The sequence below is a fragment of the Hemiscyllium ocellatum genome, chromosome 10 (assembly GCF_020745735.1).
Source record: "Hemiscyllium ocellatum isolate sHemOce1 chromosome 10, sHemOce1.pat.X.cur, whole genome shotgun sequence".
Lineage (NCBI taxonomy): Eukaryota > Metazoa > Chordata > Chondrichthyes > Orectolobiformes > Hemiscylliidae > Hemiscyllium > Hemiscyllium ocellatum.
In genome coordinates this window covers 51,901,435-51,973,523 of record NC_083410.1, presented here as the reverse complement: position 1 = coordinate 51,973,523, position 72,089 = coordinate 51,901,435, and the positions used below count along the sequence as shown (strand labels likewise).

Sequence of the window (72,089 nt, the reverse complement as noted above, 5' to 3'; positions counted from 1 at the left end):
GATAGCAAACCTGAGAACACTACTGTACTCGTCCTGCTCTTTTGCTTCCAACCTAGCTCTCTGTAGTCACTTTTCAGATCCTCAATCCTTTTCCTGGTTATGTCCATTGCTGCCAAAATGTACCACGATTTCTAGCTGCTCACCCTCCCCCTTCAGAATCTTGTAAACCCGATCGGTGACATCCCGGACCCTGGCACCGGGGAGGCAACATACCTTCCGGGAGTCCTGTTCCTGACAACAAAATCTTCTGTCAATCTGTCTAACTATTGAGAGCCCTACCACAAGCGCTTTTCTTTTCTACCCCCTTCCCTTCTGAACTTCAGTGCCAGAGACTGACAATATGGCTTTCCCCGGTAGGCCGTCCCCACCAACAGTATTCAAAGCGGTATACTTATTGCTGTTCTGACCAACTGTTCCCTTTCCTCCCCCTGACTGTAACCCAGTTGTCCTTATCCTGTGTCTGAGGAGTGACCACCTCCCTGTACATCCTCTCAATCTCTCCCTCAGCCTCCCGGATGATCCATAGTACATCCAGCTCCAGCTCCAGTTCCCTAACTTGATTTTCAGGGAGCTGGAGTTGGGCTCACTTCCTGCAGATGTGGTCAGCAGAAACATGTGAAGTGTCTCTCACCTGCCACATTCTGCAGGAGGAACATGCAACTGCCCTGTCAGCCATACCCTGCTGATGTGAAAGTGCACACTGGACTAAAGAAGGAAGAGAAGAAAAGAAAAAAAAGAGAAAACCTGAAAATTTACTGAGTTTACTGACCCTTAGTAAGGTTAGAGGAGGTGCATGGGAGGGAGGCCCTATGGTGTAGATTGGGTTTAGATCTCACCCATTTAAAAATTTCCCAGCAGCCCTCCCTTCTCTCCGCCCTCTCTCCTCGCTGCTCTGTTCAAAATGGAGGACTCTAGTTCCAGACTCCCCTACCCAGGGAAAAGAATTTGTCTATTTATCCTATCCATGCCTCTCATGATTTTATAAAGCTAGATAAGGTCATCTCTCAACTTCCGACACTCCAGGGAAAACAGCCCCATATCTCCCTATATCTCAAATCCTCCAATCCTGGTAACAACCTTGTAAATCTTTCAAGTTTCACAACCTCCTTCTGATAGGAAGAAGACCAGAATTGCACACAATATTCCAAAAGTGGCCTAACTAATGTCCTGTACAGCTGCAACATGACCCTCCCAACTCCTGTACTCAGTACTCTGACCAATAAAGGAAAGCATACCAAATGCCATCTTCAGTATCCTATCTACCTGTGACTCTACTTTCAAAGAGCTATGAACCTGCACTCCAAGTTCTCTTTGCTCAGCAACACTATCTAGGACCTTACCATTAGCTGTATAAGTCTTGTTAAGATTTGCTTTTCCAAAATGCAGCACCTCACATTTATCTAAATTAACCTCCATCTGCCACTCCTCAGCCCATTGGCCCTTCTGATCAAGATCCCGTTGTAATCTGAGATAACCTTCGCTGAGCACTATACCTCCAATTTGGTGTCATCTGCAAACTTACTAACTATACTTCTTATGCTCATGTCCAAATCATTTATATAAATGATGAAAAGTAATAGACCCAGCACTGGTCCTTGTGGCACTCCACTGTCACAGGCCTCCAGTCTGAAAACTAACCCTCCACCAACAACCTCTGTCTTCTACCTTTGAGCCAGTTCTGTACCCAAATGGCTAGTTCTCCCGCTTGCAGTTTTGGACCATTAAACTGATACATTGTCCTGTTTGGTGTTTTCGTATCCAGGTTTACTTCAGTACACTATCTTCTCCACATCTGTCCCTGGATTCTGCAGCTGATATGAGTTTGAACACCACCTCTTTTCAAACATGGGAAACTGCTGTCTGGAAAGAAGCATGCCCTGAGAGGCACACAGGATAAACTTTCCTCCCAAAAACCCTTACCTTTTACACATGAACATATTAGCTTTGCCAGATGTTCGATGATGTGATGCTTATCAAATTGTCTGAACATTGGATCAACTTTCTTTTAGTTTGGCCACTTTTATACCTTAGTGCTAGTACAGCCTTTTGAAAGACATGTAAATAATAAATAAAATCAGAATGTGTGAAAAATTGAAAGAATCTCCTCTGGATTCAAGTGACTATATAGATTTAAATTTTACAGCAGCCTGGATAACACAACAACACCCGATTCCAACAAAGTGCCTCTGGCTCCCCGTCCAAAATGAACAAACATTGCTCACCAATTTAATTAGCTGAGTTAACAAATTTAAATGAGGTATGTAAAATAAAGAAGAATTGATCCCAACATTTCATCCTCAAGCAAAACAACGATGTTACAGCGTGAGATTTAATTTGGCCATATGAAGATATTCAGTAGCTGTGAATTAGTGATGTCACAAGAAGGTGAGGTAAAATATCAAGAACTCAGGACTAATATGGTCCCACTTTCTATTTCCCCCTTGAGTAACAGAAACACAAATACACTCCCAGCCACCCAATATCACCAATGTGAGACCAAACACCCCCTCTCATCTCCAGCATTACTGCAACTGCAGGTATAAAAAGTCATGATTCATGTTTCAGTCTCAAACCTTAAAATGCATCTGAGTGGGTGCTCAGCAAATCTTATATGGTTTATCTTACATAGAGGAATACTCTATGTCTAACACATGATCTATACAGGTGGAAGGGATCCAACTCTAGAAATAAGTGACTAAGCAAGAGAAAAGGTTTGGTTATTCTCAGATCCCTGGAGAAAGCTCACAGAAGGGAAATGTCAAGTTCGATCACAGTAGTACAGAGAGAAATTATTGATGTGCGAGAGATTATTGTTTCTGAAGAACACAGCTTAATTTTTTTAAAAATAGATTATGAAGAGCTTAATTGAACTGACTGAGTATACCATTTTATAAACCTTATCAGATCTGCTGGGAATACAAATCAGATCTAAATATGTTAATGAATCAATGGTAACCTGTAAAAAGTCCCTTACATTTCTTTGAAGACCAAAAATGGGGAAAATAAGTTTCTGAAAGATGTATTAATTCCATGATATTCAATGGGTAAAGTAATTAATTATACTTTTATTGCAGTCATAACTAGGTATATCATAAAAAATATGACAACATTTAATCTTAATGATTCAGCTTATATTTTGCAATGCTGTCTTAATAAATTCAGCTCATTAAGCTGTGCGTTGCATTCATATTTTATTATTACAGTTGTTACCCATAAAATTTGCACGTTAATGAGAATTAGTCACCATCTGGCACTGAAGCATCATTGTTACTAATCAGCTTGATAGATTTGTTGAGACAATGTTATTCTATACATTTTACATAACCTAATCAGCAGCAGCAATACCTACCGGCCTAAAAGCTCAAGAGTTGAGCATGATTGATTTCTGTACAATTCAGCCCAAGCAAAGCTTGTTTAACATTTTCAGCACTGATCTATGTCCATCTTTTCTTTTCAATAAAATTGCCACCGAAGGAGAAACTTCTGCACATCTTGGAGTTATTGCCAAAGGTTTCTACTACACTGATATAAGTGCTCCAGTCCAGTCAATATATTGTAAACTTGTAGGCAGTATTTTCAGAGCTTATTAACATGATAAATGAAGGCATATTTTGTTGATCCCACATGAAGAAAGTGAGGGTGGTAATGTTGCAAGCTTTGCATTCACGCAGCTGGTAAACATATGCCAGTGTGGGGATTATTCACAGCAACCTCCCAGTCGAGAATAGATCTGCAGCTGAGAGTTCAGTAGTTTCAGAAGTTGGGAGATGCTGAATCATTCTTCCAAGATGCCCATTTAATTCATGCTATTGATCTTAGGGTAGCTTCATTCGTTTGACTTTAATTTGTAATTAGCTGGTGTTCAGGTCTGTTGTCATAGTGCCATGGGCTAGGATTATACAATGATTACTCATGGTCTCCTGCAGTGAATTACGTCAAAATAAATGTGTATGGACTTCCAATTGAGAAATGGGCATTGATCGCTGTGATTCTGTTCTGCTGATCATTGGTTCACAAATGGAGTGGAACCCTTTGTAGTTCATGAACGTCAGAGGCTGTATGTCAGGAGCTGGATGCCCATCTGAGTTGAGCTGATAACTCTAATGACTCAGCAAAATCTGTGATGTGAGATAATCACCATGTTTTCTCATCGTCCCTTCAGATAAATAGCAAAAGTGTTGGCAAATATTGTGTCAAACATCTACTTGATGTAACCACCCACATGTGGATTGACTAACAACATGGATTCTACCATGGTAGTTTAACGCCAAACTGAAGCATAATATTTCAGACTGTGATTTTTGTTCATATTTTCATGTCTCTGGTAGAAGTATTAACAGGTTTAATTTCCATTCGACAAAGCAATTCTGTTGCTTCCTCCCAGAACCTGCAATGGTAGTTTTCATTTGATATTCCAAAGTATATATTCCTCAATTTGTATACATGACAACGCGGATTCTTAACGTTTTCATATTACTTAAAAAAAATCCATTCAGAAGGAATACTGAAAGGAGTTTTCCCACAGGCTTCTAGCAACAAAAATAATGCTAAGATTAGATTCCATACAGTGTGGAAACAGGCCCTTTGGTCCAACCAGTCCACACCGACCCTCTGAAGAGTAACCCACCCAGACCCATCTCCCTCTGACTAATGCACCTAACACTATGGGCAATTTAGCATGGGCAATTCACCTGACCTGTACATCTTTGGACTGTGGGAGGAAACCAGAGCACCTGGAGGAAACCCACGCAGACAGAGGGAGAATGTGCAAATTCCTCACAGAAAGTCACCTGAGGCTGAGATCAAACATGGGTCCCTGGTGCTGTGAGGCAGCAGTGCTAACTATGAGCCACTGTACTGCCCCAAGGTAAAAATAGGATGGAAGGAGACTTTAATTCACTGCATGAGGATCTGGTTATCTCATTTGGCAAAGCAATTTGTGTGTAGCAATAGAAACATAAGAAATAGGTTCAGGAATAGGCTATTCACTCCTTCAAACCTGCTCCGCCTTTCAAACCTGTTGAGCTGTCAAAGACTTCTCTATGGTTCAATGAGACCACCTATCATTCTTTTAAAAATTAGGGAATAAAGCCTCAATCTCCCCAATCTTTCCTAATAACATAATCCTGCCATCTCAGAAGTCACTCAATTGAATCAGTGCACTTGCTGTATGGCAAGTTTATTCACTCTTAGATAGGAGACCAAAACTGTACACATTACTTCAGATGCACTCTAACCAAGGCTCTTCTGCAATCTACAATTGCAGCAAGATATCTTTGTACCCGCACTCAGAACCTCCTGAAATAAAGGTCAATTGCCTTCATTATTGCTGGCTGACTGCATATTAGCTTGCAGCGACTCATAAGCCAGGACACCGTGAGATCTCTTTGGACATCAACATTTTCTAATCTCTTACCATTTATCAAATAATCAGTATTTCTACTTATACTATCAAAGTGGATGTCTTCAAATTGTTCCACAATATATACCAACCACCATGTTCTTACCCATTCATATTGTCTGTATAAATTCTCTTAAATTCTTTTTGAATCCTCCTTGCGGCTCACACATTCCCAAAATGTTTTATGTTATTTGCAAGTTTAGAGTTGTTACATTTGGTCCTCAGAACCAAATAATTTGTTTGGATTGTGAATAGCTGGTGCACAACTTCTTGTGGTACCCCACCTGTTCACAACCTACCAATTTGAGAATGACCCTTTTATTCCTACTTCCATGACTTGGAGGTGCTGGTGTGCGACTGGGATGTACAAAGTTAAAAAAATCACAGAAAAACAGGTTATAGTCCAACACGTTTATTTGGAAGCACTAGCTTTTGGAGCACTGCTCCTTCAGCAGGTGGTTGATGACTACTTTTTCTCTCTTTTTTTGAAATAATGGAATTACCTTTGTTATCTCCCAATCGTCAGTTCCCATTCCAGAATTAAAAGAACTTTGGTTGCATTGGTGGCCATCTTTCAATATCTTACACCTCCCCTTTCAGTATTCAGCCATATTGATAATCAGATCCAGTGGATTTACCAATTGTTAGTCTGATTAATTTCACTAATATGATTCAAATTATGGCCAACAGCTCGGAGCTCAATGCCCTGTTCTAACGAGATAGACTTGGGACTCCTTGCTATGCCCTGCACACTGTAAAACTGTGACAATCTCTACATAATGAAGGTTTCCATCTAAAGAAATAAAAGACAAATTACCCTTATATAGGTCAGGAAACCCACAGTGTTAAAATTAATGAAGGAGAAGGATTTTTGAAATGCACAGGAGACATTTCTGAATCGGTATTTCTCCGGTCGAACAGAAAAGGAAGAATTTGGAAGTAGAAAGTCAACTGTAATACAGTGAGACATTATTCAGCTAATAATGCAAGCATACTTTGGTTTAAAGTTATTACAGAAAAAGATTTTCATTTCAAAATTCATGGGTTAACCAAGGAAACCCAGGATAAATTTCATTAAGATTTAAACTGTCTGACTAAATTGATTGAATTCTTTTTTTGAGTAACAGAGTAGTTTCATAAAGTTTGTGCAGTACATTCCATCTATACAGACTTAAGAAGGCAACTGGCCACAGAACAACTTTCATAAAGAGATGAAAGTTTATCAAATTATGGGAGAAGTGGCAGCCTGAAGTTCAAAAAAATTGGAAGAACTGTGGTTGCTGGAAATCAGGAACAAAAACAGAAATTACTGGGAAAAAAACTCAGCAGATCTGACAGCACCAGTGAAGAGAAATCAGACTTAACGTATTGGGTCCATTGGCGGTTCTTTCAAATTGATGGTAGCTCAGAAGAGGTTGGCACTACTGCTGGAGATAGAGTTGGGGTGGGTGAGTAAACAACAGATGGAGGTAGAGACCAAATAGAAAGAAATAAACAGTGGGACAGACAAAAGAGCAGGTCAGCCTGGGATAATGAATAGCTGCTAATGGGGACTGTTAGTAGCTGACAATGGGTTGTGTGTGGTAGCAGTCCATGTGATGATAAGGCCTGGTGTGTGGAGGTTGGGGTAAGATGGTCAAGCCCTGAAGGCTGCAGAGTCCCCAAGTGGAACATGAAGCTCTGTTCTTCCATGTTTGCCCTGAGCTATACTAGAGCACTGCAGCAAGCCTGAGACAAAGATGTTGGCCAGGGAACATGGTGTGTATTAGCGTGGCAAGCAACTAGAAGCTCGAGGACATTTTTGCAGACAGATTGTAGGTATTCTGCAAAGTGGTCCCCCAGTCTGTCCTTCATTTCCCCAGGTTAGAGGGTATCACATTGTGAGCAGTGACCATAGTACAGAGGAACCTTGATTATCCGAAAGACTTGGGCGTGCATGATTTCTTCAGATAATTGATTATTCGGTTAATTGATTTCCTCTGGCGCTTGGAGTTTTCTGTGACTAGGCAGCAGCACACTGCGCGCGTGCCCCCATCCACTGCGCAACCCTACTCCCACCCCCTGCCCACTCCCAAATCCTCCCCGTATGCCTTACCTGCCCGTCCCCCAACCCTGTCTGCCCCCACCCCGTTCTCAAACCTATCCGCCCGAACTCCATCCGACCCTCCCAAACCCCCTCTGCTCCCATCCCACCCCACCCCTACCCTGCCACCACCCAACCCCGCACACTCATCCACCATCTGACCCCCGTCTGTGCCCCCCGGGGGGGGTAGCCAATATTAAGATTGCTGCTGCCTTTTGTGGGGCACGTCTCCAAATAGCACACATGCGCGTGTGGGGGCGCGCACACACACACACACACACACACACACACACACAAGACAATGTTGGACAGATTATCTGGGGAATGGGGGTTTAGGGTTCACTCCTGTGTAGAGCTCCAGGGAAAACATGGTGGGAGAGAGAAGGCGGAAGGTCAGTCATTTAGAGATGATGTCTGGACTGTCCGGGACTGTTCTCAGCAGCACTTCAGTGAGCCCAGTTTGTTTTTAATCATTGCACCTGTAAACAAAAGACACGGTCAGCATTGAAACAGCTCTTTGACGTAAAGTTTCTATCGGGACCTTGAGATCCCCTTCGGATAATCCAAAATTTGGATAATTGATATTTGAATAATCGAGGTTCCTCTGTAAACCACACACTCCACATACCAGGCCTTGTCATCACATGAGCTGCTAAAACATACAACCCATTGTCAGCTACTAATAGTTCCCATTAATAGTTCCTATTCACCCTCCCAGACAGACCTTTACCCACTCCTTTGTCTGTCCAACTGTTTTTTGTCTTTCTTTGAGCTCGATCTCCAGCTATTGTTGACTTCCCCACTCCCTACCCTATCTTCTGCATAAATATCAAACTTTTCCAAGCTACTATTGGTCCTGAAGAACAGTCACTAGACCCGAAACGTTAACTCTGATTTCTCTCCATCGACGGTTTTTCCAGCCATCACTGTTTTTGTGCTTGAACTTAAAGTTAACTTAGTCAGAGGAAGAGAAGAATAGATGGGGATTGGTTATTTTCAGACTGAGAGATGGTCTGCAGTGGTATTCATTCTCCAAGGTCAGCGTTGTGTAGAGAGTGGATTGTAATGTTCCACCCTGGAGGCAGGCATTGGGGTTTTGAGGGGATTTGCTGGCAGTATAATGGAGCAGAAAGGTGTAAATCAAACCTCATCCACCTCACCCTACAGGCAAAAGTGGAAATAATTGCTCAGCAAAGAGACCTGGGGTGCAGGCTCGTACTTTCTTGAAGGTGGAGTCACAGGAAGACGGGTAGTGAAGAAGGTGTTTGGCACGCTTGCTTTTATTGGTCAGTGCATTGAAACCAGGAGTTGGAATGTTATATCGTAGCTTTACAGGATATCGGTTAGGCCAGTTTTAGAATACTGCGTTCAATTCTGGTCACCCTGCTGTAGGAAAGATGTAGTTAACCCTGAAAGGGTGCAGAAAAGATTCGCGAGGATGTTGCCAGTGTTGGGGGTTTTGAGCTGTAAGAAGAGACTGAATAGATTACTTACAGTGTGGAAACAGGCCCTTCGGCCCAACAAGTCCACACCGACACTCAGGCTACCCAGACCCGTTCCCCTACATTTACCCCTTCACCTAACGCTACAGGCAATTAAGCATGGCCAATTCACCTAACTTGCACATTTTTGGACTGTGGGAGGAAACCCACACAGACACGGGGAGAATGTGCAAACTCCACACAGAGAGTCGCCTGAGGTTGGGAATTGAACCTGGGTCTCTGGCACTGTAAGGTAGCAGTGCTAACCGCTGTGCCACCGTGCCATTCACTAGGCAGGGGCTATTTTCCCTGGAACATTGGAGTTTAAAGGGTGACCTTATAGAAGTTCATAAAATCTTGAGGGGCATTGATAGCTTGAATCACCAAATTCTTTTTTTCTCCAGGATGTGGAGAAGCCGGTGTTGGACTTTAACTGTAGACAAAGTTAAAATTCACAAACCACGGAGGAGGAGTGCTCTGAAAACTCGTGCTTCCAAATAAACCTGTTGGACTATAACCTGCTGTTGTGTGATTTTTAACTTTTTTTCCCCCAGGGTAAAGGAATCCAAAACTAGAGGGCATAGTTTTAAAGTGAGAGGGGAAAGAGATAAAAGGGACCTGAGGGACAACTTTTTCATGCTGAGAGTGATGTGCGTATGGAATGAATTGCCAGAGGAAGTGGTGGAGGCTGGTACTATTACTACATTTAACAGGCATCTGGATGGGTACAGTATATGAATAGGAAGGGTTTGGAGGGATATGGGCCAAATGCTGGTGAATGGGGCGAGGTTATTTCAGGATATCAGCATGGGTGAGTTTGACCAAAGGGTCTGTTTCTGTGCTGTACAACTCTCTGACTCTCTGAGTTGGAAGTGGGGGCATGATAACTGCGTTTGATTCTGCCCACAGTTTTGGAAGCTCTCTGAAGATGTGAAGCCTTCAAAAAATCTGGATCTAGGATATTCTTTTAATCTCAGCTTTCTTTGTCCATAGAAAAGCTTCTTTGCAATGAAATAGTTATGAAGCACGCAGCATCTGACAATGGCTGTAAGGATTTGAGCTGTGAGTGAGTTAGTGGTGTCATTGTGACAGGGTTACACTGTATTAACGTTCTTACTAATCTGTCCAGACAACTTCTTTAAGGTATCAGGTGTAAGTTTAGTAGTGATCTTGCTGATTGTGTTGGTAGGCAGAGTTTATCTATGAAGTTAAAATTCACACAACACCAGGTTATAGTCCAACAAGTTTAATTGGAAGCACACTAGCTTTTGGAGTGTCACTCCTTCATCAGATGATAGTGGAGGAGTTTATCTATGTTTGTATCAAAGTTGTCAGCAGCTAAAACTGGTGCATTCTTCTGTTCTACTTTCACCATCAAATAAAACCAAATTCAAATGTGTAATACAAAATAAGTACACTGTGACAGGGGCCGGGAAACCAGACCTGAATGATTCAGTACTGTTGCAAGAAAGAAGTTGCATTAGTTTTGCATTTTTCATGACTTCAAAGCAAAGTCAAAGTATAATCTAGACATTTGAGGTGTAGTTGCTGTTCTAATGCACACAATTGAACGGTCAATTAGTGCACAGACAATTGCTACAGAGTTGAATTAGAGAAAAACATTGGCCAGAACAAAAAAGAGATAATTAGTTTTGTTCTTCAAAGTAGTGTCATGGGATATTTTGTATTCACCCACCAGGCACACAAGGCTTCAGTTTACCATCTCACCTCCCCCCCCCCCCCCCCCATCCCCCCAATTCCTGATGAAGGGCTCATGATCGAAATGTCAACTGCTCCTCAGATGCTTCCTGACAGCGTGCTGTGCTCTTCCAGCACCACACTCTTCGACACTAGCATCTCACCTCAAGATGGGCATCTCTGGCAGCACTCCCTCAACATTCATCATATTCTTCAGCTTAAACTCTGGAGTACGGCTTGAATGCACAACATTTTTTACCAGTCACTAGATATTGAGAAATGAACCTCTTTCTGTTCATGCAAATAGTCTCAAAAGGCTTCTTAATAACAATCAATTACAGTCATGAGCTCAGAGAATGCCTGCAATATGTTCAAAGTTGTAATTTGAAGATGACAGTGTTGGACTGGGGTGTACAAAGTTAAAAATCATACAACACCAGGTTATAGTCCAACAGGTTTATTTGGAAGCACTAGCTTTCGGAGCGCCGCTCCTTCACACAAACAAGGAGGAGGGGCGCTTTGAAAGCTTGTGCTTCCAAATAAACCTATTGGACTATAACCTGCTGTTGTGTCATTTTTTACTTTTTCCCCAGGGTAAAGGAATCCAAACCTAGAGGGCATAGTTTTAAGGTGAGAGGGGAAAGAGACCAAAGGGACCTGAGGGACAACCACCTGATGAAGGAGCAATGCTCTGAAAGCTAGTGTGCTTCCAATTAAACCTGTTTGACTATAATCTGGTGTTGTGTGATTTTTAACTTCAAAGTTGTCATCCTTATATACAGCAGCTGCTTACTGGAGGATGCTATGAAGTGTTACCCAGCCTGAAAAATGCCAAATCACCTCTTTTCATGTGTCTCTGTAAGGAACAAACTTGGTGAAATTGCTCTTCCAGAATGCCGTGGAAAACACACTGAGGTTTTGATGTGTCTGAGCATTTAGCATGTGCCATTAGTCAGACTGCCCTTGTACCATTTATCTCAACAATATTGGGCACTACAATTTGTACAAGCTGCTTATGTCACAGTCAGAGAGATGGGCACTCTGAGGCTCAGTGAACAGGATAAGTTTCTCTGTACTTACTTAATCTACCAGATTGAATGATTGTGAAAAGAACAGTTTAAGACTGAGGAGGAGGTCCATGTTCAATTTGCATTTCTCCACAGCACATGTCAACCTGAGTAGGTTGATTAAAACTATTTTGAGATTGGAATGGTCAAGGCATAATTTTCCCTGGCATGTTTGTATCCGCTGTGAAAATGCAAGAACATCAAGACATTCAATGCATTACAGTGGTAAGATTGATGATAAAGTGAAAATTAACTACTTACGCAGTGGTATTACTTGACAACATACCCACGTTTAAGATGCACCATTTCTTAGAAATGTACTCAAAAGGAAGGTCTCAGAATTCAAGAGTCTTCAGGAGGCGGTGAGAGAGTGCAATAATTCAGTGCTCTGAAAAATCAAACTCTGTCAAATATGGATGAAGGTTTGGGAGTACCGATATGTTTTACAAACAAGCATTTGAAATTAAGACCTCAGTATTTGACCAAGCAGGATTCTTGACAAAGCTGCTAAAACTGTTGTGTTTGCAGAGTGACAGATATACTCAAACAAACATTCAGACAGGGTAGTACACAAAGCCACGCTTTTGAAGAATCCCTAATTAGAGATTATTTAATTGAGAGAAGGCTTAAAATGCAAGCTTGAACCTTCCTACCAAGAGCACATTATAGCTTGTGGTGAATGATTTTGAGAGTGATTTTAGTCTAACCCTCTGCAGCGGCAAATGGGCACATGGACAGTTATGATCATGTTGTTTTCTTACCCATTAGACAGCCCCCTTTCAAATTTAAACCTCCTCTATCCTCAAGTAACAAAGACAGTATCCAAAATCAAATGCTTCTTCTCTTGGTTACAAGACTTTTATGAAGTCTTGGGACTCTACTCTGCAATTTTCACTGGTAACTTAATTGGGGATACCACTATAGTTCTCTCTCCAGTGAGAAGTAGTGAGAAGAACACCAAATGTAATTGTTTTAAATTGTTTTCCAGCAGGAGTAAGGGTGCCTTCTGGTTTTCAGATTGGATCACACCTCTAATGATTCACCCATCTCAAAACCAAGACCCTCATATTACAGTGCGCAAAGCTGATACTGCCACCTACAAATGTTGGCCAGTAGTCTCAGCTACTTACCCCTCATTCTTGGTGGAATAGTATCAGGCTGGATTTAGATGTTTTTAGCCAACCTGTTCAAAAGTGTCATGACCTGCCTATGGAGTAAGTAGGATATAAAGCCAGGTCTCCTGGCTCAAAGGTAGGGACATTGCTACTGCACCAAAAGGGGCCCTCTGGCTAGCATCAGATACTTTTAATCAACCTGATTAGTTATGTTATGATACCGGTTTGGAGCAGATCAGACTTAAATACAGACCCTGGATCAGTTGTGCTGGAAGAGCACAGCAGTTCAGGCAGCATCCAAAGTGCAGCGAAATCGACGTTTCGGGCAAAAGCCCTTCATCAGGAATAAAGGCAGTGAGCCTGAAGCGTGGAGAGATGAGCTAGAGGAGGGTAGAGGTGGGGAGAAAGTAGCATAGAGTACAATGGGTGAGTGGGGGAGGGGATGAAGGTGATAGGTCAGGGAGGAATTGCAGTGGGAGAGGGACTCCCTGAGATTCTTGTAGAGAGAGGAGGAAAACTTGCAGACCCTACAGCTCAGAGGTAAGGACACTCGCTGTGCCACAGGAGCGCTCCTGACTTTAAATATTTTCTGGTCAGACACATTGTGACGTGTCTGGGGCAGGTGAGACTTGAACTTGGCTCTTCTGGCTAATGTTAAACAAGAGCTCGCTTATTGAAGTCAGTTGTATCTAATCCTATCACAGACAGGCAAGAAGTTAATTTGCCAACAGAATATCCTGGCATTCGTATTGTTGGTGTGAAAAGGGCTGATGGGGAAGAGAAACAGACAAAGAAATTCCTCAGCCCAATGTAACCCATGTGATCATTCCATGTACATCGTGTAAATAGTTCCTTGTTTATCTTTCATTTAGCTTCCTAATTGTAGTGACATAATGCCACTGGAATAAAACATTCCTGTTTCATCTTGTGTTCAAATCGCATTTTTCATTAAGTCTAACCTTGATCAACTGCCTGAATGGTTGTCATCGATGTGTTCCCAGAAATCAAATTTCCAGCATTTTGGAACAAGGAGGGCATCCAAGAAAGAAAGAAGTAAATACAAGAGACTGCATTAATTAATGCAGGCAATCCTAAGAAATAAAACAGGTGAAGAACAATTTAGTACAGTCAAGGATGCCTGCTTAGGGAATTAATTCAGTTTACACAGAATGAAAAATGTTCAGCTCACACAGTGGCTAAGAACGGCTATTCTTCACTATTGATTCAAGGACGTGCAGTCTGGAATAGAAAAATGAGTTTGACTATGAAGGTTGCTTCAGCTTTAGGGAGAAAAGGAATGTTTTTGTAACGTTCAGCCTTCTCTAGATTCAATTTGTAAAGATGGCAAAAAAGGTTTTCGGTTAAAAATATGAACAGTGAGACGAAGTAAATTTAGCCAGTATAGGAAAATGGAAATCATGTGACATTGTACTGGTAACTTATGACTGGGCATTACTATGATAAATGTTATGTTTCACACAATCACAGAACTGTTATTATACAGAAGGCAGCCATTCAACCCATCATGTCTGCATCAGTCTCCAAATAAACATTTAACTTTCGTGTCATTCTTCTACGTATTGTTTCTATTCAACTAACCATTGAATTCCCTCTTGGGTGCCTCAGTTGAACATACCTTCACCACACTCCTAGGCTGTGCATTCTAGATCCTATCTATTTGACACGTAAATTTTCTTTTTGCATTACACATGCTTCTTTAATAAATTTCTTTAAAAAGTACCAAGTTCTCGATCCTTTTATAAATGTGAAGTTTCTCTCTATCTACCCTATGCAGAAACATTATGATTTTAAAAACTCTCGCAAATCTTCTTTTAGCCTTTTTCCTCTGAAGTAAACAGACCCACCTCCTCCAATCTGTCTTATAAACAGAGATTCTCATTCTTGTAAACCTCTTCTGCAGTCTGTCCAATGTGTTGACACCCTTTATGAAGTGTGGCACCAAAATAAAATACAACATTCCAGCTGACACCTAACTAGTGCCTTAAACAAATTCGGCATAATGTCCTTGTTCCGCTACTCTATCCCCTCCTTAATAAAGCTTCAAATACTGTATGCTTCATTAGTGTCTCTCTTCACCTGTCCCGCTATCCTTAATGATATTTGCACATATTTTGTTCGCGGTCACCCTTTAGGGTAACACCCTTTGATCTATCCTGCATTTCCATCTTTTTTGTACAAAAATGTACCACATCATTAACATTGAAGTTTATTTCTTACCTATTTGCCCACTCCACTTTTGTTCCGTAAGTTCTGACTTTGCTCCTAATTCTGCTGTGAGGCATTGTTTCAAATGTCTTTTGGAAGTCCACCGTATTACCCTCATCAACATCTTTACAAAGTTTTACACCATCCTCCTCAAATGTATTATGAGGCTTCCAGTTTTTGGGACATGCACAAACTTAAAAATTGCCCTCTATATGCCAAGATGGGCCAAATGTCACATTTTCTTTATTTAGAATATTAATATATGTATCAGGAAAGGCAAGAGTCCCACCACTGATTCTTGGGGAACTTCACCATTAACTTTCCACCAACCTGAAATATATCAATATATTGTTACTCTGTTTCCTATTGCTCTGCCAGTTCTATATCGACATTACTACTGTCCCTTTTGTTCCATAATCTCCAACTTGACTCATAATACTGTTGTGTGCCATTGTTTTAAATGTCTTTTGGAAGTCCATTTACACCACATCAATTATATCTCCCTCATCAACACTCTCCATCAACTCCTCAAAATACAAACGCATAATAATTAATCATAATTTTCTTTTAAGAATCCATGCTGGCTTTCCTTAATTCATCCACATTTGTGCATGTGACTGTTCTGTACTAAATTAGTTGTTTACAACAGTTTACACCACCATGGAAACTAAAGTGATGGATCTGTAATTGCTGGGCTTATCCTTACATCCTCTCTTGATTGAGGGCATCACTACTGAGCCTAAGGAAGACTTAAAAATTATGGCCAGTCCTTCCACCATGCCCACTTCCATTTCCTTCAGTATCCTTGAATGCAGCTCATCTACTCCTGGTGTCTTGCCAAATTTAAATACCTCCTTCATAACAATTCACTTGAAGTGGCTGTATTTCATCTTCTATCACTATGACTAGATAGTATCTGCTGCCTTCCCAAGGGAAAAAATAAACCACTCTCCTTGAAAATGAACACACTGGTCATACGCATCCTCCAAATTAAAGAATGCAAGAGGAGTTTGATCAGTATGCCTCATTTACCAGTTGCACTGGTTTTCCTTCAGAATTACCTTAGTTGTGGCTCTTGTCACAATTTTACTATGTATTTGCCTATGTAATACGTTGGAGTCTCTTTATATGTGATGCCTGTCTTTTTATACTTCCTCCTTGTTTCTCTGATTTGCTTTTTTAATTTTCTTTTGAATCTTTTATATTCATCCTGATTTTGAATTGTATTTTCTACCTAGTATCTGTCTTTTTTATCCTCATTTTCATTTCTATTTCCTTTTTCATCCAGGGACTTCTGGGGTTTAAATTTACCAGTGCCCATACTGTTTCTGTTTTGGAAGTAGCCCATGGATCAGCTGGAAAATTTTCCTGCCAAACTTTGAGTTCCAGTCTAGCTGGCCCAGCTCCATACTTTCCCCAATTGATGTCAGCGGTCACTGAGTTAATTATTTTTATTTTGGGCTCTTCATTGTTCTATTTCACCACCATCATAAACCTTATGATAGAATGATCTCAGCAATATAAATGTTCCCTACTGACTTGATCAACTTGACCCATCTCATTCCCAAAAAAAATATTTAAAATAACTCTTTTCCCATTAGACTGGACATGTACTATTGTATAAAACTCTTCTGAACACTATCGAGGAATGCTTATAATTCTGTATCCTTTTCAGTAACACTATCAAAGGCTGCATTGAAATAATAAAGTTCCCCCATTATAACTACTCTAAAAGGTTTGCACATGTCTGTAAATTTCTTACAGATTTGTTCCTGCACCTCATTCCAACTAATTAGTGACATGTAGTCTATACTGAGGAAAGTAATCCTATCTTTTCTGGTTCTTAGTTCTGGCTAACTTGTTTCTGGCTTTGAACACTCTGGGACATTCTCATTTTCCCACACTGTAATGCCACCTTAACCAATGCTATCACCTCTCCTCCCTTTTGTATCTGTAATCAACACTTTCTCTCCAAGGATATTTAACATGCAGTCCTGTTGTTTCTTGAGCCAGGTCTCTGTTTTAGCTATGTTATTATTTTGTTTCACTCTTTATTCATGAAGGAATCACTGACCAGGTAACATTTATTGCTCATTCTTAATTAGCCAGAGGGCAGTTAAGAGTCAAACACATTTATGTGGGTCTGGAGTCACATGTAGGCCAGATCAGGTAAGGATGGCAGTTTCTTTCACTAAAGGACATTAGCAAACCAGATGGGTTTTTCCAACAATGGATTCATAGTCATCATTAGACTCCTAATTCCAGATATTTTTATTGAACACACATTCCACCATCTGTTGTAATGGGATTCAAGCCCAGGTCCTCAGATATTATCTGGGTCTCTGGGTTGACAGTCCAATGATAATATCACAATGCCATCACTTCTCTGGGTCCAGGTGATAGATGACAATCTGTGCCTGTTAAAACCCCAATCACATTGATTATATCTGTGCATTCATTAACATGCAATATAATGCACTTAATTCAGATTTTGTTACTTTCATCCCACTCTATATATTCATATGCATGCACTGTAACCCTAATTTAGAATATTTTAATTTCTCCGTTATTCTGACACCACCTACTGATTTAATTCTGGTGATACTGAGGACTGTAGATGCTGGAAGTCAGAGTTGATAAAATGTGGAACTCAAAAGACACGTCAGGTCAGACAGTATCAGAGGAGCAGTTCTGATGAAGGGTCCTAACCCAAAACATCAACTTTCCTGCTCCTTTGATGCTGTCTGACCTGCTGTGTTTATCCAGCCCCTTATCTTATTGAGTTTACTTCTGGTACTATTTGTCTCTCAGTATTTGAACACTTTGGTATTCTGTCTGATGTTCTTTTCTGGTCCCTTCATACCTTCTGATTTGCTTTCAAATGTAATTTGAATTGCATTTCAAAAAGTGCAATTACAAGATCATATGAATGGACATATTTAGTATGTATCATATGAGTTTATATTCTGAGAATTCAAATTTGTTGAAGTTTTAACTGAAGAGACATTTGCAATTGTCTTTTACATCATCGTGTGTCCTCAAGTAATATGCCAATCTTTCCAAATTTATACTTTGTAGCATAAATTGTCATAAAACGTTTTACTAAATTTGACAGCAGTTACATAAGTCATGTACCATCACAGTCAAAATAAGCCATTGAAAAGCTGGTTATATAATAAACTTGGTTTTGCACAGACAGCAGTGTATTTACACTTCTAATTTTGTACCAATAGTAGATTTTACATAGTTTCCTATAAAATCAAATAACATTGTGACAATACCATCACTTTAAGAGGTTGTTTTGTCCTTTTCTTTGAAGGGAGGTTGTAAAGCAGAGATACAGAGCTGTCTTTAAGAAAGTAAACAATTAGTGAGGCCTTTTTTTAAAAAAGTTGTAACACTGGAAGCAGCCTGGGTGTGACCAGCTCTCTCAGACCAGGCTTTCTAGTTTTTTTTTAGTTTTTAGGTTTAGTTTTAAGCAGAAGCCTTTAGAGTCTCAAAAGATTTGGAGGCTTCAGTGAATGTCTCCTAGCTACTACTTTCTCTGAATTTGCTCTTGATGTTTTCTTCCTCCTGGGTTGGAGAACTGCATGTGAGAATCTATGTCTGAATTTGCCTTTTTGCCAAGGAGTGTATTTATGGATGTTCCTGTATTGGAACAGTTAATTAGCAATAGAAACTATATGCATAATTTTGTTAAGTTTTCCAAGAGTTAAGCTATTCTAAATTCCTTCTTCATTAGTTTGTATTCTAACTATCATGTTAAAATAAATTGTGTTTTGCTTCAGGCCGAGTAGTTTGACCAGTCGCTTAACATCTGAAACACAGCACTTCATCTTTCAAACAAGAAAATTTTAGGATCCAGGCTACCTTCTTAACATATTTTGAGGGGGTCTGATCTGGTCCATAACAGCATTTTAGCTATTACCATGACATTCAGACAGTAAATTTGTTTTGGATTTTTCTTATGATATGTAAAGAAATGTAAGGATTTGAAACTCAATAAAATGACCTAGCGTTGAAAATCCATGAGCTGAAAACTGATGATTATGCTTGGATTGCACTAATTAATGTTTGCCAGCATTGACACTTTTACACATTGTGGAGTCAGTGGGAGGACAGGTCATATGAATGGGTGGGTTGGAGCAAGAATCATACCTGAAGCATTGCTAATTTTGTGTGTCTTCTAGGAGAAAGTGAGGACTGTAGATGCTGGAGATCAGAGCTGAAAATGTGTTGCTGGAAAAGTGCAGCAGGTCAAGCAGCATCAAAGGAGCAGGAGAATCGATGTTTCAGGCATGAGCCTGAAGAAGGGCACATTCCTGTAGAAGGGCTCATGCCTGAAACGTTGATTCTCCTGCTCCTTGGATGCTGCCTGACCTGCTTAACATTGTGTGTCCCCAAACACAGCCAGCCTGCCTGCCTGTCAGAATGAGTGCCAAATCTCACTTCATACCATTATGTGGAGATGCCAGCGTTGGATTGGAATGGACAAGGACAAAATCAAATGATATCGGGTTATAGTCTAGCAGGTTTATTTGAAATTGCAAGCTATTGGAGCTCCACTTCTTCCTCAAATAAACCTGTTGGACTATAACTTGACGTTTGATTTTAGACTTGGTTCATACCATTGCATAGACTTCTCTAATGTGGACATAATATTGTCCCAATACTAACACTGGCTCCTGAAATACTCTCAAAGCAGGAATTCCTTTGTAGAGGTATTTGTTTGTATGGGATGGGCATAACTCCTAATCTTCAGAGGCAAACTGGACAATTTCAGAAATAGGAATTCCATTAGTTTCTGCTCGAGCTGCAGGGGAGGCTGATGGAAGTCCAATGAAATATTAGTTTAAAGATTGAAATGTATGAGCATGTTAATGAAGATCTAAAGACACAAAGCACTCATGAGCCAGCAAAACTCGAGAATAAAGTCCTTTAGAATCTGCCTACATTTAAATGACAATGTTACAATCTAGATTTGTAGTAATTTGCAAAAGGCTATGGGGTCATCATGTGAGCTAAACTTTCATCTACTGTTTTAATTGGCTCAATCTACTCAATGGCACTTCATCTAGTTAAAAGTTATTCTCCTCCCAAAACTTCATTGAAAGCTAAAGGTTTGAAATTAATAATTAACAACGTGTTCTGTTGCTAAATGAATTATAAGCATTTTATTCTACAATGTATGCTTGACTGCTATACTTCTTATGTGCCTTTTCATCTCCACAGGACTATGACAAACACTGGAATAAGGTTCTTTCCTGATATCACAAACATTCATTCTGAAGATTTTTTGCTTCTGTAAGTCCTTTGAGCTAGTTTTTTTTTAATACTAGGAAGAATGAATAAATGATGGTTCTTTTCAATAAATTTTAAAGTTGTTGCTCTCTTGGTTGATTTCCTGTTGCCTTTAGTTTCTAACTTTGATACTGATCAGTTATGAATGAGTGAATTCATGTTTTGTTAACTGTCTTGCTTGGTGGGTATTAATTTCAGCTAAGTCCTCTATTCTTTAATATTTTGGGTGGAATCTAAAGGGGTGTAACCAATATGGGCTATAATGAGATCAGTAACAGAATGTGACAGGAAGTCTATCTCCACCTCAGGTGCATCTCACTGCAATTTTTATGGTGATGCGGTGAGTTTTTCACTAGGCAGCAGTAAGTTGTCAATTCAGGGTATCACAGCTTGTTAATTGACTTGTTAATATTGCAACATGCTTCAGTAACATACAGCTTCCTTTCTTACCAAACATGCCAAAGAAACTAAACTTCCAGAAATCTCATCTTGGCAATCAGAGTGGGTACCTGGCAACTTCAACTTGCTGCTGGCTGCAAGGAGCCTCCATATTGATCAGCATCAAACAGAATCCCAGGATACAATCCATAGGCTCCACCACATTCAGACACAACAAGATATAGCAACAGGACGAGGCCATTCAACCATTGGAGAATGATGAATCTTCTCTGCAATTGAATGAGATTATTGTTGATAGATTAATCCTCCACTCTGCTTTACTGCCTTATTCCCATAAACCTTGATTCACTAATTTATTAAATATCTGACTAGCTCAGCCTTGAATATATTTATTGACTCAGCCTCAGAAGCCCTCTGTATTAAGCAATTCAACAGATTCTCTACATTTTGAGAGAAGGAATTCCTCCTCTTCTCTATCTTAAACCTTTAATCTGAGATGATACCCTCCGGTCTTAGATTCTCTCACAAGGAGAAACAAGCTTTCAGCACCTGTTCTGTCAAGTCTCCTAAAAATCTTGCATATTTCCAAATTGTTCCCTCACATTCTTCTATATTCAAATGAGTACAGGCCCAAATTATGCGACCTTTCCTCATAAGACAGTTCCTCTTAACCTGGTATCAGCCGAGGAAACCTTTTCTTTATGGCCTCCAATAACAGTCCTTAGATAAGAGGGCCAAAGCCATTCATAGACTTCCAGCTGTAATCTATCTAGTGGCTTGTGTAGTTTTAGCAAAATCTCACTATTTTTATACTCCATTCCCTTTGAAACAAAAGCAAGCTTTCCATATACCGTCCACATTACCCGTTGAACTTGGATGCTAGCTTTTTGAGATTCAGGCAAGAGGACTCTTAAATACCTCCATTTTATAGCTTCTTGCTGTCTTTCTTTATGTAAATAATATTCAGCTCCTCTATTCTTCCTTTAAAAATTCATAACCTCACATTTTCCTATAATATATTCTCTCCGCTAAGTTCTTGCCCACTTGGTGAATCTGTCAATATCTCTCCATTTTAGTTTCTCACTTCTTTTTCTACATATCTAAAGAAGGTCTTATTGTCCAGCTTGAAAATGCTTGCAAGCTCACCATCAAAGTTTATTTATCCTTTTTTCTTAGTTTTTAAACCTTTCCCAATCCCCTGGCTTACCATTCAAGTTTGCCACGTTTTTTTCTTCCAATTCGGTACCCTCCCTAACTTCCCTGGTTAAGCATGATTCACTTATCCCCTTTCCAGAGTCCCTCTTCCTCACTGGGATATATCTTTGCTGTGAACCTTGAACTAATTTCTTAAATGTCGGTCATTGTTCATAATGAATGCATTGGAAAATGGAATAAGACCATAAGACATTGAAGCAGAAATTAGGCCAATTGGCCCAGCAAGTCTACTCCGCTATTCAATCACAGCTAATTGGGTTTTAAACACATTCTCCCACTTTCTCCCCATAAACTTTGATTCCCTTGGCAATCAAGAACTTATTTATCTCTGTTTTAAATATACTCCATGACCTGCCTCCAGAACCTTCTGTGGCAATGAATTCCATAGATTTACCACACTCTGGCTGAAGAAGTTTCTTCTAATCTGAATTTTAAAGGATCTTCCCTTTACTCTAAGGCTGTGGCCTGGGGTCCTCTCTCTCCTGCCAACAGAAACACCTTCCCAATGTTCATTCTGTTATGCAGCCAGCAGTTCAAGTCCCTGGCTGCAAAACTCTGCCCACAGTGGTGACAAGAGATGTCCAAAGAGATTGAGGGCCTCATGTTAAATTATGGTGGACTCCAACAGCCTCTCACACCAGCAGGCTGGAGTTAAAAGCTGTTTGACTGCCTTCAACCACAAAGGCAGAGCGGTATTACTGCACAGACCTCAAGCCTCCCTCTCACTTGGAAAGAGGGCTTACCTGTGACTTGCTTCCCACCCAGCGCCCCACTTTGCAGAGAGTTCTGAACAGCTCTGGTGATGTACTCAGTTCTAGACTGCAGACCTGAGATCACTGTTTCAATGGTTGAGATGGGTCTGGGATGGGAGGAGGGTTGGAGTGCAGCACTTATTCCTTTTCGGTTGTAATGTATAATGTATTCAGCCAGTTTGGCACATCCACAAAGTTGACTAGGAAAATAATGGAATAATAGGGCTGCTGAAGGACCGCTTGTGCAGGTGGCAGCTGACTATGATTCCTCTCTGGTATGTGCAACACAATGGCTCATAGGTTAGCACTTTTGCCTCACAGCGCCAGGGACTAGGGTTCAATTCCAGAGTCAAGTGACTGTGTGGAGTTTACACATTCTCCCCATGTTGTGTAGGTTTCCTCTGGTTTCCTCCCACAGTCCAAAGATGTGCAGGTCAGGTGAATTGGCCATTCTGAGTTGCCCACTGTATTCAAGGATGTGTGGGTTAGGTGCATTAGTCAGGGGTAAATATAGCATAACAGAGGTAAGGGAATGGGTTACTCTTCAGAGGGGTTGGTGTGGACTTGTCGGGCAAAACAGCCTGTTTCCACACTGTAGGGATTCTATGAGTCTATGATTCTATAGTCCAGACAGAATGCACAGCATCTTCCTGACATGCTGTGTTCTTTACAATTGGAGCAGGGAATGATGTGATATGATAGATGCTGAGAATCCTGGGAATAGAAGCCATCATTTGGGCAAGAGGATGAGAACATTGAGCTGGAGGAAGCTCCCCTTGTTGATGAAAGAGCTCTGCTTTGGGTGTTACAAGAGGGACAGACCCTAATTAATTCCAGTAGATGTTACTGGGTACAGAAGAGCATCGTGGATTGCCAAGGTGCCAGCATTGTGGGTACAAACTGCTGCCTGCATTTGATTTTTCCATGGTCCTTTTTAGTGGCTGACAGCAGAAGGTTATGTTTGAATTTTGTCTGAAATTTGCCGTGTGTAATGTTCCCTCCTGGGCAATGTAAAGATACAGATGACTACTGGGCATTGGAAAAAGAGTAGAATGGATTCAAAGAGAGTCTTTTGATGGGGTGTATCTAAGGACAGGTACAGAGTGTGTCCTAGTTCTTAAACATTGACGAGGATGAGAGAATGGAGTTGCATGTGCAAGTGAGTGCCAACTGTACTGGCTTTGTTGAGTAGACAGGGTGGCTTTGTGGCTGCTGCACTAAGATAGTTCCAGTAAAGGACAAAGTCATATTGCTAATGCCTATCCAGATACAACTCAAAAATGACGCAGTCTTTCTGCAGATATTCACTCACTGCAAGTTGTTCCGGGAGCAGCATGTAGTAAGAAGAGAATGGATTTAGATATGAGAAATCCCATAGGATAAAGAAACGCAGTTAATGGGATACATTTAGTAAGATACAGTGAGAATATGGTAAGACCTTGCAGTGAGAATCCCTCAACCTGAACTAAGCCAAAACAATGTAAATTTCAGTTATCTGGTTCTAAAAAAAAATGACCTGTAGAAGAATGTCAATGTAGTTTTGAGTTAATTTGTGCAGAATGGATTCAAAGAGAGTCTTTTGATGGGGTGTATCTAAGGACAGGTACAGAGTGTGTCCTAGTTCTTAAACAGTGACGAGGATGAGAGAATGGAGTTGCATGTGCAAGTGAGTGTTAGCTGCAGCAGTTGTTATCCTGAAAGAAGGACCATTGAGTCTCATCTGATTGGGAATTATTCACACCAGCAACTATCCAAATGCAAATTTGAGCATTCCTCATAACTGCCAACAAGGCCTAGATTTTCATCCTCAAGGCTGAGAATGGGAATTAGGGAAGAGCATAGCCTTATTTGTTCATCTTGGGTAAAGGTGGCTCCAGAAGCATGATATTCATTGCCAGAGGCATGCATGAGTGGGAGCAAAGTCACCCAACCCAAGTCTGTGCTTTATTTAAAAGGCCTATCTGGGTGCTGTTGGACTTTGTGATAAGTATAATGAAATCAGTAAGGCCTTCCACCACATGCATTCTCCATGCCACCTCATGCACCCCATGTGCCCCAAACGTCTCATGCCACAATAATCAACTATGACCCTCCATCCACCCATACATGGCCTTTCATTCCACCCATTCCAACCTATGGCCCTAACCCACCACCTCCAAGGCAGCAATGGTAATTCCATGTCCTTTCACCCACAACTGACTCAAAGGTAGCCGACAGAGCGTAGTGGCAGAGGGTTGCTTTCCAGACTCGAGGCCTGTGACCAGTGGTGTGGAACAAAGATCATTGCTGGGTCCACTGCTTTTCGTCATTTATATAAATGATTTGGGTGGGAACATAGGAGCCATGATTAGTAAGTTTGTATATGACACCAAAATTGGAGATGTAGTAGACAGCGAAGAAGGTTACCTCCATGTACAGTGGGATCTTGTTCAGATGGGCCAATGGCTGAGGAGTGGCAAATGGAGTTTAATTTAGATCAATGTAAGGTGCTGTATTTTGGAAAGGCAAATCAGGCAGGGCTTATACAATGAGAGAAAGTGAGGACTGCAGATGCTGGAGATCAGAGTTAACGAGTGCGGTGCTAGAAAAACATGGCTGGTTATGCAGCATTTTTGATGAAGGACTTATGCCTGAAACGTCAACTCTCCTGCTCCATGGATGCTACCTGATTGGCTGTGCTTTTCCAGCACCTCACTTTTCGACAAGGGCTTATACAAGTAATGGTAAGTTTCTGGGAGTGGTGGTGAACAAAGCGACCTTGGAGTGTAGGTACATTGAAAGTGGAGGAGCAAGTTTGGTATGTTTTCCTTTATTGTTCAGACCATTGAGTATAGGAGGCAAAAGTGAGGAACTGTAGATGCTGGAGATTAGAGCCAAGAGTGTGGTGCTGGACAGGCACAGCAGGTCAAAAAGCATCCGAGAAGCAGGAAGATCGACATTTTGGGCAAAAGCCCATAGGAGTCGGGGAGAGCATGTTGCGTCTGTACAGGGCATTGGTTAGGCCACTTTCAGAATATTTGTTCAATTCTAATATCCCTGCAATAGGAAAGATGTTGTTAAACTTGAGTTGGTTCGCAAAAAATTTGCAAGAGTGTTGCCAGTGTTGGAGGATTTGAGCTATAGGGAGAGGCAGAATACACTGGGCTATTTTACCTGGAGCAACGGAGGCTGAGGGGTGACCTTATAGAGGTTTTTAAAATCATGATGGGCATAGATAGGGTAAATAGAAAAGGTCATGTACCCAGAATGGGGGAGTGCCAAACTAGAGGGCATAGGTTTAAGGTGAGAGGTGAAAGATTTAAAAGGAACCTGAGGGGCAACATTTTTACACAGAGGGTGGTGCGTGTAGGGAATGAACTGCCAGAGAAACTGGTGGAGATTGGTACAATGAGAACATTTAAAAGGTGTCTGGATGGGTATATGAATAGGAAGGATTTAGAGGGATATGGGCCACATGCTGACAAATGGGACTAGATTAGGTTGGGATATCTGGTCGGCATGGACGGGTTGGACCAAGGGATCTGATTCTGTCCTGTCCATCTCTATGACTCCACAAACTGTACAGAAGCAATAAACCAAATATGTGTGCAAAATAAAAACTCTCTCTCTCCACAGATCCTACCAGACCCACTGAATTTTCCTAGCAGCATCTGTTTTTATTTCTGATTCCCTGAAAATTGCAGATAACTGTACCATGCCTGTCTCTAAATTGGAGTAGGCAGTTTAGGAATACAATATGTCAGCTCGCAGGTTAAGCCAATTTTCATCCTTGAAGCTCCGTGTAAATTAGAAACCTGGAAAGAGGTTGGGAAACCTGGAATTGGAATCTACTTGTCAATTTAATGACTTCCCAAGTCATTCTGACCTGGTAAAAATCCAGCCCTAAACTGCAATTTTCACTCGAACTATCCAAAAAACTTTGAGATTTTTCATCAATTTTGTTTGCTGTTTTATATTTCAATGTTTATTGCATCAGATTATGTACATTAAGATATATTTACACCGTAAATGACCAAGGTGGGAAAATAGCTTTTCTTTGCAATGTGAACAATATAGAACCAAAACTGGTTTTAAAATGCAACTGTCCTTAATTCTCATGTTTACGTTTAATTCCAAGTCTTCCCATGTTTGGCCCATCAAAGCAGCATTTATTCCTTGGCCAACATGCTATTGGATCGTCCTGGTGAATACCGGAAAAGTGAGAGCAGAGAAAAACCTTTCTGTTTTCTCATTCAGTCATTTAATTTAGACATCCGTTATGGGTGTCGACTCCTCCCTGATTGATATGCTTCTATTCACTCATCCCAGATGGATCACTGGTCCCCTAGGCATGAATAGAAAAATCTAGCGTATTCAACCATTGTCATACACACTCTATGAGATAGTTTTAATATTGTTAGCGTGTCTAATGGAGATCAGGTTGCAGGCAGATCAATAAAACCCTCACCCTGGTTTTCAGATTTATGCTTCCCTTCAGTGAGTTGAGTTTGTCCTAATATTAAATCTATTGTCCAATTTTCAAAATATCTATACAATTATGTGCACTTTCTTGAATTCCCTTTGTTTTCCACTATTCTATCTTCCATGATGGCGACTGAAATCATAAAGATACAGATACAGTGGGGGCTTGTATCCCATTTTCGCAGACTTACCCTTCCGTTTATATTTCTTTAAGGCATACCAGTGGCAAATAAGTTCATATTGAGACTGTTCATTCTAAATGTTAAGAATTTTATACCTGGCCCCAATACCCTTTCTGTCGTCCTGTTAATTGAGCCTAATGATCTGTTTGACTTGAACTGAAATGATTTAACTCATTTATGTCACTTTGAAACTTCATTTGATTAAACTCTGTTTCTCTTCTCCAATTCTAACCTTAAAGCAATGCACGTTCTTCACTCACTGGAACAATTCTTACTTACATCTCTCATGTATAAGGGTTGTTGTCAGCGTATAAGGGTTGGGTCAGGCATGTGTAGTGTATGCCCTCATGCTCAACTGTTTCAATTTCCTGCCAGGCTTCATGCGCCCATTTTTCCTATTCCTGAAAGAACAATTTTCAAAGAACAAGTCTCCATGTTGCTTTGGGGCAGACCTTCTCATAACTAGTATCATGATATCAACAGTCTTGAGCAACATTAGAAGACAAAACAAAGTGACGGGCAGATATGACTGAAATTGACTAGCATGAAATCAGAGGAAGAGGAAAAGGAAAAGGAAGGTTTGGGCAATTACTGTTGGGAATAAATTGAACCAATTTGAATCATTCTATATTAAATCAAAGAGAAGAACTCGAGGAGAAGGAAAGCATGACCATGATTCAAGGGTGAAGTGTGTCAACATGAACTAAGAACAGACAAATGTTACATCAGCAAGAAGAAAGGAGGCAAAGAATACAATGAAGAATATACTTAAGCTGTGAAAAAAATAGGCAATCAACAAGAATAGGCCACTTGACTCTTTGAGTCTGTTCCACCATTCGATAAGATCATCCCGATCTGATTTTAAGCTCAACTGTGCATTCCTGCAAAACTCTGATAATCAAGAATCTATCTACTTCTGTCTTAAAAATGATTAAAGACTCTACATGCACTGACTTTTGAGGAAGGGAATTCACCAAAATCCTCAGAGAGAAAAAAAAATCTTCATCTCTTTCAAAAAGTCAGACTTTTACGGTTAATCATGAAGCCTAGTTCTAGATTCTAAGAGAAAATATGTTTTCCACTTATTAAGTAGTGGATTGTGGAGGAATTGTAAAATTGAAAGGTGGAAGTGGAGAAGTGTGTCTGCTTCTGTACATTTAGGGATCCATAGACAAGTATTGAGTGTAACGGTTGAAAAGTGTGACACTGGAAAAGCTCAGCAGGTCAGGCAGCATCTGAGGAACAGGAGAATTGATGTTTTGGGCACAAGCTGTTCATCAGGAATGTGTTAGGAGCACATCTGCACTCTCACCTTGCAGTTTTCCACCCACTGTGGAAAATCAAGGTTGACAATGCACGGTGAGATGATGTATATACCCCATGTGCCCATGGGAATGCTTTCTTCTAAAAAAAATCCAATTAATTATATGGAAAAAAATTACAATTTAATATTGCTTTATTATAATATTATTAACAAGTTAAGTACATAAAAAGTTTCACAATATCTTTCAATTCCTTCACAAGGAATAAGGGCCAATTCCTCTCTCTTCTTTTAGTGCATGCTGAATTGCTAATTTGGCTGGGCTCTCTTTACTCATTGATGTTCCCAACAATTTTTGTTTTTGTTTGAGGTTTCCAGCTTTGCAGTTTTTGTTTGCTTTATGTTTATTCAGATAATGACAGGATATCACACTTAGCTTGTTTGTGTCATGAAAGGCTGTGTTTTGAGATAAAATATCTTTGAGAAATGACATCATTTGATTTGATTAACATGCAATGAGTAATATTGTTTGTGCTCAAGAATACTGAACAAGTGTTAGTCAGTGTTGAAACCGGAAGAAAAAGCTATGTTGTGAAGACATGATGCCCTATAATAATTAAGATGCATCTCTCATAAATCATTTACGCCTGCATAGATAAGGTTCTACTCTCATGCATTGCACTGAATTGAAATTTAGATATCAAATGTTTTGGCAAAAATAGAAAAATAAAACATAAGGACATGACAAACTGAAGCAGGGATGGTACATATGGCCTGTCAATCCTGCTCTGCTATTCAGTATAATCATGTCTAATATTCTGCCCCAACTACATCTCCTGAACTATTCTCCACATCCTTTCAATTCTTGAGGGTTTAAAGTCTATCTTAGCTTTCAAATTACTTAAACCTGGAATATCCATTGCCCTCTGGGGTAGAATATTCTCAAACTGAGAACCTCTGAACGAAGAAATAGCTTCTCATTTCAGTTCGTTACCCTAAGATTCTGTCTTAAGTTCTACTTTGCCCAGTAAGTAGCAACAGCCTCTCAGTGTTTTCATGCCAAACCTTTTGAATCTTGTACACTTTAATGGGACCACCTTCTATTCTTCTAAACTCAGAGAATACAAACCCACGTAACTTAAACTTATGCTTCCCACATTATACCCTCATAACTTGTTGCTTATTTCTTTAACTCATTTTTCTCTCTTTGCAGCCCATTTGTCTTTTTCACAGCTTACATTCCTACCTAGCTTTGCATTATTATTACTCCTGGACTCTGAACCAAGTAACTAATTTAGTTCCAAACTCTTGAGATCCAAACTTTCAACCAGTTGCAAAGTTGAAAATGCCTCATTTTTCCCCACCAACAAATCCTCTAACCATGCTAATGATCACTCCAAACCCTTATAGAGTCATAGAGTCATACAGCATGGAAACAGACCCTTCAGTCCAACCAGTCCATGCTGAACATAATTCCAAACTAAACCAGTCCCACCTGCCAGCTCCTGGCACATATCCCTGTAAATCTTTCCTGTTATGGGCGGCACGGTGGCACAGTGGTTAGCACTGCTGCCTCACAGCGCCTGAGACCCGGGTTCAATTCCCGACTCAGGCGACTGACTGTGTGGAGTTTGCATGTTCTCCCCGTGTCTGCGTGGGTTTCCTCCGGGTGCTCCGGTTTCCTCCCACAGTCCAAAGATGTGCGGGTCAGGTGAATTGGCCATGCTAAATTGCCCGTAGTGTTAGGTAAGGGGTAAATGTAAGGGTATGGGTGGGTTGCGCTTCGGCGGGTCAGTGTGGACTTGTTGGGCCGAAGGGCCTGTTTCCACACTGTAAATCTAGTCTAGTCTAGTCTAATCTAATGTACTCATCCAAATGTCTTTTAAACATTGTAATTGTACCCACATCCATCACTTCATCAGGAAGTTCTTTCCACATGCAAGCCACCCTGTAAAAACCATTTGCCCTTCATGTCTTTTTTGAATGTCTCTCCTCTTATCTTGAGTATTACTCTTTCATGTACCACCCTTAATTAATGTTTTTTAGAAACTCATGTATATTACATCTATCAACTCTCTTTTAACAACCTTTTTGGTTTCACTTCCCAAAGTTGTTAATAAATTTGTCAAGCATAATTTCCCTTTACTAAACTCATGCTAATGTTATCTTATTATACTATGATTTTCTAATTCATTGTTAAGTCTGCCTTAATAATAGACTCCAGTTCTTTATCTGACATCTGATACCAGACTAATTAGCTCTCTCATTCCTGACTCAAAGACTGTCTGTTTCCTTTAGTGAATTTCGTGACAACATAAACATGCAAGTTATACCATCGTATGCTTTCCAGGGATTAAGCACTGGAACATTAAATATGTAAGTACCTATCTACTCACAAATATATAAGCACCTATGTGCAATTAGGCATATTGATGAGGACTTCCAAAAGCATTCAAAAGTGAAACTACATCTGGCAAGGTATTACTATCAGAAGGTAATGCTGAATAACTCAGACTTCAACAAGATTAACAATGTCTTTTACCATTATTTTTTGGAAGACATCCAAAGTGATATAATGAAGGTTTGTAAATTAATCTTTGTTACTGGATATCGCAATAGAGTCAATGCTATTTGAGGTGTATTCGGAAATGAAAATGAAATTAGAAATACATTTCTCTGCAGTAAGCCTGATTAGAAAATGTCAGTGATCGTGACTGGGAGACCAGGGTTTAACTGAGATTCATGCTTTCTTCCCCTCATTATGCAAATTTTGGTGATGTTTACTAGACCACTAAATAATTCAGGATGACTTCTTTGAAGCATCAGAGCATTCTGTTTCACACCCTACACATCAAAGTAAGCCTGTATTTTCCAAGGAGGAAATACAGTTTTAAAAATAGTGTCTCATCAAACAAAATGGGCAAATGGTTTTCCTCTTGTTTGCCACCGGTTTTTATGTTCTGACCTCAGAAGCAAATTAGTTCCACATCAACTGTGCTGAGTTTCAGTCAGTGGAATCAGTACAATAACATGAATGTCACTGCTCCATCAGTGTCATTCAGAAATTGGAGGGCTTGATTTCAAATATGAAACCTTTGCACGTTTCTTTTTCCTTATTCACTTTCAAATATATTGTCATGAACCCTGATAGTGACCAGCATGGCCAAGCAATGGACCATCATTTCTTTCAGAAAACAGGAATTGGTTATTTTTTTGAAAAAAATGAATTTCTGTTTGCAATAAAATGTTATTTAATATAATGTTCTTTTGAATTGAATTAGCTTTAATGAGTATATTGAAAAGTTTACAAGTCACCACTTTTCACGTCATTTTAGGTACCAAGGTACAGAACCTTGAGTACAAATTCTTAGGAAAAACTAGCAGAAAAACAAAGAAATAAAAAAAAGTCCATCATTTCAGACTTCCAAAAGTACAAATTTCAGTAATAACTTTGGAAAAAAAATAAAACGTTCGGAATAACAGTCCATCCACAAAAACATATTAATAAAGGTACAATTAAAAATGTGTGCTGTTTTAGGCTTACATTTTACATGTGTACATTAAATACCAGAGCATTTAGAAGCAGGTGAAAAACCCTATCAAACCTTCTGCAATTTGGTGGGCGGCACGGTGGCACAGTGGTTAGCACTGCTGCCTCACAGCGCCTGGAGACCCGGGTTCAGTTCCCGACTCAGGCGACTGACTGTGTGGAGTTTGCACGTTCTCCTCGTGTCTGCGTGGGTTTCCTCCGGGTGCTCCGGTTTCCTCCCACAGTCCAAAGATGTGCGGGTCAGGTGAATTGGCCAATCTAAATTGCCCATAGTGGTAAGGGGTAAGGGATAATGTAGGGGTATGGGTGGGTTGCGCTTCGGCGGGTCGGTGTGGACTTGTTGGGCCGAAGGGCCTGTTTCCACACTGTAAGTAATCTAATCTAATCTTCTATCTGATTTTCCTTTTGTTTTAATCACAGAAACTTGATTAACAATGGCCTCATAGAAGTACAAAGCCATGCATTTAATGGAACAGATTTAGATCATCTGTAAGTTGCTCTTTTAATTCTATCCAAAAGACCTTATTGCAGCTTTAGAGTTTGCATTTTTGAAAAACTACTTCGTAATCATGTGTCCAAAATACAGCTGTTCAGGAAACATGAATGATTTTTGTCTTTCTCCCAGCAACCTTACAGGTAACCAGAACCTACAAAAATTGCACGAAGATGTTTTCGTGGGAGCAACTGGTCCAACAGTTCTGTAAGTGAGATGCCATTGCAGTATATGTAAGCGTACAGCCGACTATTGAGGGAACATTGGCGCAACTAACTGGTCTCATCCAACAATATTTACGAGGAGAAAAATCTAAAGGGGAGTGTGACTACTTTTGATTCAGTAGAGGCAGCTCTTCCTTGACAGATTGATTGGATTGAAAATTAGCCTGATGATCTTTGAATATTTGCTCAATAATTCCATGATTTAACTGGCTCCTCCCTCTTAGAAAAGGAATGGTGTTATCTTTCTTATATTTTGAAGCCAAGCTCAGTTCTATGCAACGTGAATTGATTCAATCCTTGGAGCAAGCTTCTAAATATGTTCTGAGCAACTTTACAGATATTTTCTCATCAACTTATTTGGAGATGTTATTTCACATCTCCTAAACAACAAGGACTTTAACTTCACCTTCTGGTCCAGATTTAGGATGCTCCACCAATCCACAAAGGCCCTAACATTCTTTGAGATGTTTCATGGAATTCATGGGACAGGAAAGAGACTTTGTGGAGTGCCTCCGAGATGGATTCTTAGAGCAGCTGGTGCTGGAGCCGACTGGGGAGAAGGCAATTCTGGATCTGGTATTGTGCAATGAAACCAGAATTGATCAGGGACCTCAAAGTGAAGGAGTCATTAGGAGGTAGTGACCATAATACAATAAGCTTCAATCTGCAATTTGAGAGGGAGAGGGTACAATTGGAAGTGACAATATTTTTGTTGAATAAGGGAACTATGGAGCTATGAGGGAGGAGCTGGCGAAAATTCAATGGTGCAATACCTTAGCAGGGATGACAGTGGAGGAACAATGGCAGATATTTCTGTGTATAATGCAGAAGATGCAGGATCAGTTCATTCCAATAAGTAAGAAAGATCCTAGGAGGAGGCATGGGTGGCCGTGGCTGACGAAGGAAGTTAAGGAACACAAAGTTAAAAGAGAAAAAGTATAACAGCAAAGATAAGTGGGAAAACGGAGAACTGGGAAGCTTTTCAAGAACAACAGAGGATTACTAAGAAGGAAATAAGCAGAGAAAAAATGAGGTACGAAGGTAAACTGGCCAAAAATGTAAAGGAGGATAGTAAAAGCTTTATTAGGTAAGTGAAATGCAAAAAAATGGTTAAGACTAAAATTGGGCCCTTGAAGACAGAAAGAGGGGAATATATTACGGGGAACAAAGAAATGACAGAAGAATTGAATTGGTACTTCAGATCTGTGTTCACTGGGGAAGACACAAGCAATCTCCCTGAGGTAACAGTGGCTGAAGGACCCGAACTTAAGGAAATTTATATTTGCCAGGAATTAGTGTTGGAGAGACTGTTAGGTCTGAAGGTTGATAAGTCCCCGGGGCCTGATGGTCTACATCCCCGGGTACTGAAGGAGGTGGCTCGAGAAATTGTGGATGTGTTGGTGATTATTTTCCAGAGTTCGATAGATTCGAGATCAGTTCCTACGGATTGGAGGGTGGCTAATGTTGTGCCACTTTTTAAGAAAGGTGGGAGAGAGAAAGCAGGAAATTATAGACCAGTTAGTCTGACCTCAGTGGTGGGAAAGATGCTGGAATCTATTATAAAGGATGAAATTATGACACATCTGGATAGTAGTAACAGGATAGGTTAGAGTCAGCATGGATTTATGAAGGGGAAATCATGCTTGATTAATCTTCTGGAAATTTTTGAGAATGTAACTCTGAAGATTGACAAGGGAGATCCAGTAGATGTAGTGTACCTGGACTTTCAGAAAGCTTTTGATAAAGTCCCACATAAGAGGTTAGTGAGCAAAATTAGAGTGCATGGTATTGGGGGCAAGGTACTAACTTGGATTGAAAGTTGGTTGGCTGATAGGAAACAAAGAGAAGTGATAAACGGCTCCATTTCAGAATGGCAGGCAGTGACTAGTAGGGTACCGCAGGGATCAGTGCTGGGACTGCAGCTTTTTACAATATATGTTAATGATATAGAAGATGGTATTAGTAATAACATTAGCAAATTTGCTGATGATACTAAGCTGGCTGGCAGGGTGAAATGTGAGGAGGATGTTAGGAGATTACAGGGTGACCTGGACAGGTTAGGTGAGTGGTCAGATGCATGGCAGATGCAGTTTAATGTGGATGAATGTATGGCTTTCCACTTTGGTGACAAGAACAGGAAGGCAGATTACTACCTCAATGGAATCAATTTAGGTACAGGGGCGGTACAAAGAGATTTGAGTGTTCTTGTACACTAGTCAATGAAGGTAAGCATGCAGGTATAGCAGGTAGTGAAGAATGTGAATAGCATGCTGGTCTTCATAACAAGGGAGATTGAGTATAGAAGCAAAGAGATTCTTCCGCAGCTGTACAGGGCCCTGGTGAGACCACACCTGGAGTATTGTGTGCAGTTCTGGTCTCCAAATTTGAGGAAAGACATTCTGGCTATTGAGGGAGTGCAGCGTAGGTTCACCAGGTCAATTCCTGGAATGGCAGGACTACCTTATGCTGAAAGGCTGGAGCGACTAGGCTTGTATACCCTTGAGTTTAGAAGACTGAGAGGGGATCTGATTGAGACATCTAAGATTATTAAAGGATTGGACACTCTGGAGGCAGGAAACACGTGACTGATGGGTGAGTGCCGAACCAGAGGACACAGCTTAAAAATACAGGGTAGACCATATAGGACAGAGATGAGGAGAAACTTCTTCACCCAGGATGTGGAATGCTCTGCCCCAGAGGGCAGTGGAGGCCCAGGCCCTGGATTAATCTAAGAAAGAGTTTGATAGAGCTCTCAGGGATAGTGGAATCAAGGGTTATGGAGATAAGGCAGGAACAGGATACTGATTAAGGATGATCAGCCATGTTCATATTGAATGGTGGTGCAGGCTCGAAGGGCAGAATGGCCTACTCCTGCACCTATTGTTTATTGTCTATCAACCACAGTGAGCATTGAAACTGGGTCCCCAGAATGTCACCTAGGTCTCTGAATTGTTAAACTAGTGATAAAACCTCCTGGCTGTCACCACCCCCTAAACAATTTTATAATCACAGATTTAAATCTCTAGCACCTGCCTACTATCTTCTCTGTATACTAGGAGAAAGTGAGGACTGCAGATGCTGGGATCAGAGTCAAAAAGTATAGTGCTGGAAAAGCACAGCTGGTCAGGCAGCATCTGAGGAGCAGGGGAATTGATGTTTCAAGCATAAGCTCTTCATCAGGCTAGTATAAAGAGCTTGTGCTTGAAATGTCGACTCTCCTGCTCCTCGGATACTGTCTGACTGGCTGTGCTTTTCCAGCGCTACACTTTTTGACCAACATGTCTTTATACCTAAAGCTTTATTTTTGGAAGATAATGTTTTTTTTTGTTTATGTATCTTCTCTAATTCCTTCTTTCTGTATGGATACTTGGGTGTAGCAAATTATTTCCAGAAATAAAGAGCAAAAATTATTCTTGACAGTGTCATTACCTATTAATGTTCAACCAGCCAGAAATTAGAACATTTTCTCTGAAAGATAACTTATCCTTTTGGGCAGAACTGTATGTCAGAAAGGTTGATACTATGGCAGAGGAAGTCATCGATGGGCTGCGAAACTCCCAAAACTTTCCTCCTTCTATGATGTCTTAGCATATCCAGAAAGATGGTGAATTGAATGCCTGCCAAGAACTTAGCTGGGTGACTTAAGCACTCAAGTATAAGTCTATTCCTGCATCTAAGGATGGAGACTGTTGGTGGGGGGTGTGGGGTGGCAATGATGGAGGAGGAAGAGCACTCCTTTTTGGGTGCTCCATGAGACAGAGGACCCCCACTGACTGCAATGACTGCCTGAATGGCAATATCATCACCAGAACTGAATGGATCATCTGCCCTTTCTGTTCCCACAATCACCAAAAGCTACCTGCTTGCGCCTTTCCTGATCCATTTACCTCTCACTGTTTGCTCCCTCTTTATGGAAATTTCCTCAAGTCTACTCAGCAGCAGCTGAAACAGAATTGTCTGATGGTTAATCCACACACCCTGTATTTGTGACATTGCTCAGTTGAGCACCAGTTAATTAATGATTGTTTCTTTTGTAAATTACCAGTATGACTTTTCATCAATTCTTTCTGTATAGTCTGTTCTAATGTGTTAACTAATTGTAATTTAGTGCCTTGTTTCAGTATTGGTAGTTATGTGCTGTGCTTTGTGACACTTTGGATATGTTGATGAGCAAACTGTATTAACATTGTTAACACATGCGTGTTGATTTTGATTTGACTTCTTAAATCAAATGAAGGCAGGTGTCCCAAGCCCTGCTATTCGCTACCCACCATTTGAGATTTCCAAAATTCAGGCTTATCACCCACTCTTGCAGCCCTTTAGAGTTTCCATGCCAATTCAATGCCAACTAATGTTGTCCATCCACCTCCAGTGGTTCCTCATAACATCTATACCAACATATCATCCTGCTATTTCTATTCACTCAATATGCAGTGTACAGAACCAATGAACCATACAGTGACCATGGATTATATGAAACTGCTATTAAACTGAAAAAAAAATCATAAGATTTGGGAAAACAAATGATGTTCCCATAACCCTATTAAAGTATTAATTAAACAGACTGTTAAAATGTCAATAACAGGGGATTTAAGCAGTTCATTTCTCTTGGTCTTGTGCAAGTAACAATTGAGATGTTGATAACAGTTAAAGAAAAACTTCTTATAAGTTCATAAAGGTGTCAGTCAAGCTAAGTGAACACTTCTCCACACTTATGCTTTTTTTAAAAATTCACTCACAGGATGCGAGCATCTCTGGTTATTGCCTAACCCTAATTTCCCGGAGGGCAGTTGAAAGTCAACCACTTTGCTGTTGATCTTTAGTCACGTGTAGGCCAGACCAGGCAAGGATGACTGATTTCCTTCCTTGAGGTGTTGTTATGTGGGGACTGAGGGCTAGAAGGTTAGATATGTAAGCAAACAGCTGGGCTGAAGTCTAAGAAAAGAAAGACTGGTTGTGTTGTTTTTTTTAATCGGCCCTTTCTGACATTCGGCTGTGCCTGTGACTGCTACCTATCTGCTGCCAGGGATGATAGGCCTGCCTATTGTGCCCTACTTCCCTGGAGCGAAAACAGCCTGTAAGAGGAACTTCATACTGAGGTGGTTCTGCAAAATCAGCAAATTTCCCAACTCAAACTACCTGCCTCAATGGCAAAAATCAGCTCCAGGAGGTTATGTATTCTGATTTTAAAGGCACAACTGCCCTGTCTCTGCCCAAAAATGGGCATGAGGGGAAGAGTTATATTTGGAAATTTGTTCCCAAGACTAACAGGGGAGATAAAGGGGACAAAAATCTGACATAATTATAAGTAATATCATCACATCATGCTGTCATGGCAAAGACTGAAAATAAATTCTTAAAGAAAATTCATACAAGAAAGATTTGTCGTTCAAACCAATTACATGTCGTACTTTCATTCAGTTTCAGACAGGATGGCCTTGAGGGCAGCTGCACAGGACTGTCTCTGCTACATCAACATGCAACAGCGAAAAACTACTTGCCAGGACAAGATTGCTAATAATAGAAGGACCAGATATAAACTGAAGGATGTCCCAGGGACTATAAATTCCTATTCCCATTTTAAGTTTTAGTTATTTCAAGGACAATTAGGCTGAGCAAGAAAAGATTTCAACCAGTGACATTTAGCCAGTAATGTCAACATCGATAAACAAATATATTTTAAAAGCCCAAGCACTATCATACAAAAGGAGAGGAGAATGAAGCAGGAGATTTCCACAAGCCCTAAGCTAGTACTATCGAGTTCCTGTTATGTTTTGCTGTCCTGCTCAGTCACTTAGTACAGCTTGATCCATATAGAAGATGCAGATTTAACTGACATTGTCCAAAACCATCCATTTACACACATGCGCACAAAAGATTGATGTGTAGCCACTACCAAAACAAAGTGGATCTAAGCTAGCCGAAGTCCGGTTAACTCAATTGGTAGAGCAAAGACTCTTAACCTCAGGGTCGTGGCATTGAGCCCCACCTTGGGCGATGCTCTCCTTGGGACAGCACGGTGGCTCAGTGGTTAGCACTGCTGCCTCACAGCACCAGGGACCCGGGTTCAATTCTCGCATTGGGTGACTGTGTGGAGTTTGCGTGGATTTCCTCCTGGTACTCCCATTTCCTCCCACAATCCAAAGACATGCTAGTCAGGTGAATTAGCCATGCAGAATTGCCCACATGTTTAGGTGTGTTAGTCAGGAGTAAATATAGGGGAATGGATCTGGGTGGTTACTCTTCAGAGGGTTGGTGTGGACTTGTTGGGCCGAAGGGCCTGCTTCCATAATGAAGGGAAACTAATCTAAACATCATTGCTTCCACGATGATGGGCTGCATTAAATCCTGTCCAGTTTATTGAAATGAAAGTATAACTTGAAGCTGCTTACAGAATAAAATAATGTCCTGAGACACTTCACTGGACTATTATTGCTCATAGCCAGGAATTACATCTCAGTTATTGGGGATCAGCTTAGCTCAATTACCTGCGTGGTGTATTACAAAGCATTGTGATGCTGACAATGTGGGTTCAAGTTCCATCATTGCCTGAGGTTATCATGAAGGACTTTCTTCCTCAAGGAGGAAGACAGGCAAAAATTAGTGGCCATGTGGTCAGTGAGGGAAAAGAGAAAGAAACATACACTGCTAACTGACACAGCAGTGAATCTGCACAGTTAGTACTTCTGCTGTTAGAGTTCATGTATCTCTGGACATCAGAGTGCTTTTAGGAAAAATTAGCAAACAGTGAAATTCACAGCTGACCTTGGAAGAACTGTGTGGGAGAGCTCACAGTACAGAAACAGATAAATGCATAGTTTTTTTAAGTGTAACCTTGTTGTAAGTCAACACTAGTGTGTAGAGTGGGTTCTTTCTGGATTATATGTTTTATTGAGATCTATCTCCTGATTAAATTTTAAAAATATAAATCAGAAGTACTAAGTTAGTCTGGAATTGGGAGTGTGGTGCTAGAAAAGGAAAATGTGTTTCCTGATGAAGGGCTTATGCCCGAAAGGTCGATTCTCCTGCTCCTTGGATGCAGCCTGACCTGCTGTGGTTTTCCAGCACCACACTCCCAGCATCTGCAGTCCTGACTTTCTCTAATTTAGTCTGGAGCAATTTTTTTTTAGAGCAATAAGACAGTGCTATTTTCTAGGTCTGTAGATTGTGAAGGTACGAAGATGGCCTTTAATAAAGTGACATGCTGTTCCTGTTGAATGTGGAAGTTTAGGGAGAGTTTCCATGTTACTGAGAATTATGTCAGCAGGAAGTGTCTTTGGTTGCAAATCCTAACGCTTGCATGGATCAGTTGGATCGTCACTTAGAGGCAATGAGGAATTTACAGAAGAAACAGGGTGTGATGGATGGAAGCTAAAGGAAGGGAGAAAAGTTGTGCCCCCATCACAAACAAGTATGCTGTTTTGGAAAATGCAGGGGGTCATAGGGGTCATAGAGTCATAGAAATGTACAGCATGGAAACAGACTCTTCGGTCCAACCTGTCCATGCCGACCAGATATCCCAACCCAACCTAGTCCCACCTACCAGCACCTGGCCCATATCCCTCCAAACCCTTCCTATTCATATACCCATCCAAATGCCTCTTAAATGTTGCAATTGTACCAGCCCCCACCACTTCCTCAGGCAACTCGTTCCATACACATACCACCCTCTGCATGAAAAGGTTGCCCCTTTTATATCTTTCCCCTCTCACCCTAAACCTATACCCCTTAGTTCTGGACTCCCCGACCCCAGGGAAAAGACTTTGTCTATTTATCCTATCCATACCCCTCATAATTTTGTAAACCTCTATAAGGTCACCCCTCAGCCTCTGACGGTCCAGGGAAAACCGCCCCAGCCTCTCCCTGTAGCTCAAATTCTCCAATCCTGGCAACATCTTTGTAAATCTTTTCTGAACCCTTTCAAGTTTCATGACATCTTTCCAATAGGAAGTAGGCCAGAATTGCACGCAATATTCCAACAGTGGCCTAACCAATGTCCTGTACAGCCGCAACATGACCTCCCAACTCCTGTACTCAATACTCTGACCAATAAAGGAAAGCATACCAAAGCCTTCTTCACTATCCTATCTACCTGTGACTCCACTTTCAAGGAGCTATGAACCTGCACTTCAAGGTCTCTTTGTTCAGCAACACTTCCAAGGACTTTACCATTAAGTGTATAAGTCCTGCTAAGATTTGCTTTCCCAAAATGCAGCACCTCGCATTTATCTGAATTAAACTCCATCTGCCACTTCTCAGCCCATTGGCCCATCTGGTCCAGATCTTGTTGTAATCTGAGGTAACCCTCTTCGCTGCCCACTACACCTCCAATTTTGGTGCCATCTGCAAACTTACTAACTGTACCTCTTATGCTCGCATCCAAATCATTTATGTAAATGACAAAAAGGAGAGGACCCAGTACTGATCCTTGAGGCACTCCACTGGTCACAAACCTCCAGTCTGAAAAACAACCCTCCACCACCACCCACTGTCTTCGTCCTTTGAGCCAGTTCTGTCCAAATGTCTAGTTCTCCCTGTATTCCATGAGATCTAACTTTGCTAATCAGTCTCTCATGGGGAACCTTGTTGAACACCTTACTGAAGTCCATATAGATCATATCTATTGCTCTGCCATCATCAATCTACTTTGTTACTTCTTCAAAAAACTCAGTCAAGTTTGTGAGACATGATTTCCCATGCACAAAGCCATGTTGACTATCCCTAATCAGTCCTTGCCTTTCCAAATACATGTACATCCTGTCCCTCAGGATTTTCTCCAACAACTTGCCCTCACAGAGGTCAGGCTCACCGGCTTGTCTTTACCACCCTTCTTAAACAGTGGCACCACGTTTGCCAACCTCCAGTCTTCCGGCACCTCACCTGTGACTATCAGTGATACAAATATCTCAGCAAGAGGCCCAGAAATCACTTCTCTAGTTTTGCACAGAGTTCTCGGAGACACCTGATCAGGCCCTGAGGATTTATCCACCTTTACCCATTACAAGACATCCAATAATTTCTCCTCTGTAATCTGGACATTTTGCAAGATGTCACCATCTATTTCCCTACAGTCTATATCTTCCATATCCTTTTCCACAGTAAATACTGATGCAAAATATTCATTTAGTATCTCCCCCATTTTCTGTGGCTCCACACAAAGGCCGCCTTGCTAATCTTTGAGGGGCCCTATTCTCTCCCTAGTTGCCCTTTTGTCCTTAATATATTTGATGGAATCTCAGAAGAATGTAGCATGAACAGCCAAGTTTCTGGTATCGAGACTGCCTCTAATGTAATGAGCGGTATGTCAGGTTCCAAGGAATCGATTGTGTTAAGGGACACTCTCGTCAAAGGCACAGACAGACATTTCTGCGGCCAGCAGTGAAAAATCAGAATGGTGTGTTGCGTTATTGGGTGCCAGGATCAAGGATATCTCAGAGAGGGTGCAGAATGTTCTCAAAGGGGCGAGGGACAAGCAAAAGGTGATTGTACACATCGGAACTAATGATGTAGGAACGGAAAAGGATGAGATTCTGAAGGGAGAACATAGAAAGTTAGGCAGGAATTCAAAAAGAAGAACCTCAAGGTTAGCAATATCTGGATTACTCGTGGTGCTACGGGCTAGTGGGGGTAGGAATAGGAGGACAGAGCAGATGAATGCATGGCTGAGGAGCTGGTGTGGGGAGAAGGGTTCACATTTTTGGATCATTGGAATTTCATCTGGGGTAGAAGTGACCTGTACGATGAAGATAGATTGCACCTAAATTGGAAGGGGACTAATGTACTGGCAGGTAGATTTGCTAGAGCTGCTTGGGAAGATTTAAACTGGTGAGTTGAGGAGGTGGGACCAGTGAAATAATGAGGAAAGAGATCATTGTAAGACTGGTACAGCTGAGAAAAGGAGCAAGTCAAACAGTTAGGACAAGCAGGAACAAGGTAGGACTGGTAAATTAAACTGCATTTACTTCAATGCAAGAGGCCTAACAGGGGAGGCAGATGAACTCAGGGCATGTTAGAAACATGGGACTGGGACATCATAGCAATTACAGAAATGTGGCTCAGCGATAGACAGAACTGGCAGCTTAATGCTCCAGGATACAACTGCTACAGGAAGGATAGAAAGGGAGGCAAGAGAGGAGGGGGAGTGGTGTTTTTGATCAGGGATAACATTACTGCTGTATTTCAGGAGGATATTTGTTATTTGGGTGGAACTGAAATCAGAAAGGGATGATCACCTTATTTGGATTGTATAAGGGACCCCCTATTAGTCAGTGGGAAACTGGGAAACAAATTATCAAGGAAATTTCAATTATCTGTAAGAATAATAGGGTGGTTATGATTGGGGATTTTAACTTTCCAAACATAGACTGGGACTGCCATAGTGTTGAGGGGAGAGATGGAGAGGAATTTGTTAAGTGCGTCCAAGAAAACCTTCTGATTCAGTATGTGGATGTACCTACTAGAGAAAGTGCAAAACTTGATCTACTCTTGGAAAGTAAGGGAGGGCAAATGACTGAGATGTCAGTAGGGGAGCAGTTTGGGGCCAGTGACCATAATTCTATTGGTTTTAAAATAATGTTGGAAAAGGATAGACCGGATCTAAAAGTTGAAGTTCTAAATTGGAGAAAGGCCAATTTTGACGGTATTAGGCAAGAGCTTTCAAAAGCTAATTGGGGGCAGATGTTCACAGGTAAAGGGACAGTTGGAAAATGGAAAGCTTTCAGAAATGAGATAACAAGAGTCCACAGACAGTACATTCCTGTTTGGGTGAAAGGAAAGGCTGGTAGGTGGAGAAAATGCTGGATACCTAGAGAAATTGAGGTTTTGGTTAAGAAAAAGAAGCAAGCATATGTCAGGTATAGACAGGAGAGATCAAGTGAATTCTTAGCAGAGTGTAAAGGCAGTAAAAGTATTCTTAAGAGGGAAATCAGGAGGGCAAAAAGAGGACATGAGATAGCTTTGGCAAATAGAGTTAAGGAGAATCCAAAGAGGGCCCCTCAAAGATCAGCAAGGCAGGAGCCACAGGAAATGGTGGAGAACTAAACAAGTATTTCGCATCAATATTTACTGTGGAGAAAGACATAGAAGAAACAGGATATTGGGAAATAGGTGGTGGCATTTTGAAAGATACGTATTTTACAGAGGAGTAGGTGCTGGATGTCTTGAAATGCATAAACGTGGATAAATCCCCAGGACCTGATCAAGTGTACCCGAGAACTTTGTGGGAAGCTGGGGAAGTGATTGCTGGGCCCCTTGCTGAGATATTTGTTTCATCGATAGTCACAGGTGAGGTGCCAGAAGACTGGAGATTGGTTAATGTGGTGCCACTATTTAACAAAGGTGATAAGGAAAAGCCAGGGAACTAGAAACTAGTGAGCCTGATGTTGGTGGAACTCCTGAGGGGCAGGACTTACATGTATTTGGAAAGGCAAGGATTGAATAAGGATAGTCGACATGGCTTTGTGTATGGAAAATTATGTCTCACAAACTTGATTGAGATTTTTGAAGAAGTAACAAAGAAGATTGATGAGGGCAGAGTGGGGAACGTGATCTGTATGGACTCCAGTAAGGCATTTGACAAGCTTCCTCATGGGACACTGGTTAGCAAGGTTAGAGCTCACGGAATACAGGAAAAACTAGCCATTTGGATACAGAACTGGCTCAATGTTAGAAGGCAAAGGGTAGTGATGGAGGGTTGTTTTTCAGACTGGAGGCCTGTGACCAGTGATGTGTCACAAGGATTGGTGCTGGGTTCACTACTTTTCATTATTTATATAAATGATTTGTATGTGAGCGTAAGAGATATAATAAGTAAGTTTGCAGATGACACCAAAAGTGGATGTATAGTGGACAGTGAGGAAGGTTACCGCAGAGTACAATGGGATCTTGATCAGATGGGCCAATGGGCTGAGGAGTGGCAGATGGAGTTTAATTTAGATAAATGCAAAGTGCTACATTTTAGAAAAGCAAATCAGAGCAGGACTTATATACTTGCTGAGCAAAGAGACCTTGGAGTTCAGGTTCATAGTTCCTTGAAAGTAGTGTTGCAGGTAGATGGGATATTGAAGAAGGTGTTTGGTATGCTTTCCTTTATTGGTCAGAGTATTAAGTACAGAAGTTGGGAGGTCATGTTGTGCCTGTACAGGTCATTGGTTTTGGCCATTTTTGGAATATTGTGTGCAATTCTGGTCTCTTTCCTATCGGAAAGATGTTGTGAAACTTGAAAGGGTTCAGAAAAGATTGGCAAGGTTGTTGCCAGGATTGGAGGATTTGAGCTATAGGGAGAGGCTGAATAGGCTGGGCTGTTTTCCCTGGAGCGTCAGAGGCTGAGTGGTGACCTTATAGAGGTTTACAAAATCATGAGGGGCATGGATAGACTAAGTAGACAAGATCTTTTCTCTGGGGTGAGGGAGTCCAGAACTAAAGGCATAGGTTTAGAGCGAGAGGGGAAAGATATAAAGGTCCTAACGGGCAACTTTTTCACGCAGAGGGTGATGTGTGTATGGAATGAGCTGCCAGAGGAAGTGGTGAAGGCTAATACAACTATAGCATTTAAAAGGCATATGGATGTGTATATAAATTGGAAGGGTTTAGAAGGATATGGGCCAACTGCTGGCAAATGCGACTAGATTAGGTTGTTATCTGGTCGGTATGGACAAGTTGGACTTGTGCGTCTGTTTCCATGTGTACATCTCTATGACACTATGACTCATCCCTTGCCTGAGGCATAGTGGCCCTGACGTTAAACGATCACCAGTCATCTCTCTCTCTCTCTCTCTCTTACTCTCTCTCTGTCTCTAATAGTCTGGTGAGACTATGGTAATTCTTGATTTTAATTGGGCAAACTGTCACCTCACAGTGCTTTCAATCATTTTTGTCATATTCACAAAAGGCAAAAACAAGCAAGTATACCATGAGTTTCAGCAGTACAAGGTGAATGACAGGACAATAGTGAAGAAAGATAAGTGTGACTGCAACTAAGAAAACAAAATCCTTCTGTCTGTTTCCCTATGGCCTATCACTTTTCATATGGACTCAGCTTTCACACAACTGCCTATACGAAGAGGTTATTATCATGGACTAAAGGGATAATGACATCTTGACTTAGATAGCTGCTCAGCATGTGCATGGGTGCAATGTCATAATGATGTCCAATCATAAGGAACTAGGCCCCAAATCTGCAGGTTCCTGAGCTGTCCTTTCTTGACATCTTCTCCATCAATTCACAATCAATAAAGATGATTGATATTCACTGACTATATATGGACTATCTTCCAGCAGACTTTACTACAGGTATGTCAGAAGGCCCATCTGAAGGAGACATCCACATCTATGGAAAATAATTGCAAAATCGGATTATAAGTCTGGAGGAGTTAGCTTGATCTTCAAAGTTTAAAATGAAAGGTTATCTGCACTCCACTCTAACAAAGTAATTCTGTGGTGTGTGGAACAATATATTTGTGATGAAGGTTCAAATAATGTAGTAATATCACTAATGAATGTGTACACTGGTTTGAAGAAGACTATGTTTCCTTGGCCAACTTCAGCAGCCTGGGTCATTGGAAGGAGGTATTGATGGAAAGCGCAGATAAGCCAACTAATATTACACCTTTCCAATAGCTGCTGAACTAACAGTTCTTTGTAGGTCATTATTTGTGAAATATTTCATGCTCTTTTAGTTCCAGGTCTTCCTCATCCTCGGAAACAATTTAACATAGTTAAAAATGAGTTATGATAAAGTTAACACATTATTCATTGGCAACTCTGTGGACTGACAATTCTAGGTGAGTAGATGGAGACTAATGTTGGTTTTTGGGTGACATCCATCAATGGAAATAAACTACCTAGAGATCCTATTCCTTTAGTTTCTTACTATTTATTAGGTATATTTATCAGTTATACAATTGCATAATGTTCTATTATTGATTCAGACCCCAGTTGTACACAGACATTTACAGTTTGGATCCAAGGTTAGACCCTGTCTTTTCCTGCTCTTTGTATTTCTATTGCAATTAGATTCATGTGGCACATGATGACCTCAGTTGGTATTCACATATGTGTGGTGTACAGACAGTTACTTCTTTATACACATCAGCCAAAGATGAACACATGCACATTCTCACATCTTCTTATTGGTAATACAGTAATTCTCTTAAATATTTGTAGGATGCTTCAAACATACAAAGTCCAATTCATGTATGTACATAATTCTTTCCTCATTTGCAAACAGAATTCTAGAGATCTCATGTCAGGAGCAATACGATTTAATTATTCAGTAATGATACCATGGAAACCAACAGGCTTCCATTATTTTCACAGGGATATTTCCAGAACTGGTATCACTGCACTTCCGATTCACGGCTTGAAATCTATTAAGAAGCTCATAGCTCAGTCGACCAATAACTTGAAAAAGTTACCACCTCTGACCAACTTTGTTGAACTAAGGGAAGCCAGTATGACATACTCGAGCCACTGCTGCGCCTTCGAGAATGAAAATGCTCAGAAGAAAAAGGAGTGAGTGTGTTTGTTCTTTTTCCCATGTTGGTCAATATAAATTTATAAAGGAATGAACGTATGTCTGAGAGATTGTAAATAAAACAAAAAAAATGCTGAAAGTATACAGCATATCAGTCAGCAACTGAAAAGACAGGTTACCATATTTCCAAGAATGTGGCTTTTGTCACATGAATACTATGTATTTCCAGCAGTTTTTGTTTTATTTCTGATAATTAGCATTTGCGTTACTTTCCAATTTATTATTCCGAGATTTTGCTATGGTAGTGCTATGGGGACTTGAGTTTGAATCACACCATGGAATTCAAAAAAAGTTTGGATCTAAAAGACTAGCAATGACCATGAAGCCATTGTCAATTATGGGAAACACCCATCTGCTTCACTTTAGGGAAGGAAACTATCATCCTTACATTGTCTGGCCTACCTTTGATTCCAGACCCACACAATGTGGTTGACTCTCAATTGCCCTCTGGGCAATTAGGGATGGTCAATATATGCTGGCCCAGTCAGCAACACCCAGATCCTCTTATGACAACATGGCGGTGAACCCTTCTGTTAATTAAAGGAAACACCCAGAAAAGCTCACCTCACCTCATAATCTATTAAAATATGAGTGACAAAGAACTCCCAAATTCCACTATTTAAAGACAATATCATCAATTTATTTTTTAACTGTAAAAGTAAACATTAAACAACAACTATTCAAAACTCTAAGCCTCCCTTTCTGTGAACTGTTTATTATCTGCCTCCAAATTATGACAATATGCTGTTCCAATAAGACACTTATTAAAATTACATCAACTTAATTTCAAAACCATACAGCATCTGGCATCTTTGATGGCTATCTTCTTTTGGCTGAAGATCTCTGTGGGTCATCTTTTTTTTTACTGTGAGTATGTTTCATATGAAAAGGTATTTTTGAGAGAGTGTTTCCTACTTTCTTGGATCTGTGTTAATGACAGTTGCTCTGTCTGCAATTTTCAAAAGACCTGCATTTTTATAACCCCAGCAGCAGATTGTCTCATCGGTTCAGTGTTGACAAAACAATAAATTCAAACTCGATTGGGTTTTAGAGTCCCCATAAACCGACATTTACCGTGGCCAATCCTACCGCACCTGCCCATCTTTGGACCGTGGCAGGAAACCGAAGCACCCTAGCAAAAATGGGGAGAACATGCAACCTCCATACAGACAGTCAACCTAGACTGGAATTAAACCAGGATCCCTGATGCCATGAGGCAGCAATGCCAAACACTGAGCCACGTCGACTGAGTTTGATGTACCTACTCAGCCACTTTAGAGTGCAGTTATATGTCAACCACATTGCTAGAGATCTGGAGTCACATGTAGAGTCATAAAGTCATAGAGATGTACAGCACAGAAACAGAACCTTTGGTCCAACCCATCCATGCTGACCAGTTATACCAACTCAATCTAGTCCCACCTGCCAGCACCTGGCCCATATGCCTCCAAACCATTCCTGTTCATATACCAATCCAAATGCCTCTTAAATGTTGCAATTGTACCAGCCTCCACCACTTCCTCAGGCAGCTCATTCCACACACACATACCACCCTCTGCAAAAAAGTTACTCCTTAGGTCCCTTTAATATCTTTCCTCTCTCACCCTAAACTTATGCCCTCTAGTTCTGGACTCACCCACCCCAGGGAAAAGACTTTGTCTATTTATCCTGTCCATGCCCCTTATAATGTTGTAAACCTCTATAAGGTCACCCCTCAGCCTCCGACGCTCGAGAAATATCAGCCCCAGCCTGTACAGCCTCTCTGTATAGCTCAAATCTTCCAATCCTGACAACATCCTTGTAAATCTTTTCTGAACCCTTTCAAGTTTCACAACATCTTTCCGATAGGAAGAAGACCAGAATTGCACGCAATATTCCAACAGTGGCCTAACCAATGTCCTGTACAGCCGCAACATGACCTCCCAACTCCTGCACTCAATACTCTGGCTGATAAAGGAAAGCATACCAAATGCCTCCTTCACTATCCTAGACATGATTTCCCACACACAAAGCCATGTTGACTATCCCGAATCAGTCCTTGCCTTTCCAAATACATGTACATCCTGTCCCTCAGGATTCCCTCCAACAACTTGTCCACCACCAACGACAGGCTCACTGGTCTGTAGTTCCCTGGCTTGTCCTTACCTTCTTTCTTAAACAGTTGCACCACATTAACCAACCTCCAGTCTTCCGGCACCTCACCTGTGACTATCGATAATACAAATATCTCAGCCAGAGGCCCAGACGTCATTTCCCTAGCTTCCCTCAGAGTTCCAGGGTACACCTGATCAGGTCCTGGGAATTTATCCACCTTTAAGCATTTCAAGACATCCAGCACTTCCTTCTCCGTAATATGGACATTTTGCAAGATGTCACCGTCTATTTCCCTACATTCTGTATCTTCCATATCCCTTTCCACAGTAAATACTGATGAAAAATACTCATTTCATATCTCCCCCCATCTCCTGCAGCTCCATACAAAGGCTGCATTGTTGATCTTTGAGGGGTCCTATTCTTTCCCTAGTTACCCTTTTGTCCTTAATATATTTGTAAAAACCCTTTCAATTCTCCTTAATTCTATTTGCCAAAGCTACCTCATGTCCCCTTTTTGCCCTCCTGATTTCCCTCTTCAGTATACTCCTACTGCCTTTATACTCTTCTAAGGATTCACTCAATCTATCCTGTCTATACCTTACATATGCTTCCTTCTTTTTCTGAACCAAACCCTCAATTTCTTTAGTCATCCAGCATTCTCTATACTGACCAGCCTTTTCTTTCACCCTGACAGAAATATACTTTCTTGTTATCTCATTTCTGAAGGCTTCCCATTTTCCAGCCATCTCTTTACCTGTGAACGTTTGCCCCCAATCAGCTTTTGAAAGTTCTTGCCTAATACCGTCAAAATGGGTCTTTCTCCAATTTTGAATTTAAACTTTTAAATCTGGTGTATCCTTTTCCATCACTATTTTAATTCTAATAGAATTAGGGTCGCTGGCCCCACTGACATCTCAGTCACCTGCCCTGTCTTATTTCCCAAAAGTAGGTCAAGTTTTGCACCTTCGATAGTAGGTACATCCACGAATTGGATCAGAAAATTTTCTTGTACACTTAACAAATTCCGCTCCATTGGGCGGCACGGTGGCACAGTGGTTAGCACTGCTGCCTCACAGCACCAGAGACCTGGGTTCAATTCCCGACTCAGGCGACTGACTGTGTGGAGTTTGCACGTTCTCCCCGTGTCTGCGTGGGTTTCCTCCGGGTGCTCCGGTTTCCTCCCACAGTCACAAAGATGTGCGGGTCAGGTGAATTGGCCATGCTAAATTGCCCGTAGTGTTAGGTAAGGGTATGGGTGGGTTGCGCTTCGGCGGGTCGGTGTGGACTTGTTGGGCCGAAGGGCCTGTTTCCACACTGTAAGTCTAATCTAATCTAATCTAAACCCATAACACTATATTTGGAAAGTTAAAATCCCCTACCATAACCTCCCTATTATTCTTACAGATAGGTGAGATCCCATTACAAGTTTATTTCTCAATTTCCCTCTGACTATTGGGGCGTCTATAATACAATCCTAATAAGGTGATCATCCCTTTCTTATTTCTCAGTACCATCCAAATAACTTCCCTGGATGCATTTCTGGGAATATCCTCTCTCAGTACAGCTGTAACGCTATCCCTTATCAAAAACGCCACTCCCCCTCCTCTCTTGCCTCCTTTTCTATCCTTCCTGTAGCATTTGTATCCTGGAACATTAAGCTGCCAGTCCTGTCCATCTCTGAGCCATGTGTCTGTAATTGCTATGATATCCCAGTCCCATGCCCTGAGTTCATCTGCCTTCCCTGTTAGGCCCCTTGCATTGAAGTAAATGCAGTTTAATTTATTAGTCCTACTTTATTTCTGCCTGCCCTGAATGTTTGACTTACTTCTGTTCTCAATTGTACCCATCTCAGATCGATCTCTTTTTCACTATCTCCCTGGGTCCCACCCCCCACCTTTCTAGTTTAAATCCTCCCGAGCAGTTCAAGCAAATCTCCCTGGCTGTATATCAGTCCCCTTCTAATTTAGGTGCAATCCGTCCTTCTTGTACAGATTCACTTCTACCCCAAAAGAGATTCCAATGATCCAAAAATGTGAATCCTTCTCCCATACATGAGCCCCTCAGCCATGCATTCATCTGCACCATCCTCCTATTCGTGCCCTCACTAGCTCGTAGCACCAAGAGTAATCAAGATATTACTACTGTCGAGGACCTCCTTTTTAAATTCCTGCCTAACTCTCTGGAATCTCCCTTCAGAATCTCAACCTTTACCCTTCTCTGTCTTTGGTTCCAATGTGGACAATGACCTCTTGCTGGCGCCTCTCCCCCTTGAGAACATTCTGCACCCTCTCTGAGACATCCTTGATCCTGGCATCCTGGCACCAGGGAAGCAACCCACCATTCGCTGCTGGCCACAGGTCTGTCTGTACCTCTGACTAGAGAATCCTCTAACACAATTGATCTCTTTAAACCCGACATACCCCTCATTACATTACAGCCAGTCTCAATACCAGAAACTTGATTGTTCATGCCATGTTCCACTTTGAATCGATCACCCCCTACATTTTTCAAAACAGTGACCAGGCAAAGTCAGGATATAATTTACTGAAGGAGATCAGTGAACCAAATTGCTGCACACAACAATCCAGTTGTTAAATTATCACTATTATTGAGTCTAGGTTTTCATTCTAGATTTATGTGTTAATTAAATTTAAATTCCCCAAACTGCCATTGGTACATTTGAATGAATGACCCAGACCAGGAATCCAGGCATTTATATCACTGACCCAATAATATCACCATAATGCTATCCATTAATTCCCTAGATGTTACAGCTTTTGCTTTGAGGCAGTATTAACAATAGAAAGACGCTTAGAAAGCTAAAATATGATAAATGATCCAGTAAAAATCCAAAAATAAAATTTTACAGATGCTGGAAGTCTGAAATAAAAACATAAAATTTTAGAGATATAATGTCCGGCATGGACTGTTTGGATCGAAGGATATGTTTCCTTGCGTATGACCTATGACACTATGTTAAGCTGCCTCTTAGAAGGGAAGCAAAGCTATTGCTTCCAGGTTGATGATGACCCTTCAACATGATAAATGAGAAAAAATCGTCAGCATAGATTTCAAAATGCAAGTCCATGCTTCATCAAAATTTATCGAATTATTTGAGGAAATGACAGAACGAGTGACCAAGGGTGGTATGATAGATGCAATGGAATTAGCTGTTACATGACAAAGCACCTGCACTCCATGCTAACCTCAAAAAATAACCATCCATAAAAATCCCGTGCTCACTGTGGTGTGGATTTACTCTCTGTCAATATCAATTTGGATCTGGCACCAAGTCAAGACGATCACCAGGTGTTCAGTAGCAATGTTACAATGAAGTAGGTTGAGAAATCTCATTGAAACATTTTGACCACCAGCAAACTAATAATAAAATGCTCTGATTTCTTCTTTCACATTTATTTAAAATTTTACAGATAGCAAAACAAATGATTGGGTCATATGTGTGGAAAAGACTCAAACGTTATAAGTGTTGTTAAATCATTAAAATGTGATAATTGTAATGAGGAAATACAAATCTATTTTCTTTCATGGATACCGAGGCTGTTCTCACCTTAACTACCAATCAAGAAGAGCACTTGCCATCTCATTCAACAAATTCTTTCAAACGATTTTACCATGTGAATAGCTGTGTAAATATTTGAACTATGTAAAGCTAATTCGATTCATAAGTGAAGTCCGGGCATGCAAAGTCAGAGGACGGTTTTTAGAATGGACAGAAAACTGTTTACAAAACAGGTTCTAAATGTAGTTATTCAGATCAGCAAACTAGTGGAAGTGAGGTTCCCCAAAATAGTTGTTCAGGTCACTACCATTCACTATTTCCATAAACAACTTGGACTTTGGAGTTGGAAATACAATTTTAAAATTTGTAAAAGACACTAGAGGTCAGAAATTCATAGAAGGCAAAGAGTTATAGTTAATATTGTGATAATGTGACAATATACAAAAACATGTCACTCAACTTGCAGAATAAGTAGGTAATTAGTAAACGAATTGAAATATACCTACATTTGAGGTCTTGATATATTTTAGCAAGTTTAAAGATGCCACACATGCCTTGAAAATTAAAGTTACAATATAAAGCTATGTAATATAGAGGTATTAATACACAAATCACTAAAAAGTGACAACAGAGATTAATAAAAACCCTTTAAAAAAGAAAAGAAAATGAGTACTAATGTTTCTTTATACAATGATAGAATTGAAAAGCTGAGAAATAGTGATAAACTTATATGAAACCTTGAGGTAAAGTAGTGTATATAGTTCCAGTTTCCATGTTGTGAATGGATGTAGAGACACTGGAAAGGATGAAGAAAAGATTTATGAAAATTGTATCTGAATTGAGAGTCACACAGTCATTGAGCATGGAAACAGACACTTCAGCCCAACCAGTCCATGCCAAACATAATCCCAAACTAAACTAGTCCCACCTGTCTGCTCCTTGCCCATGTCCTTCTAAACCTTTTCTATTTAGGTATCTATCCAAATGTCTTCAACATTGTAATTGTCCCCACATCCAACACTTCCTCAGGAAGTTCATTCCACACATGAACCACCCTCTGTGTAAAACGTTTGCCCCTCATGTCTTTTTTAAATCTCTCTCCTCTCAACTTAAAAATGTGCCTAGTCTTAAATTCCCCTTTACTAGGGAAACAAGAACTACCATTAACTTGGTCTATACCCCTCATTATTTTATAAACTTCTATAATGTCATCTCTCAACCTTCTATGCTACAGTGAAAGAAGTTCCAACCCATCCAACCTTTCTTTATAACTCAACCCTTCCATACCCATCAACATCCCGATAAATCTCTTCTGAACCCTCACCCACTTAATAATATCTTTCTTATAACTGGGTGACCAAAACTGGACACAGTATTCCAAAAGAGATCTCATCAATGTCCTGTCCAACCTCAACATGAGTTCTCCAACTTCTATACTCAAGAGGTTATACCTTTCACTATAGATTGAACAAGAAAAGAAAATGAAAAAGAGTGAACTGATAAATGTCTTTAAGATTAAGAAAAAGTTTCATCATATCAATATTGAAGAGATTCTTACCCCCTGTGTTAAGGCTAAAACTCAGTATTCCAATAAGATGATAGTAATAAATCCAACATAAACTCAGGAGTATCTCTTTTCCCACTTAACGTGTACAATATGAAACCTACTATCAAAATAGATAGCTGAAGTGAAAACGATAGTAGTATTTAAGGAGATAATAGATAAACACATGAGGAATAAAGAAATAAAAGGGTATGCTTATAGAGAAGGATGAAAAGGATGTGAAGAGGCCCATCAGCAATATAAACATCAGCTTGAACTAGAAAAACCTGCTTGTGTTCAGCACATAATTTGATGTCAGGCAGACAGTGTCAATAATTGCTCCTTTGATGTTGAGCTTTGCCTCAGCTTAACTCAGCATTTCTCCACAATGGCAAAACTAAGATCAGAACACATCTTCAAAGAAATATGAAGATGCAAATTCTAATTGGCAAAACACACTTGTACTTCATTTCCTTGCTCATTACAAACTCTGAGTGAAAATAACTTGCTAATGTGAGTTCAGCATTTATGTGTAAACTTCACTGATCAAAACTTCTACTGTGTGAGGTCATGTTAAACCAATTTCCAATGGAAGATTTGTTTAGAATTTAATGCTTGACCCCAGTTTAATTAGGAGAAAGTGAGGACTGCAGATGCTGAAGATCAGAGCTGAAAATGTGTTGTTGGCAAAACGCAGCAGGTCAGGCAGCATCCAAGGAGCAGGAGAATCGACGTTTCGGGCATGAGCCCTTCTTCAGGAATGAGGAAAGTGTGCCAAGCAGGCTAAGATAAAAGGTAGGGAGGAGGGACTTGGGGAGGGGCATTGGAAATGCGATAGGTGGAAGGAGGTTAAGGTGAGGGTGATAGGCCGGAGTGGGGGTGGGGGCCATAGCAAGAAGACGGCTGGAGGAAGAACGCCTCATCTTCCACCTAGGAACCCTCCAACCACAAGGGATGAACTCAGATTTCTCCAGTTTCCTCATTTCCCCTTCCCCCACCTTGTCTCAGTCCCAACCCTCAAACTTAGCACCACCTTCCTAACCTGCAATCTTCTTCCTGACGCCTCCGCCCCCACCCCCACTCCGGCCTGTCACCCTCACCTTAAGCTCCTTCCACCTATAGCATTTCCAATGCCCCTCTCCCAAGTCCCTCCTCTCTTTCCTTTTATCTTAGCCTGCTTGGCACATTTTCCTCATTCCTGAAGAAGGGCTCATGCCCGAAACGTCGATTCTCCTGCTCCTTGGATGCTGCCTGACCTGCTGCGCTTTTCCAGCAACACATTTTCAGCCCAGTTTAATTTAGTTGTCTTTGTTTCAGTCAGATCTGTTTCTCTGGGAGAGGTACCACATCTGCAAGGTATTTTTCGTTAATTCACTCATGGGATGTGACATGGTGGCTTGACCAGCATTTATTTCCTATCCCGAGTGAAGTGAATTGGTACAACTTCAAACTACTTCAAAGGAAATGAACTGCCACCTGGACAGAAGATGTCACTTTTATTTTCTGCAAAATTTATTGAATTCTCCTTGGTTAACTTGAGATAGGGTCATAGAGTCATAGAGATGTACAGCATGGAAACAGACCCTTCAGTCCAACCCATCCATGCCGACCAGATATCCCAACCCAATCTAGTCCCACCTGCCAGCACCCAGCCCATATCCCTCCAAACTCTTCCTATTCATATACCCATCCAAATGCCTTTTAAATGTTGCAATTGTACCAGCCTCCACCACTTCCTCAGGCAGCTTATTCTATACAAGTACCACCCTCTGAGTGAAAAAATTGCCCTGTAGATCTCTTTTATATCTTCCCCCTTTCACCCTAAACCTATGCCCTCTAGTTCTGGACTCCCTAACCCCAGGGAAAAGATTTTGTCTATTTATTCTATCCATGCCCCTCAAGATTTTGTAAACCTCTAGAAGATCACCCTTCAGCCTCCGACGCTCCATGCAGGATCATTATAATACAATTGTCTAATTAACACAACTGAATATCCATTTTAGTTCACTCGTCTCTCAGCTGAATCATTCTCATCAGTATGGAAGGAAGAAGTCAAAATCAAACATCATTTGGGCAGATACATGAATAGGAAAGGCTTAGAGGGATATAGGCCAAATGCAGTCAAATAGGACAAGTTCAGTTTAGCAAACTGGCTGGCATGGACAAGTTGGGCTGCAAGGTCTGTTTCCATGCTGGACCTCTCTATGAATCTATGAGAGAATTCTCCCTTGACCACGGTTTTCCCTCCTCTATCCTTTTCCCTGTCATGATTATTGTGGCCTTCTCTTTCCCCACAGGGCAAATGTTAATAACTAATGTATGAGATCTGGACCTTCAGCAGATTTTCCTTTGTTCCAGTCAACCTCCCCCTGCTACCCACTGTGTAAAAGGATCCTCTGCTCTGGAACAAAAACAGCAATTGCTGGAGTAACTCAGCAGGTCTGGCAGCATCTGTTGGAAGAAATCAGAGTAAACTCTTCCAGTCGAGTAATCCTTCATCAAAACTCTAGTTCAGTTCTAATGAAGAGTCACCTGACTCAAAACATGAATTCTGCTTTCTGCCCAGAGAAAGCACTGGAATGGCTCCCAGGTCATTTAAATGCTGCAGCCTTGTTTAAAATGAATGGTGTATTCCAGGATTCAGATGTCCTGTTGGATCCATTAAAGTGCATTTATGGAGAAATAATGGTGTTTTAATAATTTTTTTTGTCATGCTTTATACAAAATTTACTCTTATTAAACAACTGAGGTTTAAATATTGGTTAGATGAAGTTCCAGGCATTTTCTTTTCTAGTCAAGAGTGTTATTCCAATTCACATAGCACAAGATTTCTAACATAATGATCACCCCCCGTGATCAGTTCTTATCCATTTCTGCCCTCATTAACATGTAGCCATCACTTGTTCCCTCGTTACACTTGATCCTAGGGATTCTCGCTAGACCCTATTAGATGATAACAATTATGCCCGCAATGTTCCTGACACTTTATGAACCTTAAGTGTTATTGATTCACAGTCCTTTAATTCTCATGAAGATTGTTATAAAATTTGCAATTCTTTTTCTTCCAGGTTTCTGTGGTCTCCAGTCTGTAACAGGTTCTATGGCAAGAATTATGTTTTCAGCAACACAAGCTCTGAATCTGAATTGGAGATTGGATCCACGCATTCAAAAAAATATGTGGAGCTGAACTCTGCTTTACCACAGCAATATGGTTTCCTTGAAAGTGAGGCATGGTTTGACTCGAATGAAGACGAACCATTTTTTGATTATGGGCTATGCTCCGATATAGTAGATGTGATCTGTAATCCAAAAGCAGATGACTTCAATCCATGTGAAGATATTGTGGGTAAAGATATTCTACGAGTTATAATTTGGCTCATGAATATTCTTGCTATTATAGGGAATGTTGTTGTTCTCGTAGTTTTATTAACCAGTAGATATAAACTTACTGTCCCTCGGTTTCTCATGTGCAATCTTGCTTTTTCTGACTTTTGCATGGGCCTTTACTTGTTGCTCATTGCTTCTGTAGATATCCAAACAAAAGGCCAGTATTATAACTATGCTATAGATTGGCAGACTGGTGCTGGTTGTGCATCTGCTGGATTCTTCACTGTTTTTGCCAGCGAGTTATCAGTGTACACACTTACTACAATCACACTGGAAAGGTGGCATACAATTACTTATGCCATGCAGCTGGATAAAAAACTCCATCTGAGGCATGCCATTGTTATCATGTGTGGTGGTTGGGCATTTTCTTTCATTGTTGCAATTCTGCCTCTTTTAGGAATCAGTAACTACAAGAAGGTTAGCATCTGCCTTCCTATGGACATAAACTCACCAGTGTCTCAGGCTTATATCATTTTCATTTTGCTACTGAATGTGATTGCATTTTTGATCATTTGTCTCTGCTATATTAAAATCTACCTAACAGTTAGAAACCCCAACTTTATCTCTACAAATGGTGATACAAAAATTGCTAAGCGAATGGCTGTGCTAATCTTCACTGATTTTATTTGCATGTCACCGATATCTTTCTTTGCTATTTCTGCGGCATTGAAGGTCCCTTTCATCACCGTGTCTAGTTCCAAGATACTTCTGGTTCTGTTTTACCCAATAAATTCTTGTGCCAATCCCTTTCTGTATGCATTTTTTACAAAGACCTTTCGTCGAGATTTCTACATTCTTTTGAGCAGGTTTGGTTACTGTGAAATGAAAGCACAACTTTACAGGACAGAAACTACATCGTCAATTCAAAATTCCAATGTGAGAAATGGTGCTTTGGCCTCGGCATCACAGGTTGGGCAAGGTACAGTGTACACAGAGCTTCTGGTAGCTACTAATCGCCAACAGTGTGGAGCTCACAACCTCAATTCTGAAGAGTCCCACCAAACACTTACAGGAATCTATGCTGTTAACTGATCGTGTATAAACTTTCCTGAAGTAAATTTGTTTTGTTAATCTTGAAGAAAGTAACTTTTTCCTGGAGAATGCCTGATATCTTCTTGTTGAATTACTGAGAACTTGAAATCTATTGTCAAATATGCCAGCATCAAACTTGAGATTCTGGCAAACTTTGCAACTGAGCAGTCAATTCTAATTTATGACTGATCTTACGGAGTTTGAATCAGTGTTTATACAACATGGGATTAGCATAACCTAATTGCAGGCAGCAAATAGATGATGCAAATAATTTGCAAAGACCCATTTTGTGCAAGAAATGATTAATGTCGTATCATAAATATACTTGATTTACTTTGTCCATATAAAACTTGCTTTAAGTTTACCAGAATTTACTGCTATTTATGCAATTTACTGTAATATGGTAACGTTATTGTACTCTGGATTTTGGTGTATTTAATAGAGAAAATTTGCTCCTGATTGCAAGCCATACGTTATGATTCCAAGAGTTTGAATGTTTAAAACATGCGCAACAGTAAAATCTGTTGCAGTGGCCTCATTTCTTTGTAAAACAAATCTCTCAAGTGACTAGCTAATGTTGAATGCTGAATTAATGATTCATGCCATACTCTGAAGTGGATAATCGTGCTTATTCGTAAACGTGGTCATTGCCATGTTTTATTGTAAAAATCTCAGTGTCAGGATATTTCTGTTTCTAATATATTAAATGTGCTATAATTGGTATTAGGAGAGGGAAGAAAAAAATGAAGACTCTTGCTCCTCACTCCAGTATAGCAAGATCTAGGTGGTAAGAGTGAAATGAGGAAGAACGTGAGTGAAATTCAAAGTCAGGTTTAGATTTTGTTTCAATTATAACAATCTCCCCCCCATCCCTCCCAATTGCCATCTACCATTACCAGTGCCATACAAATACACACACAGTCTGCCAAAGTCAAATATTAATGACAAGTCCAAAGGGAAAAAGTAGATGAAAAACAACAAGTGTTATCAGCACTTTTTTTAACTGTAAGTTAAGATTTATTTTCTGTGCATTGTCCACATATGGAGGATTATTAACTGTTGAAAAGATTGGAATGTTTCTAATTACCTAAGAGATTTTGATATCTGTGGTGATAATAAAGAAGCAGATTGTTTTTGAACACCTTCATTGTCATATATTATGTGCAATCAGTTTATTAGCATCTTCACACATGGATTTACTAAAAATGTTCAGTGGACATGCGGAAGCTTGTGTGTTTCCAATCACCCCATGTGCTTTATAATGCTGCACACATTAAAATTGCAGAATCTCAGATTTGATTGTCTAGGGTACAAAAGTTCTTTAATTGAGTTGTACACCATCCTATTCCTCTCAAGGTCATTAAGAGACAGTTAAACCCTAATGTGTTGCATCTCAGCCCTTTATTATTACTTGTTAATATTTCTAGCGAACAATATGAAACTCATTATTAAGGATGCCATGTTACACTCTATGAATAATTCAATCCTGTTACTGTGTTGCAATCCCAGCATATCACACAGTTATCTAATATACCTGATGCTCTCTTAGTGCTGCAAAATTCCTTAATTCTCTCAACTTTGCTTTCCTACTGAAATCCTTAAGGTTTTAAAACCAGAACTTATTGTCATCTAATTGCTGCTTCCCTATTTACTTTCTCTTCTCTTTTACATCCTTTAACCTTGATGAAGTTCTGCCTTGTAAGCCTTAATGTTCACTCTGCCTTCTCAGATTAAATGCCTTGCTACATATTTTATTTCGGAACGGCAGAAATTGAGAAAAACTGAATAAAACAACAAAATTATTATAAAGCAGAAGGGTGCCAGCTGGCCCATTTTCTTTGGTCTGGCTGTCCAAATTTACGTTTCACTAATTACCATTCTCTTGCCTTCTCCTCATATCATTGCACATTTTACCTTTTTAAATAACTATCCAACTCTTTTTTTGAATGCCTCAGTTAAACCTACCTCTGTCACACTGTCTGTCAGTGCATTCCAGATCTTAACCACTCTGCATTTGAAGAAAAGGTTTTCTCTCATATCAAGTTTCTTCTTTTACTAACTACTTTAAATCTGTGCCTTTTTCTTTTTTTTAAGGTGATGTGACCCTGCTTAGGAAAGGGCTACATGAAGTGACATTGTCTAACAAAAAAACATCGAGCAAATGCAGATGTTTGTCAGAAATAAATCATGCACAGCTAAGTCCATTGAACAAGTGGAAACAGGGTGAGCCTTCACTGAGATTTGAGCATTTGTAAGGTTGTTGTTCAGGGTTAAAAAGGTTAAATCTTTATTTCTGTTATTTACAATAAAACTGATTCAAATGAAATGAATCAGTAAGTGGCTTTCACCTATCTTCTTGAGTTAAAACAGGTGCAAAGCATGTTCATGTCATTTCTGTTCTGTGTTCCAACACAGACATTCAAGAAAACCCTTACATGCAGCTGAAGATTCAAACATGGCACGGCACAGTACCATTCAAATATTGGAACCATGCAAGGACCAGAAGATTAGGTGTCATTCCATTGAAGACATATTTTTCACAGAATCCACCACAGGTTGTTTGCAAGAGTTAGGTCCAGGAGAAAGTGAGGACTGCAGATGCTAGAGATCAGAGTTGGGAGTGTGGTACTGGAAAAGCACAGCTAGTCAGGCAGCATCTGAGGAGCAGGATAATTGACGTTTCGGGCATAAGCCCTTAACAGGGATCCCATGACAACATGAGATATACATGGAGGTACTAAAACTGAACTCAACTGTGTAAGTTGTTGAGTTCACAAGTAATATGTTAATTATACATGCAACACAAATATATTTTACTTTAAATTGGTATTCTTGAGAATTGTCCTGATAAGTGAGAGATAAAAAATTTCAACAGAAGGAACAAATATTAATTTTTGGATAGAGCTTACAAACTGGTCCAATTATATACAGTTGGATTAAACAGTGACTGAGCAAGTGGAGAAATTGTAGTTAGTGCAACTTATAGAGTCATAGAGATGTACAGCATGGAAACAGACCCTTCGGTCCAACCTGTCCATGCCGACCAGGTATCCCAACCCAATCTAGTCCCACCTACTGGCACCCGGCCCATATCCCTCCAAACCCTTCCTATTCATATATTCATCCAAATGCCTCTTAAATGTTGCAATTGTACCAGCCCCCACCACATCCTCTGGCAGATCATTCCATACACGTACCACCCTCTGTATGAAAAAGGTGCCCCTTAGGTTCTTATATATCTTTCCCCACTCACCCTAAACCTACGCCCTCTAGTTCTGGACTCCCCGACCCCAGGAAAAAGACTTTGTCTATTTATCCTATCCATGCCCTTTATAATTTTGTAAACCTCTATTAGGTCACCCCTCAGCCTCCGACGGTCCAGGGAAAACAGCCCCAGCTAGTTCAGTCTCTCCCTGAAGCTCAGATCCTCCAACCCTGGCAACATCCTTGTGAATCTTTTCTGAATCTTTTCAAGTTTCACAACATCTTTCCTATAGGAAGGAAACCAGAATTGCATTCAATATTCCAACAGTGGCCTAACCAATGTCCTGTACAGCCGCAACATGACCTCCCAACTCCTGTACTCAATACTCTGACCAATAAAGGAAAGCATACCAAATGCCTTCTTCACTATCCTACCTACCTGCAACTCCACTTTCAAGGAGCTATGAACCTGCACTCCAAGGTCTCTTTGTTCAGCACACTCCCTAGGAAATTTCCATTAACTGTGTAAGTCCTGCTAAGATTTGCTTTCCCAAAATGCAGCACCTAGCATTTATCTGAATTAAACTTCATCTGCCAATTCTGGGCCCATTGGCCTATCCGATAAAAAGTTCATTGTAATCTGAGGTAACCCTCTTTGCTGTCCACTACGCCTGCAATTTTGTTGTCATCTGCAAACTTACTAACTGTACCTCTTATGCTCACATCCAAATCATTTATGTAAATGACAAAAGGTAGAGGGCCCAGCACCGATCCTTGTGGCACTCCACTAGTCACAGGCCTCCAGTCTGAAAAATAACCGTCCACCACCACCCTCTGTCTTCTACTTTTGAGCCAGTTCTGTATCCAAATGGCTAGTTCTCCCTGTATTCCATGAGATTTAACCTTGCTAATTAGTCTCCCATGGGGAACCTTGTCAAATGCCTTACTGAAGTCCATATAGATCACATCTATTGCTCTGTCCTCATCAATCTTCTGTGTTACTTCTTCAAAAAACTCAGTCAAGTTTGTGAGACATGATTTCCCATGCACAAAGCCATGTTGACTATCCCAAATCAGTCCTTGCCTTTCCAAATACATGTACATCCTGTCCCTCAGGATTCCCTCCAACAACTTGCCCACCACTGAGTTCAGGCTCACCAGTCCCCTGGCTTGTCTTTACCACCCTTCTTAAACAGTGGCACCACATTTGCCAACCTCCAGTCTGCTGGCACCTCACCTGTGACTATCGATGATACAAATATCTCAGCAAGAGGCCCAGCAATCACTTCTCTAGTTTCCCAGAGTTCTCAGGTACACCTGATCAGGCCCTGGGGATTTATCCAGTTTTAACGGTTTCAAGATATCCAGCACTTTCTCCTCTGTAATCTGGACATTTTGCAAGAAGTCACCATCTATTTCCCTACAGTCTATATCTTCCATACCTTTTTCCACAGTAAATACTGATGCAAAATATTCATTTAGTATCTCCCCCATTTTCTGTGGCTCCACACAAAGGCTATCTTGCTGATCTTTGAGGGGCCCTATTCTCTCCCGAGTTACCCTTTTGTCCTTAATATATTTGTAAAAACCCTTTCGATTCTCCTTAATTCTATTTGCCAAAGCTATCTCATGTCGCCGTTTTGCCCTCCTGATTTCCCTCTTAAGCATACTCCTACTTTCTTTATACTCTTCTAAGGATTCACTCAATCTATCCTGTATATACCTGACATATACTTCCTTCTTTTTCTTAACCAAACCCTCAATTTCTTTAGTCATCCAGCATTCCCTATACCTCCCAGCCTTCCCTTTCAGCTTGACAGGAATATACTTTCTCTGGATTCTTGTGATCTCATTGCTGAAGGCTTCCCATTTTCCAGCCATCCCTTTACCTGCGAACATCTGCCTCCAATCAGCTTTCGAAAGTTCTTGCCAAATACTGTCAAAATTGGCCTTTCTTCAATTTAGAAGTTCAACTTTTAGATCTGGTTTATCCCTTTCCATCACTATTTTAAAACGAATAGAATTATGGTCGCTGGCCCCAAAGTGCTCCCCCACTGACACCTCAGTCACCTGCCCTGCCTTATTTCCCAAGAATTGGTCAAGTTTTGCACCTTCTGTCATCAGTACATCCACATACTGAATCAAAAATTGTCTTGTACTCATTTAAGAAATTCCTCTCCATCTAAACCTTTAACACTATGGCAGCCCCAGTCTATGTTTGGAAAGTTAAAATCCTCTACCATAGCTACCCTATTATTCTTACAGATAGCTGAGATCTCCCGAATAACTTCCCTGGATGTGTTTCCTGGAATATCCTCCCTCAGCACAGCTGTAATGCTATCCCTTATCACAAATGCCACTCCCCCTCCTCTCTTACCTCCCTTTCTATCCTTCATGTTGCATTTGTATCCTGGAACATTAAGCTGCTAGTCCTCCCCATCCCTGAGCCATGTTTCTGTAATTGCTATGATATCCCAGAACCATGTTCCTAACCATGCCCTGAGTTCATCTGCCTTCCCTGTTAGGCCCCTTGCATTGAAATAAATGCTGTTTAATTTATTAGTCCTACCTTGTCCCTGCTTGCCCTGACTGTTTGACTCACTTCTGTTCTCAGCTGTACCCGTCTCAGATCGATCTCTTTCCTCACTATCTCCCTGGGTCCCACCTCCCCACCTTACTAGTTTAAATCCTCCCAAGCAGTTCTAGCAAATTTCCCTGCCAGTATCTTTGTAAAATGAATTTTTTTATCTTGAGGAATGCCTAGGTAGTTCAAAAATATTGGTCTCACAAATTGGAACAGCAATTGAATTAAAAGAAACTGGGATGCGACAGACGGAACAACATGGATTATTTACTGACTTTGTTTTGACTTGATTTCAGGCCCTTAGAATTAGAAATGAAGAAGAGTAGATAATGCAATAAGGAGAAGGTATGGAAAATAAGTTCGCTGAGAGCTTGTATATCAAAATGTTATTATTTAAAATACAAAGGGTTAATAAGGAAATGGAGACCACTCCTAATAGCAGTTGAAGAGGAATGGGCTGTTGTCCGTCAGTTGGTTGTTCTGAGTATTGTAGTAAAATTTAATAATACACTTAAGAAATGCAACATAGAACATAGTTATCAATGCGTGGGAGACCATATTTCAAAAGAAACTGACTTGCTGGAAGCTTCATATGAAGGGACATAGTTGTTTGAGAACATCAGTCAGCATGGAGAAGTACAGGAAACGAACTGGAGACAGTAATACCACCATTTTTAAGACCAAGGATCAACCCACTCCTTCCTCCCCTCCATTGCATCCCCCCCCTCCCCCCACCCCACCCCCACCCCCAACCCCCAAAACACCTGCCAAATGTGCAGTCAGAATACATCTCTGGGTTTGGGCACATCAGCCAAAGAAAGGCTCATAAAACCCATGACCAGTGACACAATGTCCTCGGTGGACAATCATACTCATTCACAAGAAGTTGACAATGACAACTGAATGCAGCAGGTTTGCATATCTTTGATTAGATGCCGTGTGGGATTATCTATCATGTAGAGTCATAGAGATGTACAACACGGAAATAGATCTTTCGGTGCAACTCATCCATGCCGATCAGATGTACTAAATTAATCTCGTCCAGTTTGCCATATCCTCTCAACCCTTCCCATTCATGCATCCTTCGTGAATGCCTTTTAAATGTAATTGTGCCAGCATCCACCACTTCTTCTGGTGGCTCATTCCATAAAAGCACCACCCATTACATAAAAAAGTTGCCCCTTAAGTCCCTTTTAAATCTTTCCCCTCTCACTTTAAATCTATGCACTCTAGTTCTGGATTTATCCACCCCAGGGAAAAGACCTTGTCTATTTACCCTATCCACGCCCCTCATGATTTTATAAACCTCTATAAAGTCACCCCTCAGCCTCAGATGCTCCAGGAAAAATAGCCCCAGCCCATAGCTCAATCCCTCCAACCCTGGCAACATCCTTGTAAATTTTTTCTGAACCCTTTCAAGTTTCACAACACCTTTCCTGGAGAAGGTAGACCAGAATTGCACACAATATTCCAACAGTGGCCTAACCGATGTCCTGTACAGCTGCAACATGACCTCCCAATTCCTATACTCAATTAACTATCCTATCTACCTGCGACTCCACTTTCAAGATACTATGAACCTGTACTCCAAGGTCTTTTTGTTCAGCAACACGCCCAGGACCTTACCATTCAGTGTATAACTTCTGCTCTGATTTGCATTTCCAAATTGCAGCACCTTGCATTTATCTAAATTAAACTCCATCTGCCACTCCTGAGCCCATTGGCCCATCTGATCAAGAATCCATTGTAATCTGAGGTAACCTCCTTCGCTGTCCACTACACCTCCAATTTTGGTGTCATCTGCAAACTTACTAACCATATTTCCTATGTTCACATCCAAATCATTTATATAAATACTTAAAAGCAGTGACTCAGTACCAATCGCAACCCTCCACCACCACCCACTGTCATCTACCTTTGAGCCAGTTCTGCATCTAAATGGCTAGTTCTCCCTGTATTCCATGAGATCTAACCTTGCTAACCAGTCTGCCATGAGGAACCTTATCGAACGTCTTACTGAAGTCCATATAGATCACGTTCACTCCTCTGCCCTCATCAATCGTCTTTGCTACTTCTTCAAAAAACTCAACCAATTTTGTGAAACATGATTTCCCACACACAAAGCCATGTTGACTATCCACAACCAGTTCTAGCCTATCCAAACGCATGCAAATCCTGTCCCTCAGGATTCCCTCCAATAAATTGCCCACCACCCATATCAGGCTCACCAGTCTATAGTTACCTGGCTTTTCCTTACCACCTTCCTTAAATGGTGGCACCACGTTAGCCAACCTCCAGTCTTCTGGCACCTCACCTGTGACTACAGTGATACAAATATCTCAGCAAGGGGCTAGCAATCACTTCCCCACCTTCCCACAGAATTCTCAAGTACACCTGATCAGGTCCTGGATATTCGTCTACGTTTATGTATTTTAAGACATCCAGCACCTCCTCCTCTGTTGTATGGATATTTTAAAATGTCACTGTCTACTTCCCCACATTCTATATCTTTCATGTCCTTCTCTAGTGTAAACACTGATACAAAATACTTGTTTAGTATCTCCTCCATCTCCTGGAGTTCCACACGTAGATCTTTGAGGAGTCATATTGTCTCCCCAGTTATCCCTTTGTCCTTAATGTGTTTATAAAATCCCTTTAGATTCTCCTTAACCCTATTTACCAAAGCCATCTCATGTCCCTGTTTTGCCCTCCTAATTTCCCTCAAGTATACTCCTACTGCCTTTATACACTTATAGGGATTCACTCGATCTCGCTGTCTGTACCTGATATTTGCTTCCTTACTCTCCTTGACCAAAACCTAAATTTCTCTGGTCATCCAGCATTCCCTCCACCTACTAGACTTGTCTTTCACTGTAACAGGAAGATATTGTCTCTCAACTATCGTTAGCTCAGTTTTGAAGTCTTCCCATTTTCCAGCCATCTCTTTACCTGTGACCATTCGCACCCAATTAACTTTTGAAAGTCTGTGCCTAATCTCGTCAAAATTGGACTTCCTCCAATTTGGAACTTTAACTTTTAGTCTAACCTCTTCCATCACTATTTTAAAGCTAATAGAATTATGGTCACTGGCCCTCAAAGTGCTCCCCCACTGACACCTCCCCAACCATAACCACAGTATTAATCTTATAGATAACTGAGATATCCTTACAAATTTGTTTGTCAACTTTCCACTGACTGAAAATTTGTTGCTGGTTAAAGCACAGCAGGTCAGGCAGCATCCAAGGAATAGGAAATTCGACGTTTCGGGCAAAAGTCCTTCATCAGGAAACTTTCCACTGACTACTGGGGAGGTCTATAATACAATCCGAGTCAGATGATCATCCCTTTCTTATTTCTCAGTTCCACCCAAATAACTTCCCTGGATGTACTCCCAGGAATATCCTCCCTAAGTACGGCCGTAATGTTGTCCCATATCAAGAACGTCACTCCCCCTCACCTCTTGTCCCCTTTCCATCTCTCCTATAGCATTTATATCCTGAAACATTAAGTTGCCAGTCATGTCCATCCCTGAGCTATGTCTCTGTAATTGCCATGATATTCCAGTCCCATGTTCCTGACTATGCCCTGAGTTCTTCTGCTTTCCATGTTAAGACCTCTTGCATTGAAATAAATGCAGTTTATCTCATTCTCAGTTTCATTCCTGCCTGGCCTGATGGTTTGACTTGCCCCTTTTCCCAACTATACCAGTCTCAGGCGGATCAGTTTCTTCACTATTTCCCTGGGTCTACCCCTCACCCTCTCTCCCTCCCCCCACCCCCACCAACTTGCTAGTTTAAGTCCTCCTGAGCAGCTTTAGCAAAACTCCCTGCCAATATATTAGTCCCCTTCCAATTTAGGTGCAATCTGTCCTTCTTCTACAAGTCACATTCGAACCAGACTCGATAACAGAAACTTGGCAGTTCATGCTACGCTCCCCTGTGGGTCCATCACCCCCGACATTTTCCAAAGCTGCATATTTGTTTGAGAGGAGAATAGCAACAGGAGACTCCTATACTCCCGGCCTCCCTCTCCTAACTTTCCTGGCAGTAACCCATCTACCTGACTGTATCTGTGGTTTTTCTTCCCTCCTATATCTGCCATTCATCACACCCCTAGCTCCTGTAAATTCTTGGTTGCCTCTAACTGCCAATCCAATTGATCTACATGATCTGATAGGATTCGTAACCAAACACACTTACTGCAGACATAATCATCAGTAACATGGAAACTCTCCCTAACCTCCCACATCCAGCAGGAGCAGCACATCTACCAAAGTCCATCTTTGCATCTCAAGAATCTACAGAAAATAGCATAGTCTAACTGCTCTAAAAAAACACTGCTCCAAGCTAACTTAGTACCTATATTGTTTATATTTTCAAATTTTAAGCAAAAGATAGACCTTAATAAAACGTATAACCAAAAAGAATGCACTCTACTCACTATTAAAAAGAGACACCAAGGTTACACTTAAAACCATACACCTATCTGTTCCTGGGCTGTGAGCTCTCTCACACAGGTTCTTCCAAGGTCAGCTGTGAATTTCGCTATTTGTTATTTTATTCTGAAAAGCACTCTGATGTCCAGGAATAATTGAACTCAAACAGCACAGACAGTAGCTGTGCAGATTCCCTTCTGTGTCAGACAGCAGTGTAGGATTCCTTTTTTTCTCTCTCACTGATCATGTGGTCTCTACCTTTGTTCTCTTCCTTCTTTTTAAGTGCAGTTGTTTTGATTTTTTTCCCCCAAATTTCCAAAACAATGCAACAACATATAAAACAGTAATTACTGCTCCTGGAATTTGAGAAAATCACCTCCAACTCTTAAATACCTCAAAAAAGAAGCAGCTCTTACAGCCACACGTTTTTCCTGTCCTCCATCTTGAATTACCCAGAATCTCTCCTGCCCAAGGGCCAAGAATGAATGATGCCAGATTTGAAGTATTCTGGTTTGGAGCCACTAATATTTCAACAACATTTTATAAATGAACATTGTTTAAAATAAAGCCTCACTCATCTCAGTTTCAATTGTTGCAGCCCTGTTTCCTGACCTCTCAATAATCAGAATGTAGTTTGTTGGGAGTCAATGTTATTGAATGTCTTATGATGCAAAGGCCAAAGAAAGTTGTAACGGATTGAGTAAAGCATTGAATACCCAATGCTTGGGAATCAAACAGTACAGAAGAGGCCATTCGGCCCATTGTGTCTATACCACCAAAACTACACCCTTTGTTTTACCTTTGTTAGCAGGTTATACTTGGGACCTTATCAAAGGCCTTGCCTTTGCCAGCTACACGATCCCAATTTACAAAAAACATAATCTTATTTATAAGGTATTGCATAAATACCCTGCATGGGTTTCACTTTCCAGCACTGAGCCTGTAGCCTTCCATATTATGACATTTCAAGATGCGGAGGAGCCGGTGTTGGATTGGAGTTGACAAATTTAAAATTCACACAATGCCAGGTTATCGTCCACAGGTTTATTTGGACAACCACCTGATGAAGAAGCAGCACTTCAAAAGGTAGTGCCTCCAAATAAACCTGTTGGACTTTAACCTAGTGTTGTGTAATTTTTAACTATGACATTTCAAATACTCATCCAAGTACTTTTAAAGACTGTGAGGTTATCCACCTCAGCTATCCTCACAAATAGTACTGTACGTTCAAGAATCCCACCATTCTCTGGGTGAAAATGATTTTCCTCAAATCGTCTTTAAACTTGCTGCCTTCCACCTTGAAATTATGGCCCTTATTATTGACCCTTCAACAAAGGGAACAGCTGCTTTCTATCCACCCTGTCCATGCCTCTCTAATGTTATCCTAAAGAGCTCTATCAAGTCCCCTCTCAAACTCTCTGCTCCAAAGAAAACAACCCAAGCTTATCCGGCCTCTCTTCATCGGTTAAGTGTTCCATCACAAACAATATCCTGATGAATCTACTCTATACTTTCTCCAGTGCAATCTCATCCTTCCTATAGTGTAATGACCAGAACTGTACACACTTCTCAGCCTAACTAAGGTTCTGTACAGCTCCAACATAACTTCCCTGCTCTTATAATGTTTGCCTTAATTGATAAAGGCAAATGTCCCATATATATTCTTAACTACCTATTAACCTGTCCTGCCACCCTAATGGGTTTGTGGACAAGCATTCCAAGATCCCTCTCTTCCTCCAACTTGCCCGAATGACCTACTCACTGAGTACGCCCTTGTCTTGATTCTTCTTCCAAAGTGCATCACCATTACAACTAAATTCCATCTGCCACTGATCTACCCATCTGACCAATTCATTTATATCTTACTGTAACCTAAAATCCTCTTTGTCAACCATTGATCCAATCTTTGGGTCACCCACAAACTTATTTATCATCTCCTTCCCGTCCCCACCCCCCTCCATATCCTTACTTACGATATTTATATGCTTCACAAATAATAATAAACCCAGCACTAATTCCCGTGGTCACTGGACACTGGCCTCCAAGTTCACAAACAACTTTCTACTGTGACCCTCTCCCTCCTGCTACAGAGACAATTTTGCATCTAACTTGCCATTAGGTTTTACCTTTGTTAGCAGGTTATACTTGGGACCTTATCAAAGGCCTTGCCTTTGCCAACTACACGATCCCAATTTACAAAAAATGTAATCTTATTTATAAGGTATTGCATAAATTAATTAAAATGTTGTTACTTTTTGTTTTTATTGGTTCTACTTAGAGTGCTTCTGATGTGCCTCGCTTTTGTTCAATTGAGAATTCCCATCTATTTTTGTTCAATTGAGAATTCCCTCCACTATATTCAGTCCACTTCACACAATTTTGCACTCCTCCCTTTCTGTGTTGTAAGGTCTAATTGTGATTGTACAGAGAGAGAGAGAGAGAGAGAGATCAGTCTGTGCCCATGCCAGTAAAACAAAACATTTTCCCCACCCTCCACTTTTGGCCTTCTGAAAAGACTGTTCCCTCCATGAGACTGTGGTTCTCTCCTCAATCACCAGTTCTCTATTGCATCTTTCCATGCAAGCACAGGGCATATAAAGTCTGTCTTTCACTTCTTTCTCGAAGGCCGCAAGTGCTCATTCCAAATGAGAAATTGATCTACTTATACTGTTGACACAATTCGGTACTTTTCATTTGACTTTGAAAATGTGGCTTTCCCAACAATTGGAAGACCAAGTAAGGATGGACACACAAGTTTCACAAAACATCTCCATACATTCTGCAAGCACGATCCACATTTATCATAGCCCACATTTATCATGTTACTTTTCCACCTTCCTTCAACTTT

The 72,089-nt window shown here is 40.7% G+C and overlaps 1 protein-coding gene across 1 annotated transcript; it reads left to right on the top strand.

Moving 5' to 3' along the window:
• The first annotated feature begins 30,962 nt into the window (after window positions 1-30,962).
• On the top strand, window positions 30,963-59,182 carry fshr (follicle stimulating hormone receptor). Its single transcript, XM_060831126.1, has 5 exons — window positions 30,963-31,018; window positions 32,613-32,681; window positions 32,818-32,892; window positions 47,226-47,420; window positions 57,824-59,182. Exons 1-5 carry the CDS (start codon window positions 30,963-30,965, stop codon window positions 59,016-59,018), a joined length of 1,590 nt encoding a protein of 529 aa, XP_060687109.1. The 3' UTR covers window positions 59,019-59,182.
• The last annotated feature ends 12,907 nt before the right edge of the window (window positions 59,183-72,089 follow it).

Bases quoted from the DNA above. Each gene is read 5' to 3' on its own strand.
- fshr (XM_060831126.1), top strand. From the start codon at position 30,963: ATGCAAGTTATACCATCGTATGCTTTCCAGGGATTAAGCACTGGAACA. The intron at 31,019-32,612 runs GTAAGTACCTAT...TTTTAATCACAG, and splicing joins AGCACTGGAACATTAAATAT to AAACTTGATTAACAATGGCC. The intron at 47,421-57,823 runs GTGAGTGTGTTT...TTTCCTTGAAAG, and splicing joins AATGCTCAGAAGAAAAAGGA to TGAGGCATGGTTTGACTCGA.